Below are 67,389 nucleotides of genomic sequence, written 5' to 3'. Positions count from 1 at the left end.
TTACAGCATTGTTCTTTGTTTTTAGGAGGTTAAGCTGGATAGCAGCAGTCAAAGTGAGTTGAGCAAGGTAAGCGGTGAGTGGTGGAAAGAAAAAGTTGTCATTCCTTGGGTGTCAAGTTCTGGTACAGCTCTAAGCATCTGTTGCCATTTGTGTGTTTTAGGTGGTCTGCCTGTATTCTCCGAGCCTCCTTGCTGCCAGACCTGGCTCGCCACCCTTGTGAGCCCTCTGAAAATATTATGGGACTATTCGACCGAGCCTTCACTTTTTCCGTTCGAAGGGTCTTTCTGAGCAGCCTTTGGCAACGGCTGGGGAGTTGCATCGAGTCAGGGAGGAGGAGGAGGAGTGAGGGTCTGCTCAAGTCTCAGCAATGCCGCATCACCTTGTCTCCTCCTAATCAAGGTATACCTTGCAACGACAGTGTCAGTATCGGAGAGTGGCCAAAGCGTGCGGCCCGAGGACCCTGGCCCTATTAGGAGACGGTGAGTGGCGGAATTGTCGGGTTTTGGCTGAGGTGCCACTAAGTTCATGCACTGATGTTTGTTCGGTTTTCTTTGTTGTAGCCGACTAAGAGAGAACAGCCCGGTGACAGCAGGAGCTTCTCGGATGGCAAGGCGGCCTTCTTTTGCGCCCGAGGCAGACGTCTGAGAGATAAGTCAAGGCTTGTGACCCACAGATGGGGTGACAGCAGAGTGTCGAGTTGGGACTCACCAGGAGGGATTTTTGAGTCAGGTTTGGAGGTGGGGATACCCAAGAAGGGGGCCCTTAGGCCAACATAAAGGGAAAATCTTAATTTTGATCACAATGCCCAGGTGTGCAGGGCAGAGCAGTCCTGGTGCATGTCACTTGTCTATTGTGTGTTCTCTGTCTTTTGGGCATCTCGTGTCACAGGTCTCTTGTCTTAGCCCTCTGAGCTGCTCATTGCAAACGCTGGGCGTTATTCTTAGCATCTCTGCTCTTGGTGTTCCTCAGTGTGGTGCTGATACCATTGATCCTTTGACTCTTGAGCTTGGAACTTCATCAGAATCGCGTCTCTTTAGCAACGTTGAGTCGGGTGTCTTTTCTGGTCTTGTTCTGAGCTGCATCGACAGCTGTGCGCCACAATGATCCGTTATAGGGGATGAGGATTTGTAAGAATGCGAAGACAGCTAGAGGATTCTGCCCGTACAATTCTCGGGCATCCATCTTTGCGGTTCTTGGATTAAGCCTTTCTGTTAGCGTCCTCTTCTGCCAGGGTTCTTGGAGCCTTGTCGGCTCACCGCCGGTCTTGCCTAGGTCATCTAATTCCTCGTTCTCTTGGTCCTTGTGCTCATCTAGCCCAGAGTTTTCTCTCCTAGTTGCGTCCCCTTGTTTGTCATCTCCTGTGTCACGGGTGCCTGCTCGGGTTTGTCCCGGAGCTGCTCTGCCCTGCTGCACAGCCTGGTGTATGGATGTAATAGGACAAGGCCCGGGGACTTGAAATTTGTAGTGTAGAGTGTAGTTTGGCCTCTAGATGGTATTCCTAGATTGACACAGGATGGCTGGAGCTGTTAAGTTCTCATGCAACCCTTTGACTTTTGTCATCACTATCTTTCAGATGCAGATGGATTAAATCCATGGCAGAGCGCCCCACAGCGGGTGAGCGGGTTCCCATGGGAAGGTCAGTCACCGTTTGTGTTTGTAGGGCAAGGGTAAATGGTGGCTGTGTTCCAGAATTGTTCTTTGTCTTTATTTTTAGGAGGAAAAGCCGGATCTCAGCAGTCCATGTCAAGTGAGCGAGGTAAGCTGTGACGGGTGGAAAGAAAGTGGTTATTGCTCGGGTGCCAAGTTCTGGTGCAGCTCTTAACATCTATTGTCGTTTGTGACTTTTAGGTGGTCCGCTAGTATTACACCGACCCCCCCCCCCCCCCCGCCCCTTGCTGCCCGGCCGAAGGAGCCGGCTCGCTGCCTCCGTGAGCTCTCCGCAAGTATTACCGGGACTCTGCGATGAAGCCTTGACCTTTTCCATGGGAAGGCAACGGCCGAGGAGTCGCGGTGAGTCGGGGAGGGAGGGAGGAAGGAAGAGCCAGGGTCCGCTCAAGTTTCAGCGATGCCGCATCGCTTTGTCTCCTCTTAACCCAGGTATGTGCCGCAACGATAGCGTCAGCCTGGGAGCGCAGCCGAAGCGTGCGGCCCCAAGGAGCCCGGCCCTCTTAGGAGATGGTGAGTGGAGGAACTGTCGGGTTCTGGCTGAGGTGCCACTAAGTTCACGCCTTGATGTTTGGTTCTCTTTCTTGTAGCCAACTAAGAGACAACGGCCTGGTAACGGCTGGAACTTCCCAGATGGCGAGGTGGCCTTCTTTCACACCTGATGCAGATTTGCATCCCCGGACAGCCGAGAGGTAAGTCGAGGGCTACGCCTCACAGAGGTGACGAGAGCGATGTGCTGGGTCGGGACTCGTCGGAGGGATTTTTGAATTAGCTCTGGAGACGGGGATGTCCAAGAAAGGGCCCCTTTAGGCCACATAACGGGAAAGTCTCATTTTTGATCACAATGCTGAGGCGCGTAGGACAGAACAGTCCCGGTGTGTGTCGTGTCGCTCGTCTATCGTGTGTTCTGCGTCTTTTGGGCTTCTTGTGTCGTGTGTCTTTTTCCTTTGCCCTTCGAGGTGCTGGCGGCCGTTCTTCTCACTGGGAGTTTCTCTCCGTGTTGCACCCCCGTGTTCGTCACGTCCCGTGTCACAGGGGCCAGCGTGGGTTTGGCCCGGAGCTGCTCTGCCCTGCTGCATAGTCTGGCGTTATAGGTGCGATAGGGCAAAGCCCGGGGACTTGAAATTTGTTATGTAGGCTGTAGTTGCCATCTAGATGGTATTCCTAGATTGACATAAGGTGTCTGTAGCCAGTAAGTTCTCATGCAGCTCTTTGACTTTTATCATTAACTTTCTTTCAGACGCAGATCGATTATATCTGTGGCGGAGCGCTCCATACCAGGTGAGGGGGTTCCCACAGGAAGGTGAGTCACCGTTTGTGTTTGCGGGGCAAGTGTAAACGGGTGGCTATGTTCTAGCATTGTTCTCTGTCTTTGTTTTTAGGTGGTAAAGCCGGATCTTAGCAGTCAGTGTCGAGTGAGCGAGGTAAGCAGTGGCCGGTGGAAAGAAAAAGTTGTTGTTGCTTGGGCGCCAGGTTCTGGCGCAGCTCTTAGCATCTATTGTCATTTGTGCGTTTTAGGCGGTCCACTTGCATTACGCCGAACCCCCTCGCAGAACGGCCGACGGACCCGGCTCGCCGCCCTCGTGACCCCTCTGCAAGTATGGCAAAGCTCTGCGATGAAGCCCTGACCTTTTCCAGGTGAGGGTGCAGTCCGGGTAGCCTTTGGCAATGGCCGAGGAGTTGCGGCGAGTCGGGGAGGGAGGGAGGAGCGAGGGTCCACTCAGGTTTCAGCAATGCTACATGGCCTGTCTCCTCTTACCTCAGGTATAGCCTGCGACGGTGGCATCAGCCTCGGAGCGCGGCCGAAGCGTGCAGCGTGAGGTCCCCTGCCATCTTAGGAGATGGTGAGTACAAGAATTGTAGTGGGCCACGTGCCGCTAAGTTCAGGCCTTGACAGGTTTTTTTTAATCGTAGCTGACTAAGAGACAACAGCCCGGCGACGGCAGGAGCTTCCCGGACGGTGAGCGGCCTTCTTTTGCACCCGAGGAGGATTCGCATCCCCGGATGTCCGAGAGATAAGTTGAGGGGATGCAAGCGGGGTGTCGGGTCGGGGCTCGCCGCGAGGGAATTTTGTGTCAGCTTCAGAGATGGGGATGTCTAAGAAGGGGCCCCTTTAGGCCCCCTAAAGGGAAAGTCTCCCTTTTGATCACAGCGCTGAGGCGAGCCAGGCAGAGCAGTCATAGTGCACGTTGTGTAGCTTGTCTCCTGCGTGTTCTGTCTCTACTGGGTGTCTCGTGTCTTCTGCCTTAGCCCTCGATGTGCTTGTGGTCATTCTTCTCGCCGAGAGTTTTCTCTCCTCGTCGCTTCCCCTCGTTCGTCATCATCTGTGTCACGGGAGCCTGTGTGGGTTTGGTCCGGAGCTCGTCTGCCCTGCTGCACAGCCTGGCCTATAGGTGTAATAGGACCGGGCCCGGGGACTTGAAATTTGTAATGTAGGGTGTAGTTTGACCTCAAGATGGTATTCCTGGATTGACACAGGACGGCTGGAGCTATTAAGTTCCTGTGCACCGCTTTGACTTTTGTCATCGCTTTCTTTCAGATGCAGACGGATTAAATCCGTGGCAGAGCCCCCTGCACCGGGTGAGGGGGTTCCCGCAGGAAGGCGAGTTACCGTTTGTGTTTGCAGGGCGAGTGTAAATGGTGGCTATGTTTACAGCATTGTTCTTTGTTTTTAGGAGGTTAAGCTGGATAGCAGCAGTCAAAGTGAGTTGAGCAAGGTAAGCGGTGAGTGGTGGAAAGAAAAAGTTGTCATTCCTTGGGTGTCAAGTTCTGGTACAGCTCTAAGCATCTGTTGTCATTTGTGTGTTTTAGGTGGTCTGCCTGTATTCTCCGAGCCTCCTTGCTGCCAGACCTGGCTCGCCACCCTTGTGAGCCCTCTGAAAATATTATGGGACTATTCGACCGAGCCTTCACTTTTTCCGTTCGAAGGGTCTTTCTGAGCAGCCTTTGGCAACGGCTGGGTGTTGGGGTCCCTCCCCTGCCGTGTAGCCCTTGGAGAGGGGCCCTGAGGGCACAGACACGGGGCTTCCCTGCCCCTGCTCAGCCTCGTTCCCATTGGTTGGTTTGTGTTCCCTGCGCGGGCAGAAGGACCCTTGGTCCCGTGACTGGAACAGTTCCTCGGCAGAGCCCCGGCCATGCGGCTGGAGAAATAAACATCTCTGAAACAGCTATCAAGAATCTGTCTGTCCATATATATTTCCTTTCCACGGGACTCCTGGTTTGATATATGCGTGTTGCAGGATCCCCACTGCAACAAATGGTGGAGATTTGTGAGCAGAACGATCCCCGATCCCTAAGCGACTGATTTGTGTGAGTAAACCCTGGAAACTTTGGATTCCTCTTCTTGGTTTTGCTTTGCTATTCCGTATCTAAACTATGGAGGAACCGTGGGAAGACTCTTGGCTCTCAGAGCCGCATATGGACATTTATCTTAAACTTAAAATGATTCTTGAACAACGATTTGTAAATTTTAGCTTGATTCAAGCTCAAAAAGAACTGAAACACTTCCTGGCATGGTTGTTTAAGAACTTTTTCTATGTTTCTTGGGATTTAATTCTTACCAAGGGCTTTTGGAAAACCGTTTGGACACAGTTAATACTGGAGTCAAAATATATGCCGATGGAAGAATATTTTCGTGAATATTATTTAGTTACCGAGACTGTTGAGCAATGTCAGCTGTGTCCTGGCGAAGGGAAGCCTGGCGCAGGGACCGTGCGGCCCAGGCCACGTGCACCGAGCACTCTGCGAGCAGCAGCGAGGCAGTTCCCGCGTGCGGGCGGAGCCACGCGAGCCGCAGTGTCGGTGGCGGAGCGAGGCGCGGCGGGACCCGGCGGGACCCGCACAGCGCAGCACAGCGCGTGGTGGAGCGAGCCCCGGGAACGCCCGACCGAGAGGGGCGGCGCGCGGGCAGCGGCTGGCGGCGATGGCGGTGGAGCGGAGCCGCGCCCAGCCGAGACGCGCGCTGGAGCGGAGCGCGGGGGAGTCATCGCTCGGGGGCCCGGCCGAGACGTGGGTGCAGCGCCCGACATCGGCAGCGAAGCTGCGACCAGAGGAGGCGACGCACGGAGAACTGAGCGGCGTGGCCCGGCCCGGCCCGCGCAGCCCCGAACGCGACCCCGGGAAGAGCGCGCAGGCACCAGCAGCCCCGACAATTCCAACACGGGAGCAACCGAAGGAGAGAGCAAAGAGGCAGCGAGACAGAAAACAGCAGCCACTCGGAAAAAGGAAAAGATCATAGCAACTAAGACCTTAGGGATAGTAAAATGGTATAATGTTAAGCAAAATTATGGTTTTATAACAAGGTGTGACAACCAGCAAGACATATTCGTGCATAGAACTGCTATTAAAAAGAATAACCCTGAAAAATGCATCCCAAGCTTGGGAGATGGAGAGGTGGTGGAATTTAATATTGTACTAGGGAGAAAAGGGTTACAAGCATCGCAGGTCACTGGGCCTGATGGTGTTCCTGTAAAAGGCAGTATATATGCAAAAAATCGTAGTCATGTTAGACAGTATCTCTATTGTAAGCCCCCCCTACAGTTTCCCTTTCCTAATCCCACCTTTCCCTTTTACCCTATGTCCTATTACCCCCAGTGTATTCCCAATCCATTTTTTCATCCATGGTTTCCCTCACAAAACCATGCTTTTGCCAATTGTTTCCCCAAAAATCCCTTTCCAATGCCGAGTGGGGGATGAAAAGGGGGAGGGAAGAAGTTAAACCCTCTCCTGCCTCAGTTTCCCCACAAAGCATGCTCAGAGAATTCTGTCTCCCTTCTGTCAGCCCTAAGATGTTCCAGAGAATCTGTTTGGACATTTAAAGACTCAGGAGGGTGGCTTGTTTTGTTTTGAAACTGTTCTTGTTATGTTTATCCAGTTGTTTTCATTCTCCTTTTATTAAAATAAAACGGGTGAGGTGTTGGGGTCCCTCCCCTGCCGTGTAGCCCTGGGAGAGGGGCCCTGAGGGCACAGACACGGGGCTTCCCTGTCCTTGCTCAGCCTCGTTCCCATTGGTTGGTTTGTGTTCCCTGCGCGGGCAGAAGGACCCTTGGTCCCGTGACTGGAACAGTTCCTCGGCAGAGCTCCGGCCATGCGGCTGGAGAAATAAACATCTCTGAAACAGCTATCAAGAATCTGTCTGTCCATATATATTTCCTTTCCACGGGACTCCTGGTTTGATATATGCGTGTTGCAGGATCCCCACTGCAACAGCTGGGGAGTTGCATCGAGTCAGGGAGGAGGAGGAGGAGTAAGGGTCTGCTCAAGTCTCAGCAATGCCGCATCACCTTGTCTCCTCCTAATCAAGGTATACCTTGCAACGACAGTGTCAGTATCGAAGAGTGGCCAAAGCGTGCGGCCCGAGGACCCTGGCCCTATTAGGAGACGGTGAGTGGCGGAATTGTCGGGTTTTGGCTGAGGTGCCACTAAGTTCATGCACTGATGTTTGTTCGGTTTTCTTTGTTGTAGCCGACTAAGAGAGAACAGCCCGGTGACAGCAGGAGCTTCTCGGATGGCGAGGCGGCCTTCTTTTGCGCCCGAGGCAGACGTCTGAGAGATAAGTCAAGGCTTGTGACCCACAGATGGGGTGACAGCAGAGTGTCGAGTTGGGACTCGCCAGGAGGGATTTTTGAGTCAGGTTTGGAGGTGGGGATACCCAAGAAGGGGGCCCTTAGGCCAACATAAAGGGAAAATCTTAATTTTGATCACAATGCCCAGGTGTGCAGGGCAGAGCAGTCCTGGTGCATGTCACTTGTCTATTGTGTGTTCTCTGTCTTTTGGGCATCTCGTGTCACAGGTCTCTTGTCTTAGCCCTCTGAGCTGCTCATTGCAAACGCTGGGCGTTATTCTTAGCATCTCTGCTCTTGGTGTTCCTCAGTGTGGTGCTGATACCATTGATCCTTTGACTCTTGAGCTTGGAACTTCATCAGAATCGCGTCTCTTTAGCAATGTTGAGTCGGGTGTCTTTTCTGGTCTTGTTCTGAGCTGCATCGACAGCTGTGCGCCACAATGATCCGTTATAGGGGATGAGGATTTGTAAGAATGCGAAGACAGCTAGAGGATTCTGCCCGTACAATTCTCGGGCATCCATCTTTGCGGTTCTTGGATTAAGCCTTTCTGTTAGCGTCCTCTTCTGCCAGGGTTCTTGGAGCCTTGTCGGCTCACCGCCGGTCTTGCCTAGGTCATCTAATTCCTCGTTCTCTTGGTCCTTGTGCTCATCTAGCCCAGAGTTTTCTCTCCTAGTTGCGTCCCCTTGTTTGTCATCTCCTGTGTCACGAGTGCCTGCTCGGGTTTGTCCCGGAGCTGCTCTGCCCTGCTGCACAGCCTGGTGTATGGATGTAATAGGACAAGGCCCGGGGACTTGAAATTTGTAGTGTAGAGTGTAGTTTGGCCTCTAGATGGTATTCCTAGATTGACACAGGATGGCTGGAGCTGTTAAGTTCTTATGCAACCCTTTGACTTTTGTCATCACTATCTTTCAGATGCAGATGGATTAAATCCATGGCAGAGCGCCCCACAGCGGGTGAGCGGGTTCCCATGGGAAGGTCAGTCACCGTTTGTGTTTGTAGGGCAAGGGTAAATGGTGGCTGTGTTCCAGAATTGTTCTTTGTCTTTATTTTTAGGAGGAAAAGCCGGATCTCAGCAGTCCATGTCAAGTGAGCGAGGTAAGCTGTGACGGGTGGAAAGAAAGTGGTTATTGCTCGGGTGCCAAGTTCTGGTGCAGCTCTTAACATCTATTGTCGTTTGTGACTTTTAGGTGGTCCGCTAGTATTACACCGACTCCCCCCCCCCCCCCCCCCCCCCCTTGCTGCCCGGCCGAAGGAGCCGGCTCGCTGCCTCCGTGAGCTCTCCGCAAGTATTACCGGGACTCTGCGATGAAGCCTTGACCTTTTCCATGGGAAGGCAACGGCCGAGGAGTCGCGGTGAGTCGGGGAGGGAGGGAGGAAGGAAGAGCCAGGGTCCGCTCAAGTTTCAGCGATGCCGCATCGCTTTGTCTCCTCTTAACCCAGGTATGTGCCGCAACGATAGCGTCAGCCTGGGAGCGCAGCCGAAGCGTGCGGCCCCAAGGAGCCCGGCCCTCTTAGGAGATGGTGAGTGGAGGAACTGTCGGGTTCTGGCTGAGGTGCCACTAAGTTCACGCCTTGATGTTTGGTTCTCTTTCTTGTAGCCAACTAAGAGACAACGGCCTGGTAACGGCTGGAACTTCCCAGATGGCGAGGTGGCCTTCTTTCACACCTGATGCAGATTTGCATCCCCGGACAGCCGAGAGGTAAGTCGAGGGCTACGCCTCACAGAGGTGACGAGAGCGATGTGCTGGGTCGGGACTCGTCGGAGGGATTTTTGAATTAGCTCTGGAGACGGGGATGTCCAAGAAAGGGCCCCTTTAGGCCACATAACGGGAAAGTCTCATTTTTGATCACAATGCTGAGGCGCGTAGGACAGAACAGTCCCGGTGCGTGTCGTGTCGCTCGTCTATCGTGTGTTCTGCGTCTTTTGGGCTTCTTGTGTCGTGTGTCTTTTTCCTTTGCCCTTCGAGGTGCTGGCGGCCGTTCTTCTCACTGGGAGTTTCTCTCCGTGTTGCACCCCTGTGTTCGTCACGTCCCGTGTCACAGGGGCCAGCGTGGGTTTGGCCCGGAGCTGCTCTGCCCTGCTGCATAGTCTGGCGTTATAGGTGCGATAGGGCAAAGCCCGGGGACTTGAAATTTGTTATGTAGGCTGTAGTTGCCATCTAGATGGTATTCCTAGATTGACATAAGGTGTCTGTAGCCATTAAGTTCTCATGCAGCTCTTTGACTTTTATCATTAACTTTCTTTCAGACGCAGATCGATTATATCTGTGGCGGAGCGCTCCATACCAGGTGAGGGGGTTCCCACAGGAAGGTGAGTCACCGTTTGTGTTTGCGGGGCAAGTGTAAACGGGTGGCTATGTTCTAGCATTGTTCTCTGTCTTTGTTTTTAGGTGGTAAAGCCGGATCTTAGCAGTCAGTGTCGAGTGAGCGAGGTAAGCAGTGGCCGGTGGAAAGAAAAAGTTGTTGTTGCTTGGGCGCCAGGTTCTGGCGCAGCTCTTAGCATCTATTGTCATTTGTGCGTTTTAGGCGGTCCACTTGCATTACGCCGAACCCCCTCGCAGAACGGCCGACGGACCCGGCTCGCCGCCCTCGTGACCCCTCCGCAAGTATCGCAAAGCTCTGCGATGAAGCCCTGACCTTTTCCAGGTGAGGGTGCAGTCCGGGTAGCCTTTGGCAATGGCCGAGGAGTTGCGGCGAGTCGGGGAGGGAGGGAGGAGCGAGGGTCCACTCAGGTTTCAGCAATGCCACGTGGCCTGTCTCCTCTTACCTCAGGTATAGCCTGCGACGGTGGCATCAGCCTCGGAGTGCGGCCGAAGCGTGCAGCGTGAGGTCCCCTGCCATCTTAGGAGATGGTGAGTACAAGAATTGTAGTGGGCCACGTGCCGCTAAGTTCAGGCCTTGACAGGTTTTTTTTAATCGTAGCTGACTAAGAGACAACAGCCCGGCGACGGCAGGAGCTTCCCGGACGGTGAGCGGCCTTCTTTTGCACCCGAGGAGGATTCGCATCCCCGGATGTCCAAGAGATAAGTTGAGGGGATGCAAGCGGGGTGTCGGGTCGGGGCTCGCCGCGAGGGAATTTTGTGTCAGCTTCAGAGATGGGGATGTCTAAGAAGGGGCCCCTTTAGGCCCCCTAAAGGGAAAGTCTCCCTTTTGATCACAGCGCTGAGGCGAGCCAGGCAGAGCAGTCATAGTGCACGTTGTGTAGCTTGTCTCCTGCGTGTTCTGTCTCTACTGGGTGTCTCGTGTCTTCTGCCTTAGCCCTCGATGTGCTTGTGGTCATTCTTCTCGCCGAGAGTTTTCTCTCCTCGTCGCTTCCCCTCGTTCGTCATCATCTGTGTCACGGGAGCCTGTGTGGGTTTGGTCCGGAGCTCGTCTGCCCTGCTGCACAGCCTGGCCTATAGGTGTAATAGGACCGGGCCCGGGGACTTGAAATTTGTAATGTAGGGTGTAGTTTGACCTCAAGATGGTATTCGTGGATTGACACAGGACGGCTGGAGCTATTAAGTTCCTGTGCACCGCTTTGACTTTTGTCATCGCTTTCTTTCAGATGCAGACGGATTAAATCCGTGGCAGAGCCCCCTGCACCGGGTGAGGGGGTTCCCGCAGGAAGGCGAGTTACCGTTTGTGTTTGCAGGGCGAGTGTAAATGGTGGCTATGTTTACAGCATTGTTCTTTGTTTTTAGGAGGTTAAGCTGGATAGCAGCAGTCAAAGTGAGTTGAGCAAGGTAAGCGGTGAGTGGTGGAAAGAAAAAGTTGTCATTCCTTGGGTGTCAAGTTCTGGTACAGCTCTAAGCATCTGTTGTCATTTGTGTGTTTTAGGTGGTCTGCCTGTATTCTCCGAGCCTCCTTGCTGCCAGACCTGGCTCGCCACCCTTGTGAGCCCTCTGAAAATATTATGGGACTATTCGACCGAGCCTTCACTTTTTCCGTTCGAAGGGTCTTTCTGAGCAGCCTTTGGCAACGGCTGGGTGTTGGGGTCCCTCCCCTGCCGTGTAGCCCTTGGAGAGGGGCCCTGAGGGCACAGACACGGGGCTTCCCTGCCCCTGCTCAGCCTCGTTCCCATTGGTTGGTTTGTGTTCCCTGCGCGGGCAGAAGGACCCTTGGTCCCGTGACTGGAACAGTTCCTCGGCAGAGCCCCGGCCATGCGGCTGGAGAAATAAACATCTCTGAAACAGCTATCAAGAATCTGTCTGTCCATATATATTTCCTTTCCACGGGACTCCTGGTTTGATATATGCGTGTTGCAGGATCCCCACTGCAACAAATGGTGGAGATTTGTGAGCAGAACGATCCCCGATCCCTAAGCGACTGATTTGTGTGAGTAAACCCTGGAAACTTTGGATTCCTCTTCTTGGTTTTGCTTTGCTATTCCGTATCTAAACTATGGAGGAACCGTGGGAAGACTCTTGGCTCTCAGAGCCGCATATGGACATTTATCTTAAACTTAAAATGATTCTTGAACAACGATTTGTAAATTTTAGCTTGATTCAAGCTCAAAAAGAACTGAAACACTTCCTGGCATGGTTGTTTAAGAACTTTTTCTATGTTTCTTGGGATTTAATTCTTACCAAGGGCTTTTGGAAAACCGTTTGGACACAGTTAATACTGGAGTCAAAATATATGCCGATGGAAGAATATTTTCGTGAATATTATTTAGTTACCGAGACTGTTGAGCAATGTCAGCTGTGTCCTGGCGAAGGGAAGCCTGGCGCAGGGACCGTGCGGCCCAGGCCACGTGCACCGAGCACTCTGCGAGCAGCAGCGAGGCAGTTCCCGCGTGCGGGCGGAGCCACGCGAGCCGCAGTGTCGGTGGCGGAGCGAGGCGCGGCGGGACCCGGCGGGACCCGCACAGCGCAGCACAGCGCGTGGTGGAGCGAGCCCCGGGAACGCCCGACCGAGAGGGGCGGCGCGCGGGCAGCGGCTGGCGGCGATGGCGGTGGAGCGGAGCCGCGCCCAGCCGAGACGCGCGCTGGAGCGGAGCGCGGGGGAGTCATCGCTCGGGGGCCCGGCCGAGACGTGGGTGCAGCGCCCGACAGCGGCAGCGAAGCTGCGACCAGAGGAGGCGACGCACGGAGAACTGAGCGGCGTGGCCCGGCCCGGCCCGCGCAGCCCCGAACGCGACCCCGGGAAGAGCGCGCAGGCACCAGCAGCCCCGACAATTCCAACACGGGAGCAACCGAAGGAGAGAGCAAAGAGGCAGCGAGACAGAAAACAGCAGCCACTCGGAAAAAGGAAAAGATCATAGCAACTAAGACCTTAGGGATAGTAAAATGGTATAATGTTAAGCAAAATTATGGTTTTATAACAAGGTGTGACAACCAGCAAGACATATTCGTGCATAGAACTGCTATTAAAAAGAATAACCCTGAAAAATGCATCCCAAGCTTGGGAGATGGAGAGGTGGTGGAATTTAATATTGTACTAGGGAGAAAAGGGTTACAAGCATCGCAGGTCACTGGGCCTGATGGTGTTCCTGTAAAAGGCAGTATATATGCAAAAAATCGTAGTCATGTTAGACAGTATCTCTATTGTAAGCCCCCCCTACAGTTTCCCTTTCCTAATCCCACCTTTCCCTTTTACCCTATGTCCTATTACCCCCAGTGTATTCCCAATCCATTTTTTCATCCATGGTTTCCCTCACAAAACCATGCTTTTGCCAATTGTTTCCCCAAAAATCCCTTTCCAATGCCGAGTGGGGGATGAAAAGGGGGAGGGAAGAAGTTAAACCCTCTCCTGCCTCAGTTTCCCCACAAAGCATGCTCAGAGAATTCTGTCTCCCTTCTGTCAGCCCTAAGATGTTCCAGAGAATCTGTTTGGACATTTAAAGACTCAGGAGGGTGGCTTGTTTTGTTTTGAAACTGTTCTTGTTATGTTTATCCAGTTGTTTTCATTCTCCTTTTATTAAAATAAAACGGGTGAGGTGTTGGGGTCCCTCCCCTGCCGTGTAGCCCTGGGAGAGGGGCCCTGAGGGCACAGACACGGGGCTTCCCTGTCCTTGCTCAGCCTCGTTCCCATTGGTTGGTTTGTGTTCCCTGCGCGGGCAGAAGGACCCTTGGTCCCGTGACTGGAACAGTTCCTCGGCAGAGCTCCGGCCATGCGGCTGGAGAAATAAACATCTCTGAAACAGCTATCAAGAATCTGTCTGTCCATATATATTTCCTTTCCACGGGACTCCTGGTTTGATATATGCGTGTTGCAGGATCCCCACTGCAACAGCTGGGGAGTTGCATCGAGTCAGGGAGGAGGAGGAGGAGTAAGGGTCTGCTCAAGTCTCAGCAATGCCGCATCACCTTGTCTCCTCCTAATCAAGGTATACCTTGCAACGACAGTGTCAGTATCGGAGAGTGGCCAAAGCGTGCGGCCCGAGGACCCTGGCCCTATTAGGAGACGGTGAGTGGCGGAATTGTCGGGTTTTGGCTGAGGTGCCACTAAGTTCATGCACTGATGTTTGTTCGGTTTTCTTTGTTGTAGCCGACTAAGAGAGAACAGCCCGGTGACAGCAGGAGCTTCTCGGATGGCGAGGCGGCCTTCTTTTGCGCCCGAGGCAGACGTCTGAGAGATAAGTCAAGGCTTGTGACCCACAGATGGGGTGACAGCAGAGTGTCGAGTTGGGACTCGCCAGGAGGGATTTTTGAGTCAGGTTTGGAGGTGGGGATACCCAAGAAGGGGGCCCTTAGGCCAACATAAAGGGAAAATCTTAATTTTGATCACAATGCCCAGGTGTGCAGGGCAGAGCAGTCCTGGTGCATGTCACTTGTCTATTGTGTGTTCTCTGTCTTTTGGGCATCTCGTGTCACAGGTCTCTTGTCTTAGCCCTCTGAGCTGCTCATTGCAAACGCTGGGCGTTATTCTTAGCATCTCTGCTCTTGGTGTTCCTCAGTGTGGTGCTGATACCATTGATCCTTTGACTCTTGAGCTTGGAACTTCATCAGAATCGCGTCTCTTTAGCAATGTTGAGTCGGGTGTCTTTTCTGGTCTTGTTCTGAGCTGCATCGACAGCTGTGCGCCACAATGATCCGTTATAGGGGATGAGGATTTGTAAGAATGCGAAGACAGCTAGAGGATTCTGCCCGTACAATTCTCGGGCATCCATCTTTGCGGTTCTTGGATTAAGCCTTTCTGTTAGCGTCCTCTTCTGCCAGGGTTCTTGGAGCCTTGTCGGCTCACCGCCGGTCTTGCCTAGGTCATCTAATTCCTCGTTCTCTTGGTCCTTGTGCTCATCTAGCCCAGAGTTTTCTCTCCTAGTTGCGTCCCCTTGTTTGTCATCTCCTGTGTCACGAGTGCCTGCTCGGGTTTGTCCCGGAGCTGCTCTGCCCTGCTGCACAGCCTGGTGTATGGATGTAATAGGACAAGGCCCGGGGACTTGAAATTTGTAGTGTAGAGTGTAGTTTGGCCTCTAGATGGTATTCCTAGATTGACACAGGATGGCTGGAGCTGTTAAGTTCTTATGCAACCCTTTGACTTTTGTCATCACTATCTTTCAGATGCAGATGGATTAAATCCATGGCAGAGCGCCCCACAGCGGGTGAGCGGGTTCCCATGGGAAGGTCAGTCACCGTTTGTGTTTGTAGGGCAAGGGTAAATGGTGGCTGTGTTCCAGAATTGTTCTTTGTCTTTATTTTTAGGAGGAAAAGCCGGATCTCAGCAGTCCATGTCAAGTGAGCGAGGTAAGCCGTGACGGGTGGAAAGAAAGTGGTTATTGCTCGGGTGCCAAGTTCTGGTGCAGCTCTTAACATCTATTGTCGTTTGTGACTTTTAGGTGGTCCGCTAGTATTACACCGACTCCCCCCCCCCCCCCCCCCCCTTGCTGCCCGGCCGAAGGAGCCGGCTCGCTGCCTCCGTGAGCTCTCCGCAAGTATTACCGGGACTCTGCGATGAAGCCTTGACCTTTTCCATGGGAAGGCAACGGCCGAGGAGTCGCGGTGAGTCGGGGAGGGAGGGAGGAAGGAAGAGCCAGGGTCCGCTCAAGTTTCAGCGATGCCGCATCGCTTTGTCTCCTCTTAACCCAGGTATGTGCCGCAACGATAGCGTCAGCCTGGGAGCGCAGCCGAAGCGTGCGGCCCCAAGGAGCCCGGCCCTCTTAGGAGATGGTGAGTGGAGGAACTGTCGGGTTCTGGCTGAGGTGCCACTAAGTTCACGCCTTGATGTTTGGTTCTCTTTCTTGTAGCCAACTAAGAGACAACGGCCTGGTAACGGCTGGAACTTCCCAGATGGCGAGGTGGCCTTCTTTCACACCTGATGCAGATTTGCATCCCCGGACAGCCGAGAGGTAAGTCGAGGGCTACGCCTCACAGAGGTGACGAGAGCGATGTGCTGGGTCGGGACTCGTCGGAGGGATTTTTGAATTAGCTCTGGAGACGGGGATGTCCAAGAAAGGGCCCCTTTAGGCCACATAACGGGAAAGTCTCATTTTTGATCACAATGCTGAGGCGCGTAGGACAGAACAGTCCCGGTGCGTGTCGTGTCGCTCGTCTATCGTGTGTTCTGCGTCTTTTGGGCTTCTTGTGTCGCGTGTCTTTTTCCTTTGCCCTTCGAGGTGCTGGCGGCCGTTCTTCTCACTGGGAGTTTCTCTCCGTGTTGCACCCCCGTGTTCGTCACGTCCCGTGTCACAGGGGCCAGCGTGGGTTTGGCCCGGAGCTGCTCTGCCCTGCTGCATAGTCTGGCGTTATAGGTGCGATAGGGCAAAGCCCGGGGACTTGAAATTTGTTATGTAGGCTGTAGTTGCCATCTAGATGGTATTCCTAGATTGACGTAAGGTGTCTGTAGCCATTAAGTTCTTATGCAGCTCTTTGACTTTTATCATTAACTTTCTTTCAGACGCAGATCGATTATATCTGTGGCGGAGCGCTCCATACCAGGTGAGGGGGTTCCCACAGGAAGGTGAGTCACCGTTTGTGTTTGCGGGGCAAGTGTAAACGGGTGGCTATGTTCTAGCATTGTTCTCTGTCTTTGTTTTTAGGTGGTAAAGCCGGATCTTAGCAGTCAGTGTCGAGTGAGCGAGGTAAGCAGTGGCCGGTGGAAAGAAAAAGTTGTTGTTGCTTGGGCGCCAGGTTCTGGCGCAGCTCTTAGCATCTATTGTCATTTGTGCGTTTTAGGCGGTCCACTTGCATTACGCCGAACCCCCTCGCAGAACGGCCGACGGACCCGGCTCGCCGCCCTCGTGACCCCTCCGCAAGTATCGCAAAGCTCTGCGATGAAGCCCTGACCTTTTCCAGGTGAGGGTGCAGTCCGGGTAGCCTTTGGCAATGGCCGAGGAGTTGCGGCGAGTCGGGGAGGGAGGGAGGAGCGAGGGTCCACTCAGGTTTCAGCAATGCCACATGGCCTGTCTCCTCTTACCTCAGGTATAGCCTGCGACGGTGGCATCAGCCTCGGAGCGCGGCCGAAGCGTGCAGCGTGAGGTCCCCTGCCATCTTAGGAGATGGTGAGTACAAGAATTGTAGTGGGCCACGTGCCGCTAAGTTCAGGCCTTGACAGGTTTTTTTTAATCGTAGCTGACTAAGAGACAACAGCCCGGCGACGGCAGGAGCTTCCCGGACGGTGAGCGGCCTTCTTTTGCACCCGAGGAGGATTCGCATCCCCGGATGTCCGAGAGATAAGTTGAGGGGATGCAAGCGGGGTGTCGGGTCGGGGCTCGCCGCGAGGGAATTTTGTGTCAGCTTCAGAGATGGGGATGTCTAAGAAGGGGCCCCTTTAGGCCCCCTAAAGGGAAAGTCTCCCTTTTGATCACAGCGCTGAGGCGAGCCAGGCAGAGCAGTCATAGTGCACGTTGTGTAGCTTGTCTCCTGCGTGTTCTGTCTCTACTGGGTGTCTCGTGTCTTCTGCCTTAGCCCTTCGATGTGCTTGTGGTCATTCTTCTCGCCGAGAGTTTTCTCTCCTCGTCGCTTGCCCTCGTTCGTCATCATCTGTGTCACGGGTGCCTGTGTGGGTTTGGTCCGGAGCTCGTCTGCCCTGCTGCACAGCCTGGCCTATAGGTGTAATAGGACCGGGCCCGGGGACTTGAAATTTGTAATGTAGGGTGTAGTTTGACCTCAAGATGGTATTCCTGGATTGACACAGGATGGCTGGAGCTATTAAGTTCCTGTGCACCGCTTTGACTTTTGTCATCGCTTTCTTTCAGATGCAGACGGATTAAATCCGTGGCAGAGCCCCCTGCACCGGGTGAGGGGGTTCCCGCAGGAAGGCGAGTTACCGTTTGTGTTTGCAGGGCGAGTGTAAATGGTGGCTATGTTTACAGCATTGTTCTTTGTTTTTAGGAGGTTAAGCTGGATAGCAGCAGTCAAAGTGAGTTGAGCAAGGTAAGCGGTGAGTGGTGGAAAGAAAAAGTTGTCATTCCTTGGGTGTCAAGTTCTGGTACAGCTCTAAGCATCTGTTGTCATTTGTGTGTTTTAGGTGGTCTGCCTGTATTCTCCGAGCCTCCTTGCTGCCAGACCTGGCTCGCCACCCTTGTGAGCCCTCTGAAAATATTATGGGACTATTCGACCGAGCCTTCACTTTTTCCGTTCGAAGGGTCTTTCTGAGCAGCCTTTGGCAACGGCTGGGGAGTTGCATCGAGTCAGGGAGGAGGAGGAGGAGTGAGGGTCTGCTCAAGTCTCAGCAATGCCGCATCACCTTGTCTCCTCCTAATCAAGGTATACCTTGCAACGACAGTGTCAGTATCGGAGAGTGGCCAAAGCATGCGGCCCGAGGACCCTGGCCCTATTAGGAGACGGTGAGTGGCGGAATTGTCGGGTTTTGGCTGAGGTGCCACTAAGTTCATGCACTGATGTTTGTTCGGTTTTCTTTGTTGTAGCCGACTAAGAGAGAACAGCCCGGTGACAGCAGGAGCTTCTCGGATGGCGAGGCGGCCTTCTTTTGCGCCCGAGGCAGACGTCTGAGAGATAAGTCAAGGCTTGTGACCCACAGATGGGGTGACAGCAGAGTGTCGAGTTGGGACTCGCCAGGAGGGATTTTTGAGTCAGGTTTGGAGGTGGGGATACCCAAGAAGGGGGCCCTTAGGCCAACATAAAGGGAAAATCTTAATTTTGATCACAATGCCCAGGTGTGCAGGGCAGAGCAGTCCTGGTGCATGTCACTTGTCTATTGTGTGTTCTCTGTCTTTTGGGCATCTCGTGTCACAGGTCTCTTGTCTTAGCCCTCTGAGCTGCTCATTGCAAACGCTGGGCGTTATTCTTAGCATCTCTGCTCTTGGGGTTCCTCAGTGTGGTGCTGATACCATTGATCCTTTGACTCTTGAGCTTGGAACTTCATCAGAATCGCGTCTCTTTAGCAACGTTGAGTCGGGTGTCTTTTCTGGTCTTGTTCTGAGCTGCATCGACAGCTGTGCGCCACAATGATCCGTTATAGGGGATGAGGATTTGTAAGAATGCGAAGACAGCTAGAGGATTCTGCCCGTACAATTCTCGGGCATCCATCTTTGCGGTTCTTGGATTAAGCCTTTCTGTTAGCGTCCTCTTCTGCCAGGGTTCTTGGAGCCTTGTCGGCTCACCGCCGGTCTTGCCTAGGTCATCTAATTCCTCGTTCTCTTGGTCCTTGTGCTCATCTAGCCCAGAGTTTTCTCTCCTAGTTGCGTCCCCTTGTTTGTCATCTCCTGTGTCACGGGTGCCTGCTCGGGTTTGTCCCGGAGCTGCTCTGCCCTGCTGCACAGCCTGGTGTATGGATGTAATAGGACAAGGCCCGGGGACTTGAAATTTGTAGTGTAGAGTGTAGTTTGGCCTCTAGATGGTATTCCTAGATTGACACAGGATGGCTGGAGCTGTTAAGTTCTTATGCAACCCTTTGACTTTTGTCATCACTATCTTTCAGATGCAGATGGATTAAATCCATGGCAGAGCGCCCCACAGCGGGTGAGCGGGTTCCCATGGGAAGGTCAGTCACCGTTTGTGTTTGTAGGGCAAGGGTAAATGGTGGCTGTGTTCCAGAATTGTTCTTTGTCTTTATTTTTAGGAGGAAAAGCCGGATCTCAGCAGTCCATGTCAAGTGAGCGAGGTAAGCCGTGACGGGTGGAAAGAAAGTGGTTATTGCTCGGGTGCCAAGTTCTGGTGCAGCTCTTAACATCTATTGTCGTTTGTGACTTTTAGGTGGTCCGCTAGTATTACACCGACTCCCCCCCCCCCCCCCCCCCCCCTTGCTGCCCGGCCGAAGGAGCCGGCTCGCTGCCTCCGTGAGCTCTCCGCAAGTATTACCGGGACTCTGCGATGAAGCCTTGACCTTTTCCATGGGAAGGCAACGGCCGAGGAGTCGCGGTGAGTCGGGGAGGGAGGGAGGAAGGAAGAGCCAGGGTCCGCTCAAGTTTCAGCGATGCCGCATCGCTTTGTCTCCTCTTAACCCAGGTATGTGCCGCAACGATAGCGTCAGCCTGGGAGCGCAGCCGAAGCGTGCGGCCCCAAGGAGCCCGGCCCTCTTAGGAGATGGTGAGTGGAGGAACTGTCGGGTTCTGGCTGAGGTGCCACTAAGTTCACGCCTTGATGTTTGGTTCTCTTTCTTGTAGCCAACTAAGAGACAACGGCCTGGTAACGGCTGGAACTTCCCAGATGGCGAGGTGGCCTTCTTTCACACCTGATGCAGATTTGCATCCCCGGACAGCCGAGAGGTAAGTCGAGGGCTACGCCTCACAGAGGTGACGAGAGCGATGTGCTGGGTCGGGACTCGTCAGAGGGATTTTTGAATTAGCTCTGGAGACGGGGATGTCCAAGAAAGGGCCCCTTTAGGCCACATAACGGGAAAGTCTCATTTTTGATCACAATGCTGAGGCGCGTAGGACAGAACAGTCCCGGTGCGTGTCGTGTCGCTCGTCTATCGTGTGTTCTGCGTCTTTTGGGCTTCTTGTGTCGTGTGTCTTTTTCCTTTGCCCTTCGAGGTGCTGGCGGCCGTTCTTCTCACTGGGAGTTTCTCTCCGTGTTGCACCCCCGTGTTCGTCACGTCCCGTGTCACAGGGGCCAGCGTGGGTTTGGCCCGGAGCTGCTCTGCCCTGCTGCATAGTCTGGCGTTATAGGTGCGATAGGGCAAAGCCCGGGGACTTGAAATTTGTTATGTAGGCTGTAGTTGCCATCTAGATGGTATTCCTAGATTGACATAAGGTGTCTGTAGCCATTAAGTTCTCATGCAGCTCTTTGACTTTTATCATTAACTTTCTTTCAGACGCAGATCGATTATATCTGTGGCGGAGCGCTCCATACCAGGTGAGGGGGTTCCCACAGGAAGGTGAGTCACCGTTTGTGTTTGCGGGGCAAGTGTAAACGGGTGGCTATGTTCTAGCATTGTTCTCTGTCTTTGTTTTTAGGTGGTAAAGCCGGATCTTAGCAGTCAGTGTCGAGTGAGCGAGGTAAGCAGTGGCCGGTGGAAAGAAAAAGTTGTTGTTGCTTGGGCGCCAGGTTCTGGCGCAGCTCTTAGCATCTATTGTCATTTGTGCGTTTTAGGCGGTCCACTTGCATTACGCCGAACCCCCTCGCAGAACGGCCGACGGACCCGGCTCGCCGCCCTCGTGACCCCTCCGCAAGTATCGCAAAGCTCTGCGATGAAGCCCTGACCTTTTCCAGGTGAGGGTGCAGTCCGGGTAGCCTTTGGCAATGGCCGAGGAGTTGCGGCGAGTCGGGGAGGGAGGGAGGAGCGAGGGTCCACTCAGGTTTCAGCAATGCCACATGGCCTGTCTCCTCTTACCTCAGGTATAGCCTGCGACGGTGGCATCAGCCTCGGAGCGCGGCCGAAGCGTGCAGCGTGAGGTCCCCTGCCATCTTAGGAGATGGTGAGTACAAGAATTGTAGTGGGCCACGTGCCGCTAAGTTCAGGCCTTGACAGGTTTTTTTTAATCGTAGCTGACTAAGAGACAACAGCCCGGCGACGGCAGGAGCTTCCCGGACGGTGAGCGGCCTTCTTTTGCACCCGAGGAGGATTCGCATCCCCGGATGTCCAAGAGATAAGTTGAGGGGATGCAAGCGGGGTGTCGGGTCGGGGCTCGCCGCGAGGGAATTTTGTGTCAGCTTCAGAGATGGGGATGTCTAAGAAGGGGCCCCTTTAGGCCCCCTAAAGGGAAAGTCTCCCTTTTGATCACAGCGCTGAGGCGAGCCAGGCAGAGCAGTCATAGTGCACGTTGTGTAGCTTGTCTCCTGCGTGTTCTGTCTCTACTGGGTGTCTCGTGTCTTCTGCCTTAGCCCTCGATGTGCTTGTGGTCATTCTTCTCGCCGAGAGTTTTCTCTCCTCGTCGCTTCCCCTCGTTCGTCATCATCTGTGTCACGGGAGCCTGTGTGGGTTTGGTCCGGAGCTCGTCTGCCCTGCTGCACAGCCTGGCCTATAGGTGTAATAGGACCGGGCCCGGGGACTTGAAATTTGTAATGTAGGGTGTAGTTTGACCTCAAGATGGTATTCGTGGATTGACACAGGACGGCTGGAGCTATTAAGTTCCTGTGCACCGCTTTGACTTTTGTCATCGCTTTCTTTCAGATGCAGACGGATTAAATCCGTGGCAGAGCCCCCTGCACCGGGTGAGGGGGTTCCCGCAGGAAGGCGAGTTACCGTTTGTGTTTGCAGGGCGAGTGTAAATGGTGGCTATGTTTACAGCATTGTTCTTTGTTTTTAGGAGGTTAAGCTGGATAGCAGCAGTCAAAGTGAGTTGAGCAAGGTAAGCGGTGAGTGGTGGAAAGAAAAAGTTGTCATTCCTTGGGTGTCAAGTTCTGGTACAGCTCTAAGCATCTGTTGTCATTTGTGTGTTTTAGGTGGTCTGCCTGTATTCTCCGAGCCTCCTTGCTGCCAGACCTGGCTCGCCACCCTTGTGAGCCCTCTGAAAATATTATGGGACTATTCGACCGAGCCTTCACTTTTTCCGTTCGAAGGGTCTTTCTGAGCAGCCTTTGGCAACGGCTGGGTGTTGGGGTCCCTCCCCTGCCGTGTAGCCCTTGGAGAGGGGCCCTGAGGGCACAGACACGGGGCTTCCCTGCCCCTGCTCAGCCTCGTTCCCATTGGTTGGTTTGTGTTCCCTGCGCGGGCAGAAGGACCCTTGGTCCCGTGACTGGAACAGTTCCTCGGCAGAGCCCCGGCCATGCGGCTGGAGAAATAAACATCTCTGAAACAGCTATCAAGAATCTGTCTGTCCATATATATTTCCTTTCCACGGGACTCCTGGTTTGATATATGCGTGTTGCAGGATCCCCACTGCAACAAATGGTGGAGATTTGTGAGCAGAACGATCCCCGATCCCTAAGCGACTGATTTGTGTGAGTAAACCCTGGAAACTTTGGATTCCTCTTCTTGGTTTTGCTTTGCTATTCCGTATCTAAACTATGGAGGAACCGTGGGAAGACTCTTGGCTCTCAGAGCCGCATATGGACATTTATCTTAAACTTAAAATGATTCTTGAACAACGATTTGTAAATTTTAGCTTGATTCAAGCTCAAAAAGAACTGAAACACTTCCTGGCATGGTTGTTTAAGAACTTTTTCTATGTTTCTTGGGATTTAATTCTTACCAAGGGCTTTTGGAAAACCGTTTGGACACAGTTAATACTGGAGTCAAAATATATGCCGATGGAAGAATATTTTCGTGAATATTATTTAGTTACCGAGACTGTTGAGCAATGTCAGCTGTGTCCTGGCGAAGGGAAGCCTGGCGCAGGGACCGTGCGGCCCAGGCCACGTGCACCGAGCACTCTGCGAGCAGCAGCGAGGCAGTTCCCGCGTGCGGGCGGAGCCACGCGAGCCGCAGTGTCGGTGGCGGAGCGAGGCGCGGCGGGACCCGGCGGGACCCGCACAGCGCAGCACAGCGCGTGGTGGAGCGAGCCCCGGGAACGCCCGACCGAGAGGGGCGGCGCGCGGGCAGCGGCTGGCGGCGATGGCGGTGGAGCGGAGCCGCGCCCAGCCGAGACGCGCGCTGGAGCGGAGCGCGGGGGAGTCATCGCTCGGGGGCCCGGCCGAGACGTGGGTGCAGCGCCCGACAGCGGCAGCGAAGCTGCGACCAGAGGAGGCGACGCACGGAGAACTGAGCGGCGTGGCCCGGCCCGGCCCGCGCAGCCCCGAACGCGACCCCGGGAAGAGCGCGCAGGCACCAGCAGCCCCGACAATTCCAACACGGGAGCAACCGAAGGAGAGAGCAAAGAGGCAGCGAGACAGAAAACAGCAGCCACTCGGAAAAAGGAAAAGATCATAGCAACTAAGACCTTAGGGATAGTAAAATGGTATAATGTTAAGCAAAATTATGGTTTTATAACAAGGTGTGACAACCAGCAAGACATATTCGTGCATAGAACTGCTATTAAAAAGAATAACCCTGAAAAATGCATCCCAAGCTTGGGAGATGGAGAGGTGGTGGAATTTAATATTGTACTAGGGAGAAAAGGGTTACAAGCATCGCAGGTCACTGGGCCTGATGGTGTTCCTGTAAAAGGCAGTATATATGCAAAAAATCGTAGTCATGTTAGACAGTATCTCTATTGTAAGCCCCCCCTACAGTTTCCCTTTCCTAATCCCACCTTTCCCTTTTACCCTATGTCCTATTACCCCCAGTGTATTCCCAATCCATTTTTTCATCCATGGTTTCCCTCACAAAACCATGCTTTTGCCAATTGTTTCCCCAAAAATCCCTTTCCAATGCCGAGTGGGGGATGAAAAGGGGGAGGGAAGAAGTTAAACCCTCTCCTGCCTCAGTTTCCCCACAAAGCATGCTCAGAGAATTCTGTCTCCCTTCTGTCAGCCCTAAGATGTTCCAGAGAATCTGTTTGGACATTTAAAGACTCAGGAGGGTGGCTTGTTTTGTTTTGAAACTGTTCTTGTTATGTTTATCCAGTTGTTTTCATTCTCCTTTTATTAAAATAAAATGGGTGAGGTGTTGGGGTCCCTCCCCTGCCGTGTAGCCCTGGGAGAGGGGCCCTGAGGGCACAGACACGGGGTTTCCCTGTCCCTGCTCAGCCTCGTTCCCATTGGTTGGTTTGTGTTCCCTGCGCGGGCAGAAGGACCCTTGGTCCCGTGACTGGAACAGTTCCTCGGCAGAGCTCCGGCCATGCGGCTGGAGAAATAAACATCTCTGAAACAGCTATCAAGAATCTGTCTGTCCATATATATTTCCTTTCCACGGGACTCCTGGTTTGATATATGCGTGTTGCAGGATCCCCACTGCAACAGCTGGGGAGTTGCATCGAGTCAGGGAGGAGGAGGAGGAGTGAGGGTCTGCTCAAGTCTCAGCAATGCCGCATCACCTTGTCTCCTCCTAATCAAGGTATACCTTGCAACGACAGTGTCAGTATCGGAGAGTGGCCAAAGCATGCGGCCCGAGGACCCTGGCCCTATTAGGAGACGGTGAGTGGCGGAATTGTCGGGTTTTGGCTGAGGTGCCACTAAGTTCATGCACTGATGTTTGTTCGGTTTTCTTTGTTGTAGCCGACTAAGAGAGAACAGCCCGGTGACAGCAGGAGCTTCTCGGATGGCGAGGCGGCCTTCTTTTGCGCCCGAGGCAGACGTCTGAGAGATAAGTCAAGGCTTGTGACCCACAGATGGGGTGACAGCAGAGTGTCGAGTTGGGACTCGCCAGGAGGGATTTTTGAGTCAGGTTTGGAGGTGGGGATACCCAAGAAGGGGGCCCTTAGGCCAACATAAAGGGAAAATCTTAATTTTGATCACAATGCCCAGGTGTGCAGGGCAGAGCAGTCCTGGTGCATGTCACTTGTCTATTGTGTGTTCTCTGTCTTTTGGGCATCTCGTGTCACAGGTCTCTTGTCTTAGCCCTCTGAGCTGCTCATTGCAAACGCTGGGCGTTATTCTTAGCATCTCTGCTCTTGGTGTTCCTCAGTGTGGTGCTGATACCATTGATCCTTTGACTCTTGAGCTTGGAACTTCATCAGAATCGCGTCTCTTTAGCAATGTTGAGTCGGGTGTCTTTTCTGGTCTTGTTCTGAGCTGCATCGACAGCTGTGCGCCACAATGATCCGTTATAGGGGATGAGGATTTGTAAGAATGCGAAGACAGCTAGAGGATTCTGCCCGTACAATTCTCGGGCATCCATCTTTGCGGTTCTTGGATTAAGCCTTTCTGTTAGCGTCCTCTTCTGCCAGGGTTCTTGGAGCCTTGTCGGCTCACCGCCGGTCTTGCCTAGGTCATCTAATTCCTCGTTCTCTTGGTCCTTGTGCTCATCTAGCCCAGAGTTTTCTCTCCTAGTTGCGTCCCCTTGTTTGTCATCTCCTGTGTCACGGGTGCCTGCTCGGGTTTGTCCCGGAGCTGCTCTGCCCTGCTGCACAGCCTGGTGTATGGATGTAATAGGACAAGGCCCGGGGACTTGAAATTTGTAGTGTAGAGTGTAGTTTGGCCTCTAGATGGTATTCCTAGATTGACACAGGATGGCTGGAGCTGTTAAGTTCTCATGCAACCCTTTGACTTTTGTCATCACTATCTTTCAGATGCAGATGGATTAAATCCATGGCAGAGCGCCCCACAGCGGGTGAGCGGGTTCCCATGGGAAGGTCAGTCACCGTTTGTGTTTGTAGGGCAAGGGTAAATGGTGGCTGTGTTCCAGAATTGTTCTTTGTCTTTATTTTTAGGAGGAAAAGCCGGATCTCAGCAGTCCATGTCAAGTGAGCGAGGTAAGCCGTGACGGGTGGAAAGAAAGTGGTTATTGCTCGGGTGCCAAGTTTTGGTGCAGCTCTTAACATCTATTGTCGTTTGTGACTTTTAGGTGGTCCGCTAGTATTACACCGACTCCCCCCCCCCCCCCCTTGCTGCCCGGCCGAAGGAGCCGGCTCGCTGCCTCCGTGAGCTCTCCGCAAGTATTACCGGGACTCTGCGATGAAGCCTTGACCTTTTCCATGGGAAGGCAACGGCCGAGGAGTCGCGGTGAGTCGGGGAGGGAGGGAGGAAGGAAGAGCCAGGGTCCGCTCAAGTTTCAGCGATGCCGCATCGCTTTGTCTCCTCTTAACCCAGGTATGTGCCGCAACGATAGCGTCAGCCTGGGAGCGCAGCCGAAGCGTGCGGCCCCAAGGAGCCCGGCCCTCTTAGGAGATGGTGAGTGGAGGAACTGTCGGGTTCTGGCTGAGGTGCCACTAAGTTCACGCCTTGATGTTTGGTTCTCTTTCTTGTAGCCAACTAAGAGACAACGGCCTGGTAACGGCTGGAACTTCCCAGATGGCGAGGTGGCCTTCTTTCACACCTGATGCAGATTTGCATCCCCGGACAGCCGAGAGGTAAGTCGAGGGCTACGCCTCACAGAGGTGACGAGAGCGATGTGCTGGGTCGGGACTCGTCGGAGGGATTTTTGAATTAGCTCTGGAGACGGGGATGTCCAAGAAAGGGCCCCTTTAGGCCACATAACGGGAAAGTCTCATTTTTGATCACAATGCTGAGGCGCGTAGGACAGAACAGTCCCGGTGCGTGTCGTGTCGCTCGTCTATCGTGTGTTCTGCGTCTTTTGGGCTTCTTGTGTCGCGTGTCTTTTTCCTTTGCCCTTCGAGGTGCTGGCGGCCGTTCTTCTCACTGGGAGTTTCTCTCCGTGTTGCACCCCCGTGTTCGTCACGTCCCGTGTCACAGGGGCCAGCGTGGGTTTGGCCCGGAGCTGCTCTGCCCTGCTGCATAGTCTGGCGTTATAGGTGCGATAGGGCAAAGCCCGGGGACTTGAAATTTGTTATGTAGGCTGTAGTTGCCATCTAGATGGTATTCCTAGATTGACATAAGGTGTCTGTAGCCATTAAGTTCTTATGCAGCTCTTTGACTTTTATCATTAACTTTCTTTCAGACGCAGATCGATTATATCTGTGGCGGAGCGCTCCATACCAGGTGAGGGGGTTCCCACAGGAAGGTGAGTCACCGTTTGTGTTTGCGGGGCAAGTGTAAACGGGTGGCTATGTTCTAGCATTGTTCTCTGTCTTTGTTTTTAGGTGGTAAAGCCGGATCTTAGCAGTCAGTGTCGAGTGAGCGAGGTAAGCAGTGGCCGGTGGAAAGAAAAAGTTGTTGTTGCTTGGGCGCCAGGTTCTGGCGCAGCTCTTAGCATCTATTGTCATTTGTGCGTTTTAGGCGGTCCACTTGCATTACGCCGAACCCCCTCGCAGAACGGCCGACGGACCCGGCTCGCCGCCCTCGTGACCCCTCCGCAAGTATCGCAAAGCTCTGCGATGAAGCCCTGACCTTTTCCAGGTGAGGGTGCAGTCCGGGTAGCCTTTGGCAATGGCCGAGGAGTTGCGGCGAGTCGGGGAGGGAGGGAGGAGCGAGGGTCCACTCAGGTTTCAGCAATGCCACATGGCCTGTCTCCTCTTACCTCAGGTATAGCCTGCGACGGTGGCATCAGCCTCGGAGCGCGGCCGAAGCGTGCAGCGTGAGGTCCCCTGCCATCTTAGGAGATGGTGAGTACAAGAATTGTAGTGGGCCACGTGCCGCTAAGTTCAGGCCTTGACAGGTTTTTTTTAATCGTAGCTGACTAAGAGACAACAGCCCGGCGACGGCAGGAGCTTCCCGGACGGTGAGCGGCCTTCTTTTGCACCCGAGGAGGATTCGCATCCCCGGATGTCCGAGAGATAAGTTGAGGGGATGCAAGCGGGGTGTCGGGTCGGGGCTCGCCGCGAGGGAATTTTGTGTCAGCTTCAGAGATGGGGATGTCTAAGAAGGGGCCCCTTTAGGCCCCCTAAAGGGAAAGTCTCCCTTTTGATCACAGCGCTGAGGCGAGCCAGGCAGAGCAGTCATAGTGCACGTTGTGTAGCTTGTCTCCTGCGTGTTCTGTCTCTACTGGGTGTCTCGTGTCTTCTGCCTTAGCCCTTCGATGTGCTTGTGGTCATTCTTCTCGCCGAGAGTTTTCTCTCCTCGTCGCTTGCCCTCGTTCGTCATCATCTGTGTCACGGGTGCCTGTGTGGGTTTGGTCCGGAGCTCGTCTGCCCTGCTGCACAGCCTGGCCTATAGGTGTAATAGGACCGGGCCCGGGGACTTGAAATTTGTAATGTAGGGTGTAGTTTGACCTCAAGATGGTATTCCTGGATTGACACAGGATGGCTGGAGCTATTAAGTTCCTGTGCACCGCTTTGACTTTTGTCATCGCTTTCTTTCAGATGCAGACGGATTAAATCCGTGGCAGAGCCCCCTGCACCGGGTGAGGGGGTTCCCGCAGGAAGGCGAGTTACCGTTTGTGTTTGCAGGGCGAGTGTAAATGGTGGCTATGTTTACAGCATTGTTCTTTGTTTTTAGGAGGTTAAGCTGGATAGCAGCAGTCAAAGTGAGTTGAGCAAGGTAAGCGGTGAGTGGTGGAAAGAAAAAGTTGTCATTCCTTGGGTGTCAAGTTCTGGTACAGCTCTAAGCATCTGTTGTCATTTGTGTGTTTTAGGTGGTCTGCCTGTATTCTCCGAGCCTCCTTGCTGCCAGACCTGGCTCGCCACCCTTGTGAGCCCTCTGAAAATATTATGGGACTATTCGACCGAGCCTTCACTTTTTCCGTTCGAAGGGTCTTTCTGAGCAGCCTTTGGCAACGGCTGGGGAGTTGCATCGAGTCAGGGAGGAGGAGGAGGAGTGAGGGTCTGCTCAAGTCTCAGCAATGCCGCATCACCTTGTCTCCTCCTAATCAAGGTATACCTTGCAACGACAGTGTCAGTATCGGAGAGTGGCCAAAGCATGCGGCCCGAGGACCCTGGCCCTATTAGGAGACGGTGAGTGGCGGAATTGTCGGGTTTTGGCTGAGGTGCCACTAAGTTCATGCACTGATGTTTGTTCGGTTTTCTTTGTTGTAGCCGACTAAGAGAGAACAGCCCGGTGACAGCAGGAGCTTCTCGGATGGCGAGGCGGCCTTCTTTTGCGCCCGAGGCAGACGTCTGAGAGATAAGTCAAGGCTTGTGACCCACAGATGGGGTGACAGCAGAGTGTCGAGTTGGGACTCGCCAGGAGGGATTTTTGAGTCAGGTTTGGAGGTGGGGATACCCAAGAAGGGGGCCCTTAGGCCAACATAAAGGGAAAATCTTAATTTTGATCACAATGCCCAGGTGTGCAGGGCAGAGCAGTCCTGGTGCATGTCACTTGTCTATTGTGTGTTCTCTGTCTTTTGGGCATCTCGTGTCACAGGTCTCTTGTCTTAGCCCTCTGAGCTGCTCATTGCAAACGCTGGGCGTTATTCTTAGCATCTCTGCTCTTGGTGTTCCTCAGTGTGGTGCTGATACCATTGATCCTTTGACTCTTGAGCTTGGAACTTCATCAGAATCGCGTCTCTTTAGCAATGTTGAGTCGGGTGTCTTTTCTGGTCTTGTTCTGAGCTGCATCGACAGCTGTGCGCCACAATGATCCGTTATAGGGGATGAGGATTTGTAAGAATGCGAAGACAGCTAGAGGATTCTGCCCGTACAATTCTCGGGCATCCATCTTTGCGGTTCTTGGATTAAGCCTTTCTGTTAGCGTCCTCTTCTGCCAGGGTTCTTGGAGCCTTGTCGGCTCACCGCCGGTCTTGCCTAGGTCATCTAATTCCTCGTTCTCTTGGTCCTTGTGCTCATCTAGCCCAGAGTTTTCTCTCCTAGTTGCGTCCCCTTGTTTGTCATCTCCTGTGTCACGGGTGCCTGCTCGGGTTTGTCCCGGAGCTGCTCTGCCCTGCTGCACAGCCTGGTGTATGGATGTAATAGGACAAGGCCCGGGGACTTGAAATTTGTAGTGTAGAGTGTAGTTTGGCCTCTAGATGGTATTCCTAGATTGACACAGGATGGCTGGAGCTGTTAAGTTCTTATGCAACCCTTTGACTTTTGTCATCACTATCTTTCAGATGCAGATGGATTAAATCCATGGCAGAGCGCCCCACAGCGGGTGAGCGGGTTCCCATGGGAAGGTCAGTCACCGTTTGTGTTTGTAGGGCAAGGGTAAATGGTGGCTGTGTTCCAGAATTGTTCTTTGTCTTTATTTTTAGGAGGAAAAGCCGGATCTCAGCAGTCCATGTCAAGTGAGCGAGGTAAGCCGTGACGGGTGGAAAGAAAGTGGTTATTGCTCGGGTGCCAAGTTCTGGTGCAGCTCTTAACATCTATTGTCGTTTGTGACTTTTAGGTGGTCCGCTAGTATTACACCGACTCCCCCCCCCCCCCCCCCCCCCCCTTGCTGCCCGGCCGAAGGAGCCGGCTCGCTGCCTCCGTGAGCTCTCCGCAAGTATTACCGGGACTCTGCGATGAAGCCTTGACCTTTTCCATGGGAAGGCAACGGCCGAGGAGTCGCGGTGAGTCGGGGAGGGAGGGAGGAAGGAAGAGCCAGGGTCCGCTCAAGTTTCAGCGATGCCGCATCGCTTTGTCTCCTCTTAACCCAGGTATGTGCCGCAACGATAGCGTCAGCCTGGGAGCGCAGCCGAAGCGTGCGGCCCCAAGGAGCCCGGCCCTCTTAGGAGATGGTGAGTGGAGGAACTGTCGGGTTCTGGCTGAGGTGCCACTAAGTTCACGCCTTGATGTTTGGTTCTCTTTCTTGTAGCCAACTAAGAGACAACGGCCTGGTAACGGCTGGAACTTCCCAGATGGCGAGGTGGCCTTCTTTCACACCTGATGCAGATTTGCATCCCCGGACAGCCGAGAGGTAAGTCGAGGGCTACGCCTCACAGAGGTGACGAGAGCGATGTGCTGGGTCGGGACTCGTCGGAGGGATTTTTGAATTAGCTCTGGAGACGGGGATGTCCAAGAAAGGGCCCCTTTAGGCCACATAACGGGAAAGTCTCATTTTTGATCACAATGCTGAGGCGCGTAGGACAGAACAGTCCCGGTGCGTGTCGTGTCGCTCGTCTATCGTGTGTTCTGCGTCTTTTGGGCTTCTTGTGTCGTGTGTCTTTTTCCTTTGCCCTTCGAGGTGCTGGCGGCCGTTCTTCTCACTGGGAGTTTCTCTCCGTGTTGCACCCCCGTGTTCGTCACGTCCCGTGTCACAGGGGCCAGCGTGGGTTTGGCCCGGAGCTGCTCTGCCCTGCTGCATAGTCTGGCGTTATAGGTGCGATAGGGCAAAGCCCGGGGACTTGAAATTTGTTATGTAGGCTGTAGTTGCCATCTAGATGGTATTCCTAGATTGACATAAGGTGTCTGTAGCCAGTAAGTTCTCATGCAGCTCTTTGACTTTTATCATTAACTTTCTTTCAGACGCAGATCGATTATATCTGTGGCGGAGCGCTCCATACCAGGTGAGGGGGTTCCCACAGGAAGGTGAGTCACCGTTTGTGTTTGCGGGGCAAGTGTAAACGGGTGGCTATGTTCTAGCATTGTTCTCTGTCTTTGTTTTTAGGTGGTAAAGCCGGATCTTAGCAGTCAGTGTCGAGTGAGCGAGGTAAGCAGTGGCCGGTGGAAAGAAAAAGTTGTTGTTGCTTGGGCGCCAGGTTCTGGCGCAGCTCTTAGCATCTATTGTCATTTGTGCGTTTTAGGCGGTCCACTTGCATTACGCCGAACCCCCTCGCAGAACGGCCGACGGACCCGGCTCGCCGCCCTCGTGACCCCTCCGCAAGTATCGCAAAGCTCTGCGATGAAGCCCTGACCTTTTCCAGGTGAGGGTGCAGTCCGGGTAGCCTTTGGCAATGGCCGAGGAGTTGCGGCGAGTCGGGGAGGGAGGGAGGAGCGAGGGTCCACTCAGGTTTCAGCAATGCCACATGGCCTGTCTCCTCTTACCTCAGGTATAGCCTGCGACGGTGGCATCAGCCTCGGAGCGCGGCCGAAGCGTGCAGCGTGAGGTCCCCTGCCATCTTAGGAGATGGTGAGTACAAGAATTGTAGTGGGCCACGTGCCGCTAAGTTCAGGCCTTGACAGGTTTTTTTTAATCGTAGCTGACTAAGAGACAACAGCCCGGCGACGGCAGGAGCTTCCCGGACGGTGAGCGGCCTTCTTTTGCACCCGAGGAGGATTCGCATCCCCGGATGTCCGAGAGATAAGTTGAGGGGATGCAAGCGGGGTGTCGGGTCGGGGCTCGCCGCGAGGGAATTTTGTGTCAGCTTCAGAGATGGGGATGTCTAAGAAGGGGCCCCTTTAGGCCCCCTAAAGGGAAAGTCTCCCTTTTGATCACAGCGCTGAGGCGAGCCAGGCAGAGCAGTCATAGTGCACGTTGTGTAGCTTGTCTCCTGCGTGTTCTGTCTCTACTGGGTGTCTCGTGTCTTCTGCCTTAGCCCTTCGATGTGCTTGTGGTCATTCTTCTCGCCGAGAGTTTTCTCTCCTCGTCGCTTCCCCTCGTTCGTCATCGTCTGTGTCACGGGAGCCTGTGTGGGTTTGGTCCGGAGCTCGTCTGCCCTGCTGCACAGCCTGGCCTATAGGTGTAATAGGACCGGGCCCGGGGACTTGAAATTTGTAATGTAGGGTGTAGTTTGACCTCAAGATGGTATTCCTGGATTGACACAGGATGGCTGGAGCTATTAAGTTCCTGTGCACCGCTTTGACTTTTGTCATCGCTTTCTTTCAGATGCAGACGGATTAAATCCGTGGCAGAGCCCCCTGCACCGGGTGAGGGGGTTCCCGCAGGAAGGCGAGTTACCGTTTGTGTTTGCAGGGCGAGTGTAAATGGTGGCTATGTTTACAGCATTGTTCTTTGGTTTTAGGAGGTTAAGCTGGATAGCAGCAGTCAAAGTGAGTTGAGCAAGGTAAGCGGTGAGTGGTGGAAAGAAAAAGTTGTCATTCCTTGGGTGTCAAGTTCTGGTACAGCTCTAAGCATCTGTTGTCATTTGTGTGTTTTAGGTGGTCTGCCTGTATTCTCCGAGCCTCCTTGCTGCCAGACCTGGCTCGCCACCCTTGTGAGCCCTCTGAAAATATTATGGGACTATTCGACCGAGCCTTCACTTTTTCCGTTCGAAGGGTCTTTCTGAGCAGCCTTTGGCAACGGCTGGGTGTTGGGGTCCCTCCCCTGCCGTGTAGCCCTGGGAGAGGGGCCCTGAGGGCACAGACACGGGGCTTCCCTGCCCCTGCTCAGCCTCGTTCCCATTGGTTGGTTTGTGTTCCCTGCGCGGGCAGAAGGACCCTTGGTCCCGTGACTGGAACAGTTCCTCGGCAGAGCCCTGGCCATGCGGCTGGAGAAATAAACATCTCTGAAACAGCTATCAAGAATCTGTCTGTCCATATATATTTCCTTTCCACGGGACTCCTGGTTTGATATATGCGTGTTGCAGGATCCCCACTGCAACAAATGGTGGAGATTTGTGAGCAGAACGATCCCCGATCCCTAAGCGACTGATTTGTGTGAGTAAACCCTGGAAACTTTGGATTCCTCTTCTTGGTTTTGCTTTGCTATTCCGTATCTAAACTATGGAGGAACCGTGGGAAGACTCTTGGCTCTCAGAGCCGCATATGGACATTTATCTTAAACTTAAAATGATTCTTGAACAACGATTTGTAAATTTTAGCTTGATTCAAGCTCAAAAAGAACTGAAACACTTCCTGGCATGGTTGTTTAAGAACTTTTTCTATGTTTCTTGGGATTTAATTCTTACCAAGGGCTTTTGGAAAACCGTTTGGACACAGTTAATACTGGAGTCAAAATATATGCCGATGGAAGAATATTTTCGTGAATATTATTTAGTTACCGAGACTGTTGAGCAATGTCAGCTGTGTCCTGGCGAAGGGAAGCCTGGCGCAGGGACCGTGCGGCCCAGGCCACGTGCACCGAGCACTCTGCGAGCAGCAGCGAGGCAGTTCCCGCGTGCGGGCGGAGCCACGCGAGCCGCAGTGTCGGTGGCGGAGCGAGGCGCGGCGGGACCCGGCGGGACCCGCACAGCGCAGCACAGCGCGTGGTGGAGCGAGCCCCGGGAACGCCCGACCGAGAGGGGCGGCGCGCGGGCAGCGGCTGGCGGCGATGGCGGTGGAGCGGAGCCGCGCCCAGCCGAGACGCGCGCTGGAGCGGAGCGCGGGGGAGTCATCGCTCGGGGGCCCGGCCGAGACGTGGGTGCAGCGCCCGACAGCGGCAGCGAAGCTGCGACCAGAGGAGGCGACGCACGGAGAACTGAGCGGCGTGGCCCGGCCCGGCCCGCGCAGCCCCGAACGCGACCCCGGGAAGAGCGCGCAGGCACCAGCAGCCCCGACAATTCCAACACGGGAGCAACCGAAGGAGAGAGCAAAGAGGCAGCGAGACAGAAAACAGCAGCCACTCGGAAAAAGGAAAAGATCATAGCAACTAAGACCTTAGGGATAGTAAAATGGTATAATGTTAAGCAAAATTATGGTTTTATAACAAGGTGTGACAACCAGCAAGACATATTCGTGCATAGAACTGCTATTAAAAAGAATAACCCTGAAAAATGCATCCCAAGCTTGGGAGATGGAGAGGTGGTGGAATTTAATATTGTACTAGGGAGAAAAGGGTTACAAGCATCGCAGGTCACTGGGCCTGATGGTGTTCCTGTAAAAGGCAGTATATATGCAAAAAATCGTAGTCATGTTAGACAGTATCTCTATTGTAAGCCCCCCCTACAGTTTCCCTTTCCTAATCCCACCTTTCCCTTTTACCCTATGTCCTATTACCCCCAGTGTATTCCCAATCCGTTTTTTCATCCATGGTTTCCCTCACAAAACCATGCTTTTGCCAATTGTTTCCCCAAAAATCCCTTTCCAATGCCGAGTGGGGGATGAAAAGGGGGAGGGAAGAAGTTAAACCCTCTCCTGCCTCAGTTTCCCCACAAAGCATGCTCAGAGAATTCTGTCTCCCTTCTGTCAGCCCTAAGATGTTCCAGAGAATCTGTTTGGACATTTAAAGACTCAGGAGGGTGGCTTGTTTTGTTTTGAAACTGTTCTTGTTATGTTTATCCAGTTGTTTTCATTCTCCTTTTATTAAAATAAAACGGGTGAGGTGTTGGGGTCCCTCCCCTGCCGTGTAGCCCTGGGAGAGGGGCCCTGAGGGCACAGACACGGGGCTTCCCTGTCCTTGCTCAGCCTCGTTCCCATTGGTTGGTTTGTGTTCCCTGCGCGGGCAGAAGGACCCTTGGTCCCGTGACTGGAACAGTTCCTCGGCAGAGCTCCGGCCATGCGGCTGGAGAAATAAACATCTCTGAAACAGCTATCAAGAATCTGTCTGTCCATATATATTTCCTTTCCATGGGACTCCTGGTTTGATATATGCGTGTTGCAGGATCCCCACTGCAACAGCTGGGGAGTTGCATCGAGTCAGGGAGGAGAAGGAGGAGTAAGGGTCTGCTCAAGTCTCAGCAATGCCGCATCACCTTGTCTCCTCCTAATCAAGGTATACCTTGCAACGACAGTGTCAGTATCGGAGAGTGGCCAAAGCGTGCGGCCCGAGGACCCTGGCCCTATTAGGAGACGGTGAGTGGCGGAATTGTCGGGTTTTGGCTGAGGTGCCACTAAGTTCATGCACTGATGTTTGTTCGGTTTTCTTTGTTGTAGCCGACTAAGAGAGAACAGCCCGGTGACAGCAGGAGCTTCTCGGATGGCGAGGCGGCCTTCTTTTGCGCCCGAGGCAGACGTCTGAGAGATAAGTCAAGGCTTGTGACCCACAGATGGGGTGACAGCAGAGTGTCGAGTTGGGACTCGCCAGGAGGGATTTTTGAGTCAGGTTTGGAGGTGGGGATACCCAAGAAGGGGGCCCTTAGGCCAACATAAAGGGAAAATCTTAATTTTGATCACAATGCCCAGGTGTGCAGGGCAGAGCAGTCCTGGTGCATGTCACTTGTCTATTGTGTGTTCTCTGTCTTTTGGGCATCTCGTGTCACAGGTCTCTTGTCTTAGCCCTCTGAGCTGCTCATTGCAAACGCTGGGCGTTATTCTTAGCATCTCTGCTCTTGGTGTTCCTCAGTGTGGTGCTGATACCATTGATCCTTTGACTCTTGAGCTTGGAACTTCATCAGAATCGCGTCTCTTTAGCAACGTTGAGTCGGGTGTCTTTTCTGGTCTTGTTCTGAGCTGCATCGACAGCTGTGCGCCACAATGATCCGTTATAGGGGATGAGGATTTGTAAGAATGCGAAGACAGCTAGAGGATTCTGCCCGTACAATTCTCGGGCATCCATCTTTGCGGTTCTTGGATTAAGCCTTTCTGTTAGCGTCCTCTTCTGCCAGGGTTCTTGGAGCCTTGTCGGCTCACCGCCGGTCTTGCCTAGGTCATCTAATTCCTCGTTCTCTTGGTCCTTGTGCTCATCTAGCCCAGAGTTTTCTCTCCTAGTTGCGTCCCCTTGTTTGTCATCTCCTGTGTCACGGGTGCCTGCTCGGGTTTGTCCCGGAGCTGCTCTGCCCTGCTGCACAGCCTGGTGTATGGATGTAATAGGACAAGGCCCGGGGACTTGAAATTTGTAGTGTAGAGTGTAGTTTGGCCTCTAGATGGTATTCCTAGATTGACACAGGATGGCTGGAGCTGTTAAGTTCTCATGCAACCCTTTGACTTTTGTCATCACTATCTTTCAGATGCAGATGGATTAAATCCATGGCAGAGCGCCCCACAGCGGGTGAGCGGGTTCCCATGGGAAGGTCAGTCACCGTTTGTGTTTGTAGGGCAAGGGTAAATGGTGGCTGTGTTCCAGAATTGTTCTTTGTCTTTATTTTTAGGAGGAAAAGCCGGATCTCAGCAGTCCATGTCAAGTGAGCGAGGTAAGCCGTGACGGGTGGAAAGAAAGTGGTTATTGCTCGGGTGCCAAGTTCTGGTGCAGCTCTTAACATCTATTGTCGTTTGTGCCTTTTAGGTGGTCCGCTAGTATTACAACGACACCCCCCCCCCCCCCCTTGCTGCCCGGCCAAAGGAGCCGGCTCGCTGCCTCCGTGAGCTCTCCGCAAGTATTACCGGGACTCTGCGATGAAGCCTTGACCTTTTCCATGGGAAGGCAACGGCCGAGGAGTCGCGGTGAGTCGGGGAGGGAGGGAGGAAGGAAGAGCCAGGGTCCGCTCAAGTTTCAGCGATGCCGCATCGCTTTGTCTCCTCTTAACCCAGGTATGTGCCACAACGATAGCGTCAGCCTGGGAGCGCAGCCGAAGCGTGCGGCCCCAAGGAGCCCGGCCCTCTTAGGAGATGGTGAGTGGAGGAACTGTCGGGTTCTGGCTGAGGTGCCACTAAGTTCTCGCCTTGATGTTTGGTTCTCTTTCTTGTAGCCAACTAAGAGACAACGGCCTGGTAACGGCTGGAACTTCCCAGATGGCGAGGTGGCCTTCTTTCACACCTGATGCAGATTTGCATCCCCGGACAGCCGAGAGGTAAGTCGAGGGCTACGCCTCACAGAGGGGATGAGAGCGATGTGCTGGGTCGGGACTCGTCGGAGGGATTTTTGAATTAGCTCTGGAGACGGGGATGTCCAAGAAAGGGCCCCTTTAGGCCACATAACGGGAAAGTCTCATTTTTGATCACAATGCTGAGGCGCGTAGGACAGAACAGTCCCGGTGCGTGTCGTGTCGCTCGTCTATCGTGTGTTCTGCGTCTTTTGGGCTTCTTGTGTCGTGTGTCTTTTTCCTTTGCCCTTCGAGGTGCTGGCGGCCGTTCTTCTCACTGGGAGTTTCTCTCCGTGTTGCACCCCCGTGTTCGTCACGTCCCGTGTCACAGGGGCCAGCGTGGGTTTGGCCCGGAGCTGCTCTGCCCTGCTGCATAGTCTGGCGTTATAGGTGCGATAGGGCAAAGCCCGGGGACTTGAAATTTGTTATGTAGGCTGTAGTTGCCATCTAGATGGTATTCCTAGATTGACATAAGGTGTCTGTAGCCATTAAGTTCTTATGCAGCTCTTTGACTTTTATCATTAACTTTCTTTCAGACGCAGATCGATTATATCTGTGGCGGAGCGCTCCATACCAGGTGAGGGGGTTCCCACAGGAAGGTGAGTCACCGTTTGTGTTTGCGGGGCAAGTGTAAACGGGTGGCTATGTTCTAGCATTGTTCTCTGTCTTTGTTTTTAGGTGGTAAAGCCGGATCTTAGCAGTCAGTGTCGAGTGAGCGAGGTAAGCAGTGGCCGGTGGAAAGAAAAAGTTGTTGTTGCTTGGGCGCCAGGTTCTGGCGCAGCTCTTAGCATCTATTGTCATTTGTGCGTTTTAGGCGGTCCACTTGCATTACGCCGAACCCCCTCGCAGAACGGCCGACGGACCCGGCTCGCCGCCCTCGTGACCCCTCCGCAAGTATCGCAAAGCTCTGCGATGAAGCCCTGACCTTTTCCAGGTGAGGGTGCAGTCCGGGTAGCCTTTGGCAATGGCCGAGGAGTTGCGGCGAGTCGGGGAGGGAGGGAGGAGCGAGGGTCCACTCAGGTTTCAGCAATGCCACATGGCCTGTCTCCTCTTACCTCAGGTATAGCCTGCGACGGTGGCATCAGCCTCGGAGCGCGGCCGAAGCGTGCAGCGTGAGGTCCCCTGCCATCTTAGGAGATGGTGAGTACAAGAATTGTAGTGGGCCACGTGCCGCTAAGTTCAGGCCTTGACAGGTTTTTTTTAATCGTAGCTGACTAAGAGACAACAGCCCGGCGACGGCAGGAGCTTCCCGGACGGTGAGCGGCCTTCTTTTGCACCCGAGGAGGATTCGCATCCCCGGATGTCCGAGAGATAAGTTGAGGGGATGCAAGCGGGGTGTCGGGTCGGGGCTCGCCGCGAGGGAATTTTGTGTCAGCTTCAGAGATGGGGATGTCTAAGAAGGGGCCCCTTTAGGCCCCCTAAAGGGAAAGTCTCCCTTTTGATCACAGCGCTGAGGCGAGCCAGGCAGAGCAGTCATAGTGCACGTTGTGTAGCTTGTCTCCTGCGTGTTCTGTCTCTACTGGGTGTCTCGTGTCTTCTGCCTTAGCCCTTCGATGTGCTTGTGGTCATTCTTCTCGCCGAGAGTTTTCTCTCCTCGTCGCTTGCCCTCGTTCGTCATCATCTGTGTCACGGGTGCCTGTGTGGGTTTGGTCCGGAGCTCGTCTGCCCTGCTGCACAGCCTGGCCTATAGGTGTAATAGGACCGGGCCCGGGGACTTGAAATTTGTAATGTAGGGTGTAGTTTGACCTCAAGATGGTATTCCTGGATTGACACAGGATGGCTGGAGCTATTAAGTTCCTGTGCACCGCTTTGACTTTTGTCATCGCTTTCTTTCAGATGCAGACGGATTAAATCCGTGGCAGAGCCCCCTGCACCGGGTGAGGGGGTTCCCGCAGGAAGGCGAGTTACCGTTTGTGTTTGCAGGGCGAGTGTAAATGGTGGCTATGTTTACAGCATTGTTCTTTGTTTTTAGGAGGTTAAGCTGGATAGCAGCAGTCAAAGTGAGTTGAGCAAGGTAAGCGGTGAGTGGTGGAAAGAAAAAGTTGTCATTCCTTGGGTGTCAAGTTCTGGTACAGCTCTAAGCATCTGTTGTCATTTGTGTGTTTTAGGTGGTCTGCCTGTATTCTCCGAGCCTCCTTGCTGCCAGACCTGGCTCGCCACCCTTGTGAGCCCTCTGAAAATATTATGGGACTATTCGACCGAGCCTTCACTTTTTCCGTTCGAAGGGTCTTTCTGAGCAGCCTTTGGCAACGGCTGGGGAGTTGCATCGAGTCAGGGAGGAGGAGGAGGAGTGAGGGTCTGCTCAAGTCTCAGCAATGCCGCATCACCTTGTCTCCTCCTAATCAAGGTATACCTTGCAACGACAGTGTCAGTATCGGAGAGTGGCCAAAGCATGCGGCCCGAGGACCCTGGCCCTATTAGGAGACGGTGAGTGGCGGAATTGTCGGGTTTTGGCTGAGGTGCCACTAAGTTCATGCACTGATGTTTGTTCGGTTTTCTTTGTTGTAGCCGACTAAGAGAGAACAGCCCGGTGACAGCAGGAGCTTCTCGGATGGCGAGGCGGCCTTCTTTTGCGCCCGAGGCAGACGTCTGAGAGATAAGTCAAGGCTTGTGACCCACAGATGGGGTGACAGCAGAGTGTTGAGTTGGGACTCGCCAGGAGGGATTTTTGAGTCAGGTTTGGAGGTGGGGATACCCAAGAAGGGGGCCCTTAGGCCAACATAAAGGGAAAATCTTAATTTTGATCACAATGCCCAGGTGTGCAGGGCAGAGCAGTCCTGGTGCATGTCACTTGTCTATTGTGTGTTCTCTGTCTTTTGGGCATCTCGTGTCACAGGTCTCTTGTCTTAGCCCTCTGAGCTGCTCATTGCAAACGCTGGGCGTTATTCTTAGCATCTCTGCTCTTGGTGTTCCTCAGTGTGGTGCTGATACCATTGATCCTTTGACTCTTGAGCTTGGAACTTCATCAGAATCGCGTCTCTTTAGCAATGTTGAGTCGGGTGTCTTTTCTGGTCTTGTTCTGAGCTGCATCGACAGCTGTGCGCCACAATGATCCGTTATAGGGGATGAGGATTTGTAAGAATGCGAAGACAGCTAGAGGATTCTGCCCGTACAATTCTCGGGCATCCATCTTTGCGGTTCTTGGATTAAGCCTTTCTGTTAGCGTCCTCTTCTGCCAGGGTTCTTGGAGCCTTGTCGGCTCACCGCCGGTCTTGCCTAGGTCATCTAATTCCTCGTTCTCTTGGTCCTTGTGCTCATCTAGCCCAGAGTTTTCTCTCCTAGTTGCGTCCCCTTGTTTGTCATCTCCTGTGTCACGGGTGCCTGCTCGGGTTTGTCCCGGAGCTGCTCTGCCCTGCTGCACAGCCTGGTGTATGGATGTAATAGGACAAGGCCCGGGGACTTGAAATTTGTAGTGTAGAGTGTAGTTTGGCCTCTAGATGGTATTCCTAGATTGACACAGGATGGCTGGAGCTGTTAAGTTCTCATGCAACCCTTTGACTTTTGTCATCACTATCTTTCAGATGCAGATGGATTAAATCCATGGCAGAGCGCCCCACAGCGGGTGAGCGGGTTCCCATGGGAAGGTCAGTCACCGTTTGTGTTTGTAGGGCAAGGGTAAATGGTGGCTGTGTTCCAGAATTGTTCTTTGTCTTTATTTTTAGGAGGAAAAGCCGGATCTCAGCAGTCCATGTCAAGTGAGCGAGGTAAGCCGTGACGGGTGGAAAGAAAGTGGTTATTGCTCGGGTGCCAAGTTCTGGTGCAGCTCTTAACATCTATTGTCGTTTGTGCCTTTTAGGTGGTCCGCTAGTATTACACCGACACCCCCCCCCCCCCCTTGCTGCCCGGCCAAAGGAGCCGGCTCGCTGCCTCCGTGAGCTCTCCGCAAGTATTACCGGGACTCTGCGATGAAGCCTTGACCTTTTCCATGGGAAGGCAACGGCCGAGGAGTCGCGGTGAGTCGGGGAGGGAGGGAGGAAGGAAGAGCCAGGGTCCGCTCAAGTTTCAGCGATGCCGCATCGCTTTGTCTCCTCTTAACCCAGGTATGTGCCACAACGATAGCGTCAGCCTGGGAGCGCAGCCGAAGCGTGCGGCCCCAAGGAGCCCGGCCCTCTTAGGAGATGGTGAGTGGAGGAACTGTCGGGTTCTGGCTGAGGTGCCACTAAGTTCTCGCCTTGATGTTTGGTTCTCTTTCTTGTAGCCAACTAAGAGACAACGGCCTGGTAACGGCTGGAACTTCCCAGATGGCGAGGTGGCCTTCTTTCACACCTGATGCAGATTTGCATCCCCGGACAGCCGAGAGGTAAGTCGAGGGCTACGCCTCACAGAGGGGATGAGAGCGATGTGCTGGGTCGGGACTCGTCGGAGGGATTTTTGAATTAGCTCTGGAGACGGGGATGTCCAAGAAAGGGCCCCTTTAGGCCACATAACGGGAAAGTCTCATTTTTGATCACAATGCTGAGGCGCGTAGGACAGAACAGTCCCGGTGCGTGTCGTGTCGCTCGTCTATCGTGTGTTCTGCGTCTTTTGGGCTTCTTGTGTCGTGTGTCTTTTTCCTTTGCCCTTCGAGGTGCTGGCGGCCGTTCTTCTCACTGGGAGTTTCTCTCCGTGTTGCACCCCCGTGTTCGTCACGTCCCGTGTCACAGGGGCCAGCGTGGGTTTGGCCCGGAGCTGCTCTGCCCTGCTGCATAGTCTGGCGTTATAGGTGCGATAGGGCAAAGCCCGGGGACTTGAAATTTGTTATGTAGGCTGTAGTTGCCATCTAGATGGTATTCCTAGATTGACATAAGGTGTCTGTAGCCATTAAGTTCTTATGCAGCTCTTTGACTTTTATCATTAACTTTCTTTCAGACGCAGATCGATTATATCTGTGGCGGAGCGCTCCATACCAGGTGAGGGGGTTCCCACAGGAAGGTGAGTCACCGTTTGTGTTTGCGGGGCAAGTGTAAACGGGTGGCTATGTTCTAGCATTGTTCTCTGTCTTTGTTTTTAGGTGGTAAAGCCGGATCTTAGCAGTCAGTGTCGAGTGAGCGAGGTAAGCAGTGGCCGGTGGAAAGAAAAAGTTGTTGTTGCTTGGGCGCCAGGTTCTGGCGCAGCTCTTAGCATCTATTGTCATTTGTGCGTTTTAGGCGGTCCACTTGCATTACGCCGAACCCCCTCGCAGAACGGCCGACGGACCCGGCTCGCCGCCCTCGTGACCCCTCCGCAAGTATCGCAAAGCTCTGCGATGAAGCCCTGACCTTTTCCAGGTGAGGGTGCAGTCCGGGTAGCCTTTGGCAATGGCCGAGGAGTTGCGGCGAGTCGGGGAGGGAGGGAGGAGCGAGGGTCCACTCAGGTTTCAGCAATGCCACATGGCCTGTCTCCTCTTACCTCAGGTATAGCCTGCGACGGTGGCATCAGCCTCGGAGCGCGGCCGAAGCGTGCAGCGTGAGGTCCCCTGCCATCTTAGGAGATGGTGAGTACAAGAATTGTAGTGGGCCACGTGCCGCTAAGTTCAGGCCTTGACAGGTTTTTTTTAATCGTAGCTGACTAAGAGACAACAGCCCGGCGACGGCAGGAGCTTCCCGGACGGTGAGCGGCCTTCTTTTGCACCCGAGGAGGATTCGCATCCCCGGATGTCCGAGAGATAAGTTGAGGGGATGCAAGCGGGGTGTCGGGTCGGGGCTCGCCGCGAGGGAATTTTGTGTCAGCTTCAGAGATGGGGATGTCTAAGAAGGGGCCCCTTTAGGCCCCCTAAAGGGAAAGTCTCCCTTTTGATCACAGCGCTGAGGCGAGCCAGGCAGAGCAGTCATAGTGCACGTTGTGTAGCTTGTCTCCTGCGTGTTCTGTCTCTACTGGGTGTCTCGTGTCTTCTGCCTTAGCCCTTCGATGTGCTTGTGGTCATTCTTCTCGCCGAGAGTTTTCTCTCCTCGTCGCTTGCCCTCGTTCGTCATCATCTGTGTCACGGGTGCCTGTGTGGGTTTGGTCCGGAGCTCGTCTGCCCTGCTGCACAGCCTGGCCTATAGGTGTAATAGGACCGGGCCCGGGGACTTGAAATTTGTAATGTAGGGTGTAGTTTGACCTCAAGATGGTATTCCTGGATTGACACAGGATGGCTGGAGCTATTAAGTTCCTGTGCACCGCTTTGACTTTTGTCATCGCTTTCTTTCAGATGCAGACGGATTAAATCCGTGGCAGAGCCCCCTGCACCGGGTGAGGGGGTTCCCGCAGGAAGGCGAGTTACCGTTTGTGTTTGCAGGGCGAGTGTAAATGGTGGCTATGTTTACAGCATTGTTCTTTGTTTTTAGGAGGTTAAGCTGGATAGCAGCAGTCAAAGTGAGTTGAGCAAGGTAAGCGGTGAGTGGTGGAAAGAAAAAGTTGTCATTCCTTGGGTGTCAAGTTCTGGTACAGCTCTAAGCATCTGTTGTCATTTGTGTGTTTTAGGTGGTCTGCCTGTATTCTCCGAGCCTCCTTGCTGCCAGACCTGGCTCGCCACCCTTGTGAGCCCTCTGAAAATATTATGGGACTATTCGACCGAGCCTTCACTTTTTCCGTTCGAAGGGTCTTTCTGAGCAGCCTTTGGCAACGGCTGGGGAGTTGCATCGAGTCAGGGAGGAGGAGGAGGAGTGAGGGTCTGCTCAAGTCTCAGCAATGCCGCATCACCTTGTCTCCTCCTAATCAAGGTATACCTTGCAACGACAGTGTCAGTATCGGAGAGTGGCCAAAGCATGCGGCCCGAGGACCCTGGCCCTATTAGGAGACGGTGAGTGGCGGAATTGTCGGGTTTTGGCTGAGGTGCCACTAAGTTCATGCACTGATGTTTGTTCGGTTTTCTTTGTTGTAGCCGACTAAGAGAGAACAGCCCGGTGACAGCAGGAGCTTCTCGGATGGCGAGGCGGCCTTCTTTTGCGCCCGAGGCAGACGTCTGAGAGATAAGTCAAGGCTTGTGACCCACAGATGGGGTGACAGCAGAGTGTCGAGTTGGGACTCGCCAGGAGGGATTTTTGAGTCAGGTTTGGAGGTGGGGATACCCAAGAAGGGGGCCCTTAGGCCAACATAAAGGGAAAATCTTAATTTTGATCACAATGCCCAGGTGTGCAGGGCAGAGCAGTCCTGGTGCATGTCACTTGTCTATTGTGTGTTCTCTGTCTTTTGGGCATCTCGTGTCACAGGTCTCTTGTCTTAGCCCTCTGAGCTGCTCATTGCAAACGCTGGGCGTTATTCTTAGCATCTCTGCTCTTGGTGTTCCTCAGTGTGGTGCTGATACCATTGATCCTTTGACTCTTGAGCTTGGAACTTCATCAGAATCGCGTCTCTTTAGCAATGTTGAGTCGGGTGTCTTTTCTGGTCTTGTTCTGAGCTGCATCGACAGCTGTGCGCCACAATGATCCGTTATAGGGGATGAGGATTTGTAAGAATGCGAAGACAGCTAGAGGATTCTGCCCGTACAATTCTCGGGCATCCATCTTTGCGGTTCTTGGATTAAGCCTTTCTGTTAGCGTCCTCTTCTGCCAGGGTTCTTGGAGCCTTGTCGGCTCACCGCCGGTCTTGCCTAGGTCATCTAATTCCTCGTTCTCTTGGTCCTTGTGCTCATCTAGCCCAGAGTTTTCTCTCCTAGTTGCGTCCCCTTGTTTGTCATCTCCTGTGTCACGGGTGCCTGCTCGGGTTTGTCCCGGAGCTGCTCTGCCCTGCTGCACAGCCTGGTGTATGGATGTAATAGGACAAGGCCCGGGGACTTGAAATTTGTAGTGTAGAGTGTAGTTTGGCCTCTAGATGGTATTCCTAGATTGACACAGGATGGCTGGAGCTGTTAAGTTCTCATGCAACCCTTTGACTTTTGTCATCACTATCTTTCAGATGCAGATGGATTAAATCCATGGCAGAGCGCCCCACAGCGGGTGAGCGGGTTCCCATGGGAAGGTCAGTCACCGTTTGTGTTTGTAGGGCAAGGGTAAATGGTGGCTGTGTTCCAGAATTGTTCTTTGTCTTTATTTTTAGGAGGAAAAGCCGGATCTCAGCAGTCCATGTCAAGTGAGCGAGGTAAGCCGTGACGGGTGGAAAGAAAGTGGTTATTGCTCGGGTGCCAAGTTCTGGTGCAGCTCTTAACATCTATTGTCGTTTGTGACTTTTAGGTGGTCCGCTAGTATTACACCGACACCCCCCCCCCCCCCCTTGCTGCCCGGCCAAAGGAGCCGGCTCGCTGCCTCCGTGAGCTCTCCGCAAGTATTACCGGGACTCTGCGATGAAGCCTTGACCTTTTCCATGGGAAGGCAACGGCCGAGGAGTCGCGGTGAGTCGGGGAGGGAGGGAGGAAGGAAGAGCCAGGGTCCGCTCAAGTTTCAGCGATGCCGCATCGCTTTGTCTCCTCTTAACCCAGGTATGTGCCACAACGATAGCGTCAGCCTGGGAGCGCAGCCGAAGCGTGCGGCCCCAAGGAGCCCGGCCCTCTTAGGAGATGGTGAGTGGAGGAACTGTCGGGTTCTGGCTGAGGTGCCACTAAGTTCTCGCCTTGATGTTTGGTTCTCTTTCTTGTAGCCAACTAAGAGACAACGGCCTGGTAACGGCTGGAACTTCCCAGATGGCGAGGTGGCCTTCTTTCACACCTGATGCAGATTTGCATCCCCGGACAGCCGAGAGGTAAGTCGAGGGCTACGCCTCACAGAGGGGATGAGAGCGATGTGCTGGGTCGGGACTCGTCGGAGGGATTTTTGAATTAGCTCTGGAGACGGGGATGTCCAAGAAAGGGCCCCTTTAGGCCACATAACGGGAAAGTCTCATTTTTGATCACAATGCTGAGGCGCGTAGGACAGAACAGTCCCGGTGCGTGTCGTGTCGCTCGTCTATCGTGTGTTCTGCGTCTTTTGGGCTTCTTGTGTCGTGTGTCTTTTTCCTTTGCCCTTCGAGGTGCTGGCGGCCGTTCTTCTCACTGGGAGTTTCTCTCCGTGTTGCACCCCCGTGTTCGTCACGTCCCGTGTCACAGGGGCCAGCGTGGGTTTGGCCCGGAGCTGCTCTGCCCTGCTGCATAGTCTGGCGTTATAGGTGCGATAGGGCAAAGCCCGGGGACTTGAAATTTGTTATGTAGGCTGTAGTTGCCATCTAGATGGTATTCCTAGATTGACATAAGGTGTCTGTAGCCATTAAGTTCTTATGCAGCTCTTTGACTTTTATCATTAACTTTCTTTCAGACGCAGATCGATTATATCTGTGGCGGAGCGCTCCATACCAGGTGAGGGGGTTCCCACAGGAAGGTGAGTCACCGTTTGTGTTTGCGGGGCAAGTGTAAACGGGTGGCTATGTTCTAGCATTGTTCTCTGTCTTTGTTTTTAGGTGGTAAAGCCGGATCTTAGCAGTCAGTGTCGAGTGAGCGAGGTAAGCAGTGGCCGGTGGAAAGAAAAAGTTGTTGTTGCTTGGGCGCCAGGTTCTGGCGCAGCTCTTAGCATCTATTGTCATTTGTGCGTTTTAGGCGGTCCACTTGCATTACGCCGAACCCCCTCGCAGAACGGCCGACGGACCCGGCTCGCCGCCCTCGTGACCCCTCCGCAAGTATCGCAAAGCTCTGCGATGAAGCCCTGACCTTTTCCAGGTGAGGGTGCAGTCCGGGTAGCCTTTGGCAATGGCCGAGGAGTTGCGGCGAGTCGGGGAGGGAGGGAGGAGCGAGGGTCCACTCAGGTTTCAGCAATGCCACATGGCCTGTCTCCTCTTACCTCAGGTATAGCCTGCGACGGTGGCATCAGCCTCGGAGCGCGGCCGAAGCGTGCAGCGTGAGGTCCCCTGCCATCTTAGGAGATGGTGAGTACAAGAATTGTAGTGGGCCACGTGCCGCTAAGTTCAGGCCTTGACAGGTTTTTTTTAATCGTAGCTGACTAAGAGACAACAGCCCGGCGACGGCAGGAGCTTCTCGGACGGTGAGCGGCCTTCTTTTGCACCCGAGGAGGATTCGCATCCCCGGATGTCCGAGAGATAAGTTGAGGGGATGCAAGCGGGGTGTCGGGTCGGGGCTCGCCGCGAGGGAATTTTGTGTCAGCTTCAGAGATGGGGATGTCTAAGAAGGGGCCCCTTTAGGCCCCCTAAAGGGAAAGTCTCCCTTTTGATCACAGCGCTGAGGCGAGCCAGGCAGAGCAGTCATAGTGCACGTTGTGTAGCTTGTCTCCTGCGTGTTCTGTCTCTACTGGGTGTCTCGTGTCTTCTGCCTTAGCCCTTCGATGTGCTTGTGGTCATTCTTCTCGCCGAGAGTTTTCTCTCCTCGTCGCTTGCCCTCGTTCGTCATCATCTGTGTCACGGGTGCCTGTGTGGGTTTGGTCCGGAGCTCGTCTGCCCTGCTGCACAGCCTGGCCTATAGGTGTAATAGGACCGGGCCCGGGGACTTGAAATTTGTAATGTAGGGTGTAGTTTGACCTCAAGATGGTATTCCTGGATTGACACAGGATGGCTGGAGCTATTAAGTTCCTGTGCACCGCTTTGACTTTTGTCATCGCTTTCTTTCAGATGCAGACGGATTAAATCCGTGGCAGAGCCCCCTGCACCGGGTGAGGGGGTTCCCGCAGGAAGGCGAGTTACCGTTTGTGTTTGCAGGGCGAGTGTAAATGGTGGCTATGTTTACAGCATTGTTCTTTGTTTTTAGGAGGTTAAGCTGGATAGCAGCAGTCAAAGTGAGTTGAGCAAGGTAAGCGGTGAGTGGTGGAAAGAAAAAGTTGTCATTCCTTGGGTGTCAAGTTCTGGTACAGCTCTAAGCATCTGTTGCCATTTGTGTGTTTTAGGTGGTCTGCCTGTATTCTCCGAGCCTCCTTGCTGCCAGACCTGGCTCGCCACCCTTGTGAGCCCTCTGAAAATATTATGGGACTATTCGACCGAGCCTTCACTTTTTCCGTTCGAAGGGTCTTTCTGAGCAGCCTTTGGCAACGGCTGGGGAGTTGCATCGAGTCAGGGAGGAGGAGGAGGAGTGAGGGTCTGCTCAAGTCTCAGCAATGCCGCATCACCTTGTCTCCTCCTAATCAAGGTATACCTTGCAACGACAGTGTCAGTATCGGAGAGTGGCCAAAGCGTGCGGCCCGAGGACCCTGGCCCTATTAGGAGACGGTGAGTGGCGGAATTGTCGGGTTTTGGCTGAGGTGCCACTAAGTTCATGCACTGATGTTTGTTCGGTTTTCTTTGTTGTAGCCGACTAAGAGAGAACAGCCCGGTGACAGCAGGAGCTTCTCGGATGGCGAGGCGGCCTTCTTTTGCGCCCGAGGCAGACGTCTGAGAGATAAGTCAAGGCTTGTGACCCACAGATGGGGTGACAGCAGAGTGTCGAGTTGGGACTCGCCAGGAGGGATTTTTGAGTCAGGTTTGGAGGTGGGGATACCCAAGAAGGGGGCCCTTAGGCCAACATAAAGGGAAAATCTTAATTTTGATCACAATGCCCAGGTGTGCAGGGCAGAGCAGTCCTGGTGCATGTCACTTGTCTATTGTGTGTTCTCTGTCTTTTGGGCATCTCGTGTCACAGGTCTCTTGTCTTAGCCCTCTGAGCTGCTCATTGCAAAGGCTGGGCGTTATTCTTAGCATCTCTGCTCTTGGTGTTCCTCAGTGTGGTGCTGATACCATTGATCCTTTGACTCTTGAGCTTGGAACTTCATCAGAATCGCGTCTGTTTAGCAATGTTGAGTCGGGTGTCTTTTCTGGTCTTGTTCTGAGCTGCATCGACAGCTGTGCGCCACAATGATCCGTTATAGGGGATGAGGATTTGTAAGAATGCGAAGACAGCTAGAGGATTCTGCCCGTACAATTCTCGGGCATCCATCTTTGCGGTTCTTGGATTAAGCCTTTCTGTTAGCGTCCTCTTCTGCCAGGGTTCTTGGAGCCTTGTCGGCTCACCGCCGGTCTTGCCTAGGTCATCTAATTCCTCGTTCTCTTGGTCCTTGTGCTCATCTAGCCCAGAGTTTTCTCTCCTAGTTGCGTCCCCTTGTTTGTCATCTCCTGTGTCACGGGTGCCTGCTCGGGTTTGTCCCGGAGCTGCTCTGCCCTGCTGCACAGCCTGGTGTATGGATGTAATAGGACAAGGCCCGGGGACTTGAAATTTGTAGTGTAGAGTGTAGTTTGGCCTCTAGATGGTATTCCTAGATTGACACAGGATGGCTGGAGCTGTTAAGTTCTTATGCAACCCTTTGACTTTTGTCATCACTATCTTTCAGATGCAGATGGATTAAATCCATGGCAGAGCGCCCCACAGCGGGTGAGCGGGTTCCCATGGGAAGGTCAGTCACCGTTTGTGTTTGTAGGGCAAGGGTAAATGGTGGCTGTGTTCCAGAATTGTTCTTTGTCTTTATTTTTAGGAGGAAAAGCCGGATCTCAGCAGTCCATGTCAAGTGAGCGAGGTAAGCCGTGACGGGTGGAAAGAAAGTGGTTATTGCTCGGGTGCCAAGTTCTGGTGCAGCTCTTAACATCTATTGTCGTTTGTGACTTTTAGGTGGTCCGCTAGTATTACACCGACTCCCCCCCCCCCCCCCCCCCCCCCTTGCTGCCCGGCCGAAGGAGCCGGCTCGCTGCCTCCGTGAGCTCTCCGCAAGTATTACCGGGACTCTGCGATGAAGCCTTGACCTTTTCCATGGGAAGGCAACGGCCGAGGAGTCGCGGTGAGTCGGGGAGGGAGGGAGGAAGGAAGAGCCAGGGTCCGCTCAAGTTTCAGCGATGCCGCATCGCTTTGTCTCCTCTTAACCCAGGTATGTGCCGCAACGATAGCGTCAGCCTGGGAGCGCAGCCGAAGCGTGTGGCCCCAAGGAGCCCGGCCCTCTTAGGAGATGGTGAGTGGAGGAACTGTCGGGTTCTGGCTGAGGTGCCACTAAGTTCACGCCTTGATGTTTGGTTCTCTTTCTTGTAGCCAACTAAGAGACAACGGCCTGGTAACGGCTGGAACTTCCCAGATGGCGAGGTGGCCTTCTTTCACACCTGATGCAGATTTGCATCCCCGGACAGCCGAGAGGTAAGTCGAGGGCTACGCCTCACAGAGGTGACGAGAGCGATGTGCTGGGTCGGGACTCGTCGGAGGGATTTTTGAATTAGCTCTGGAGACGGGGATGTCCAAGAAAGGGCCCCTTTAGGCCACATAACGGGAAAGTCTCATTTTTGATCACAATGCTGAGGCGCGTAGGACAGAACAGTCCCGGTGCGTGTCGTGTCGCTCGTCTATCGTGTGTTCTGCGTCTTTTGGGCTTCTTGTGTCGTGTGTCTTTTTCCTTTGCCCTTCGAGGTGCTGGCGGCCGTTCTTCTCACTGGGAGTTTCTCTCCGTGTTGCACCCCCGTGTTCGTCACGTCCCGTGTCACAGGGGCCAGCGTGGGTTTGGCCCGGAGCTGCTCTGCCCTGCTGCATAGTCTGGCGTTATAGGTGCGATAGGGCAAAGCCCGGGGACTTGAAATTTGTTATGTAGGCTGTAGTTGCCATCTAGATGGTATTCCTAGATTGACATAAGGTGTCTGTAGCCAGTAAGTTCTCATGCAGCTCTTTGACTTTTATCATTAACTTTCTTTCAGACGCAGATCGATTATATCTGTGGCGGAGCGCTCCATACCAGGTGAGGGGGTTCCCACAGGAAGGTGAGTCACCGTTTGTGTTTGCGGGGCAAGTGTAAACGGGTGGCTATGTTCTAGCATTGTTCTCTGTCTTTGTTTTTAGGTGGTAAAGCCGGATCTTAGCAGTCAGTGTCGAGTGAGCGAGGTAAGCAGTGGCCGGTGGAAAGAAAAAGTTGTTGTTGCTTGGGCGCCAGGTTCTGGCGCAGCTCTTAGCATCTATTGTCATTTGTGCGTTTTAGGCGGTCCACTTGCATTACGCCGAACCCCCTCGCAGAACGGCCGACGGACCCGGCTCGCTGCCCTCGTGACCCCTCCGCAAGTATCGCAAAGCTCTGCGATGAAGCCCTGACCTTTTCCAGGTGAGGGTGCAGTCCGGGTAGCCTTTGGCAATGGCCGAGGAGTTGCGGCGAGTCGGGGAGGGAGGGAGGAGCGAGGGTCCACTCAGGTTTCAGCAATGCCACATGGCCTGTCTCCTCTTACCTCAGGTATAGCCTGCGACGGTGGCATCAGCCTCGGAGCGCGGCCGAAGCGTGCAGCGTGAGGTCCCCTGCCATCTTAGGAGATGGTGAGTACAAGAATTGTAGTGGGCCACGTGCCGCTAAGTTCAGGCCTTGACAGGTTTTTTTTAATCGTAGCTGACTAAGAGACAACAGCCCGGCGACGGCAGGAGCTTCCCGGACGGTGAGCGGCCTTCTTTTGCACCTGAGGAGGATTCGCATCCCCGGATGTCCGAGAGATAAGTTGAGGGGATGCAAGCGGGGTGTCGGGTCGGGGCTCGCCGCGAGGGAATATTGAGTCAGCTTCAGAGATGAGGATGTCTAAGAAGGGGCCCCTTTAGGCCCCCTAAAGGGAAAGTCTCCCTTTTGATCACAGCGCTGAGGCGAGCCAGGCAGAGCAGTCATAGTGCACGTTGTGTAGCTTGTCTCCTGCGTGTTCTGTCTCTACTGGGTGTCTCGTGTCTTCTGCCTTAGCCCTTCGATGTGCTTGTGGTCATTCTTCTCGCCGAGAGTTTTCTCTCCTCGTCGCTTCCCCTCGTTCGTCATCATCTGTGTCACGGGAGCCTGTGTGGGTTTGGTCCGGAGCTCGTCTGCCCTGCTGCACAGCCTGGCCTATAGGTGTAATAGGACCGGGCCCGGGGACTTGAAATTTGTAATGTAGGGTGTAGTTTGACCTCAAGATGGTATTCCTGGATTGACACAGGATGGCTGGAGCTATTAAGTTCCTGTGCACCGCTTTGACTTTTGTCATCGCTTTCTTTCAGATGCAGACGGATTAAATCCGTGGCAGAGCCCCCTGCACCGGGTGAGGGGGTTCCCGCAGGAAGGCGAGTTACCGTTTGTGTTTGCAGGGCGAGTGTAAATGGTGGCTATGTTTACAGCATTGTTCTTTGTTTTTAGGAGGTTAAGCTGGATAGCAGCAGTCAAAGTGAGTTGAGCAAGGTAAGCGGTGAGTGGTGGAAAGAAAAAGTTGTCATTCCTTGGGTGTCAAGTTCTGGTACAGCTCTAAGCATCTGTTGTCATTTGTGTGTTTTAGGTGGTCTGCCTGTATTCTCCGAGCCTCCTTGCTGCCAGACCTGGCTCGCCACCCTTGTGAGCCCTCTGAAAATATTATGGGACTATTCGACCGAGCCTTCACTTTTTCCGTTCGAAGGGTCTTTCTGAGCAGCCTTTGGCAACGGCTGGGTGTTGGGGTCCCTCCCCTGCCGTGTAGCCCTTGGAGAGGGGCCCTGAGGGCACAGACACGGGGCTTCCCTGCCCCTGCTCAGCCTCGTTCCCATTGGTTGGTTTGTGTTCCCTGCGCGGGCAGAAGGACCCTTGGTCCCGTGACTGGAACAGTTCCTCGGCAGAGCTCCGGCCATGCGGCTGGAGAAATAAACATCTCTGAAACAGCTATCAAGAATCTGTCTGTCCATATATATTTCCTTTCCACGGGACTCCTGGTTTGATATATGCGTGTTGCAGGATCCCCACTGCAACAAATGGTGGAGATTTGTGAGCAGAACGATCCCCGATCCCTAAGCGACTGATTTGTGTGAGTAAACCCTGGAAACTTTGGATTCCTCTTCTTGGTTTTGCTTTGCTATTCCGTATCTAAACTATGGAGGAACCGTGGGAAGACTCTTGGCTCTCAGAGCCGCATATGGACATTTATCTTAAACTTAAAATGATTCTTGAACAACGATTTGTAAATTTTAGCTTGATTCAAGCTCAAAAAGAACTGAAACACTTCCTGGCATGGTTGTTTAAGAACTTTTTCTATGTTTCTTGGGATTTAATTCTTACCAAGGGCTTTTGGAAAACCGTTTGGACACAGTTAATACTGGAGTCAAAATATATGCCGATGGAAGAATATTTTCGTGAATATTATTTAGTTACCGAGACTGTTGAGCAATGTCAGCTGTGTCCTGGCGAAGGGAAGCCTGGCGCAGGGACCGTGCGGCCCAGGCCACGTGCACCGAGCGCTCTGCGAGCAGCAGCGAGGCAGTTCCCGCGTGCGGGCGGAGCCACGCGAGCCGCAGTGTCGGTGGCGGAGCGAGGAGCGGCGGGACCCGGCGGGACCCGCACAGCGCAGCACAGCGCGTGGTGGAGCGAGCCCCGGGAACGCCCGACCGAGAGGGGCGGCGCGCGGGCAGCGGCTGGCGGCGATGGCGGTGGAGCGGAGCCGCGCCCAGCCGAGACGCGCGCTGGAGCGGAGCGCGGGGGAGTCATCGCTCGGGGGCCCGGCCGAGACGTGGGTGCAGCGCCCGACAGCGGCAGCGAAGCTGCGACCAGAGGAGGCGACGCACGGAGAACTGAGCGGCGTGGCCCGGCCCGGCCCGCGCAGCCCCGAACGCGACCCCGGGAAGAGCGCGCAGGCACCAGCAGCCCCGACAATTCCAACACGGGAGCAACCGAAGGAGAGAGCAAAGAGGCAGCGAGACAGAAAACAGCAGCCACTCGGAAAAAGGAAAAGATCATAGCAACTAAGACCTTAGGGATAGTAAAATGGTATAATGTTAAGCAAAATTATGGTTTTATAACAAGGTGTGACAACCAGCAAGACATATTCGTGCATAGAACTGCTATTAAAAAGAATAACCCTGAAAAATGCATCCCAAGCTTGGGAGATGGAGAGGTGGTGGAATTTAATATTGTACTAGGGAGAAAAGGGTTACAAGCATCGCAGGTCACTGGGCCTGATGGTGTTCCTGTAAAAGGCAGTATATATGCAAAAAATCGTAGTCATGTTAGACAGTATCTCTATTGTAAGCCCCCCCTACAGTTTCCCTTTCCTAATCCCACCTTTCCCTTTTACCCTATGTCCTATTACCCCCAGTGTATTCCCAATCCGTTTTTTCATCCATGGTTTCCCTCACAAAACCATGCTTTTGCCAATTGTTTCCCCAAAAATCCCTTTCCAATGCCGAGTGGGGGATGAAAAGGGGGAGGGAAGAAGTTAAACCCTCTCCTGCCTCAGTTTCCCCACAAAGCATGCTCAGAGAATTCTGTCTCCCTTCTGTCAGCCCTAAGATGTTCCAGAGAATCTGTTTGGACATTTAAAGACTCAGGAGGGTGGCTTGTTTTGTTTTGAAACTGTTCTTGTTATGTTTATCCAGTTGTTTTCATTCTCCTTTTATTAAAATAAAACGGGTGAGGTGTTGGGGTCCCTCCCCTGCCGTGTAGCCCTGGGAGAGGGGCCCTGAGGGCACAGACACGGGGCTTCCCTGTCCCTGCTCAGCCTCGTTCCCATTGGTTGGTTTGTGTTCCCTGCGCGGGCAGAAGGACCCTTGGTCCCGTGACTGGAACAGTTCCTCGGCAGAGCTCCGGCCATGCGGCTGGAGAAATAAACATCTCTGAAACAGCTATCAAGAATCTGTCTGTCCATATATATTTCCTTTCCACGGGACTCCTGGTTTGATATATGCGTGTTGCAGGATCCCCACTGCAACAGCTGGGGAGTTGCATCGAGTCAGGGAGGAGGAGGAGGAGTGAGGGTCTGCTCAAGTCTCAGCAATGCCGCATCACCTTGTCTCCTCCTAATCAAGGTATACCTTGCAACGACAGTGTCAGTATCGGAGAGTGGCCAAAGCGTGCGGCCCGAGGACCCTGGCCCTATTAGGAGACGGTGAGTGGCGGAATTGTCGGGTTTTGGCTGAGGTGCCACTAAGTTCATGCACTGATGTTTGTTCGGTTTTCTTTGTTGTAGCCGACTAAGAGAGAACAGCCCGGTGACAGCAGGAGCTTCTCGGATGGCGAGGCGGCCTTCTTTTGCGCCCGAGGCAGACGTCTGAGAGATAAGTCAAGGCTTGTGACCCACAGATGGGGTGACAGCAGAGTGTCGAGTTGGGACTCGCCAGGAGGGATTTTTGAGTCAGGTTTGGAGGTGGGGATACCCAAGAAGGGGGCCCTTAGGCCAACATAAAGGGAAAATCTTAATTTTGATCACAATGCCCAGGTGTGCAGGGCAGAGCAGTCCTGGTGCATGTCACTTGTCTATTGTGTGTTCTCTGTCTTTTGGGCATCTCGTGTCACAGGTCTCTTGTCTTAGCCCTCTGAGCTGCTCATTGCAAAGGCTGGGCGTTATTCTTAGCATCTCTGCTCTTGGTGTTCCTCAGTGTGGTGCTGATACCATTGATCCTTTGACTCTTGAGCTTGGAACTTCATCAGAATCGCGTCTCTTTAGCAATGTTGAGTCGGGTGTCTTTTCTGGTCTTGTTCTGAGCTGCATCGACAGCTGTGCGCCACAATGATCCGTTATAGGGGATGAGGATTTGTAAGAATGCGAAGACAGCTAGAGGATTCTGCCCGTACAATTCTCGGGCATCCATCTTTGCGGTTCTTGGATTAAGCCTTTCTGTTAGCGTCCTCTTCTGCCAGGGTTCTTGGAGCCTTGTCGGCTCACCGCCGGTCTTGCCTAGGTCATCTAATTCCTCGTTCTCTTGGTCCTTGTGCTCATCTAGCCCAGAGTTTTCTCTCCTAGTTGCGTCCCCTTGTTTGTCATCTCCTGTGTCACGGGTGCCTGCTCGGGTTTGTCCCGGAGCTGCTCTGCCCTGCTGCACAGCCTGGTGTATGGATGTAATAGGACAAGGCCCGGGGACTTGAAATTTGTAGTGTAGAGTGTAGTTTGGCCTCTAGATGGTATTCCTAGATTGACACAGGATGGCTGGAGCTGTTAAGTTCTTATGCAACCCTTTGACTTTTGTCATCACTATCTTTCAGATGCAGATGGATTAAATCCATGGCAGAGCGCCCCACAGCGGGTGAGCGGGTTCCCATGGGAAGGTCAGTCACCGTTTGTGTTTGTAGGGCAAGGGTAAATGGTGGCTGTGTTCCAGAATTGTTCTTTGTCTTTATTTTTAGGAGGAAAAGCCGGATCTCAGCAGTCCATGTCAAGTGAGCGAGGTAAGCCGTGACGGGTGGAAAGAAAGTGGTTATTGCTCGGGTGCCAAGTTTTGGTGCAGCTCTTAACATCTATTGTCGTTTGTGACTTTTAGGTGGTCCGCTAGTATTACACCGACTCCCCCCCCCCCCCCCTTGCTGCCCGGCCGAAGGAGCCGGCTCGCTGCCTCCGTGAGCTCTCCGCAAGTATTACCGGGACTCTGCGATGAAGCCTTGACCTTTTCCATGGGAAGGCAACGGCCGAGGAGTCGCGGTGAGTCGGGGAGGGAGGGAGGAAGGAAGAGCCAGGGTCCGCTCAAGTTTCAGCGATGCCGCATCGCTTTGTCTCCTCTTAACCCAGGTATGTGCCGCAACGATAGCGTCAGCCTGGGAGCGCAGCCGAAGCGTGCGGCCCCAAGGAGCCCGGCCCTCTTAGGAGATGGTGAGTGGAGGAACTGTCGGGTTCTGGCTGAGGTGCCACTAAGTTCACGCCTTGATGTTTGGTTCTCTTTCTTGTAGCCAACTAAGAGACAACGGCCTGGTAACGGCTGGAACTTCCCAGATGGCGAGGTGGCCTTCTTTCACACCTGATGCAGATTTGCATCCCCGGACAGCCGAGAGGTAAGTCGAGGGCTACGCCTCACAGAGGTGACGAGAGCGATGTGCTGGGTCGGGACTCGTCGGAGGGATTTTTGAATTATCTCTGGAGACGGGGATGTCCAAGAAAGGGCCCCTTTAGGCCACATAACGGGAAAGTCTCATTTTTGATCACAATGCTGAGGCGCGTAGGACAGAACAGTCCCGGTGCGTGTCGTGTCGCTCGTCTATCGTGTGTTCTGCGTCTTTTGGGCTTCTTGTGTCGCGTGTCTTTTTCCTTTGCCCTTCGAGGTGCTGGCGGCCGTTCTTCTCACTGGGAGTTTCTCTCCGTGTTGCACCCCCGTGTTCGTCACGTCCCGTGTCACAGGGGCCAGCGTGGGTTTGGCCCGGAGCTGCTCTGCCCTGCTGCATAGTCTGGCGTTATAGGTGCGATAGGGCAAAGCCCGGGGACTTGAAATTTGTTATGTAGGCTGTAGTTGCCATCTAGATGGTATTCCTAGATTGACATAAGGTGTCTGTAGCCAGTAAGTTCTCATGCAGCTCTTTGACTTTTATCATTAACTTTCTTTCAGACGCAGATCGATTATATCTGTGGCGGAGCGCTCCATACCAGGTGAGGGGGTTCCCACAGGAAGGTGAGTCACCGTTTGTGTTTGCGGGGCAAGTGTAAACGGGTGGCTATGTTCTAGCATTGTTCTCTGTCTTTGTTTTTAGGTGGTAAAGCCGGATCTTAGCAGTCAGTGTCGAGTGAGCGAGGTAAGCAGTGGCCGGTGGAAAGAAAAAGTTGTTGTTGCTTGGGCGCCAGGTTCTGGCGCAGCTCTTAGCATCTATTGTCATTTGTGCGTTTTAGGCGGTCCACTTGCATTACGCCGAACCCCCTCGCAGAACGGCCGACGGACCCGGCTCGCCGCCCTCGTGACCCCTCCGCAAGTATCGCAAAGCTCTGCGATGAAGCCCTGACCTTTTCCAGGTGAGGGTGCAGTCCGGGTAGCCTTTGGCAATGGCCGAGGAGTTGCGGCGAGTCGGGGAGGGAGGGAGGAGCGAGGGTCCACTCAGGTTTCAGCAATGCCACATGGCCTGTCTCCTCTTACCTCAGGTATAGCCTGCGACGGTGGCATCAGCCTCGGAGCGCGGCCGAAGCGTGCAGCGTGAGGTCCCCTGCCATCTTAGGAGATGGTGAGTACAAGAATTGTAGTGGGCCACGTGCCGCTAAGTTCAGGCCTTGACAGGTTTTTTTTAATCGTAGCTGACTAAGAGACAACAGCCCGGCGACGGCAGGAGCTTCCCGGACGGTGAGCGGCCTTCTTTTGCACCCGAGGAGGATTCGCATCCCCGGATGTCCGAGAGATAAGTTGAGGGGATGCAAGCGGGGTGTCGGGTCGGGGCTCGCCGCGAGGGAATTTTGTGTCAGCTTCAGAGATGGGGATGTCTAAGAAGGGGCCCCTTTAGGCCCCCTAAAGGGAAAGTCTCCCTTTTGATCACAGCGCTGAGGCGAGCCAGGCAGAGCAGTCATAGTGCACGTTGTGTAGCTTGTCTCCTGCGTGTTCTGTCTCTACTGGGTGTCTCGTGTCTTCTGCCTTAGCCCTTCGATGTGCTTGTGGTCATTCTTCTCGCCGAGAGTTTTCTCTCCTCGTCGCTTGCCCTCGTTCGTCATCATCTGTGTCACGGGTGCCTGTGTGGGTTTGGTCCGGAGCTCGTCTGCCCTGCTGCACAGCCTGGCCTATAGGTGTAATAGGACCGGGCCCGGGGACTTGAAATTTGTAATGTAGGGTGTAGTTTGACCTCAAGATGGTATTCCTGGATTGACACAGGATGGCTGGAGCTATTAAGTTCCTGTGCACCGCTTTGACTTTTGTCATCGCTTTCTTTCAGATGCAGACGGATTAAATCCGTGGCAGAGCCCCCTGCACCGGGTGAGGGGGTTCCCGCAGGAAGGCGAGTTACCGTTTGTGTTTGCAGGGCGAGTGTAAATGGTGGCTATGTTTACAGCATTGTTCTTTGTTTTTAGGAGGTTAAGCTGGATAGCAGCAGTCAAAGTGAGTTGAGCAAGGTAAGCGGTGAGTGGTGGAAAGAAAAAGTTGTCATTCCTTGGGTGTCAAGTTCTGGTACAGCTCTAAGCATCTGTTGTCATTTGTGTGTTTTAGGTGGTCTGCCTGTATTCTCCGAGCCTCCTTGCTGCCAGACCTGGCTCGCCACCCTTGTGAGCCCTCTGAAAATATTATGGGACTATTCGACCGAGCCTTCACTTTTTCCGTTCGAAGGGTCTTTCTGAGCAGCCTTTGGCAACGGCTGGGGAGTTGCATCGAGTCAGGGAGGAGGAGGAGGAGTGAGGGTCTGCTCAAGTCTCAGCAATGCCGCATCACCTTGTCTCCTCCTAATCAAGGTATACCTTGCAACGACAGTGTCAGTATCGGAGAGTGGCCAAAGCGTGCGGCCCGAGGACCCTGGCCCTATTAGGAGACGGTGAGTGGCGGAATTGTCGGGTTTTGGCTGAGGTGCCACTAAGTTCATGCACTGATGTTTGTTCGGTTTTCTTTGTTGTAGCCGACTAAGAGAGAACAGCCCGGTGACAGCAGGAGCTTCTCGGATGGCGAGGCGGCCTTCTTTTGCGCCCGAGGCAGACGTCTGAGAGATAAGTCAAGGCTTGTGACCCACAGATGGGGTGACAGCAGAGTGTCGAGTTGGGACTCGCCAGGAGGGATTTTTGAGTCAGGTTTGGAGGTGAGGATACCCAAGAAGGGGGCCCTTAGGCCAACATAAAGGGAAAATCTTAATTTTGATCACAATGCCCAGGTGTGCAGGGCAGAGCAGTCCTGGTGCATGTCACTTGTCTATTGTGTGTTCTCTGTCTTTTGGGCATCTCGTGTCACAGGTCTCTTGTCTTAGCCCTCTGAGCTGCTCATTGCAAACGCTGGGCGTTATTCTTAGCATCTCTGCTCTTGGTGTTCCTCAGTGTGGTGCTGATACCATTGATCCTTTGACTCTTGAGCTTGGAACTTCATCAGAATCGCGTCTCTTTAGCAACGTTGAGTCGGGTGTCTTTTCTGGTCTTGTTCTGAGCTGCATCGACAGCTGTGCGCCACAATGATCCGTTATAGGGGATGAGGATTTGTAAGAATGCGAAGACAGCTAGAGGATTCTGCCCGTACAATTCTCGGGCATCCATCTTTGCGGTTCTTGGATTAAGCCTTTCTGTTAGCGTCCTCTTCTGCCAGGGTTCTTGGAGCCTTGTCGGCTCACCGCCGGTCTTGCCTAGGTCATCTAATTCCTCGTTCTCTTGGTCCTTGTGCTCATCTAGCCCAGAGTTTTCTCTCCTAGTTGCGTCCCCTTGTTTGTCATCTCCTGTGTCACGGGTGCCTGCTCGGGTTTGTCCCGGAGCTGCTCTGCCCTGCTGCACAGCCTGGTGTATGGATGTAATAGGACAAGGCCCGGGGACTTGAAATTTGTAGTGTAGAGTGTAGTTTGGCCTCTAGATGGTATTCCTAGATTGACACAGGATGGCTGGAGCTGTTAAGTTCTCATGCAACCCTTTGACTTTTGTCATCACTATCTTTCAGATGCAGATGGATTAAATCCATGGCAGAGCGCCCCACAGCGGGTGAGCGGGTTCCCATGGGAAGGTGAGTCACCGTTTGTGTTTGTAGGGCAAGGGTAGATGGTGGCTGTGTTACAGCATTGCTTTTTGTCTTTATTTTTAGGAAGTACAGTCAGATATCGGTGTTCATGGTCGATGGAGCTAGGTGAACTGTGTATGGTGGACAGAATGGCTTGTTACTGCTCTGTTATCAATGTCTGGTTCAGCTTTAAGCATCCATTGTTGTTTGTTCCTTTTAGGCTGTCCACTCGCAAGATGTCCTGGCCCAGAATGCCAGATGAGTGCAAGCTTAAGGTATAGGTGTGGCATACTTCAGTCAAAGCGGGGAGCTTGTGATGTCGCAGTCTCTCTGCATATTTTTTTGCTTTGTTTCTTTGCAGGCGCTGCAACTGCCCTAGGCATGCCAAGGAATAGAGGCGAGCAGGTGAGTTGGCATTTAGGCGGGATAACTAATGGACTAGAGGTATGCTGTGGTGTTCTAAGCGTGTACCTTTTCACTTTGCAGGTATTGTCTGGGCCACCTCCCGAATCGGATGAAGATTTGAGGTGAGCCGGGGCAGTGGTGTGGAGGAGCCCTGGGTGATTGCTCTTCTGGAGGGCCATAGTCACATTTTCTGTTTTGTTGTCTTAGGTACTGTGAGCAGCTGCGGAACCAAAGTTTGGAAACAGCAGGTAAGCAATGAGCCTCGGCAGTTATGAGGGAGGGGGTGTTGCAGAAGGGGTCACTTTTGGGACGTCTCATTGCAGTCTGAATTTTTGCAGCCACCGAAGTGGACTACAGGGAATGTAGCGATGTCCACGGTGCCCACACATTCTTTTTGGTTGAGGATGAATTTTGTCCACTCATCTCTGAAAGCTAAGTGTTGCGACTGGTGGTCGGGAGAAGGGAAAAACCTTTGGAATCACAGGAGGCAATTTGAAGTTAGCTTAGAGGAGAAGGCTGTAGTTCCTTGGAAGTAAAGAGAGAGGGTTTCTCCTCAGCATCACCCGACCCCTTGCCGGGCACAGCAGTTCCCACCCACCCCCATGTTTTTGTGAGCTTTGTGTCATCTGCCCTCTTTGAGTCTCGATGTCATCGCGGATCTTTTTGCCCAAGGAGCTCGCCTTTGGGTCCGGATCGATCGCCCTGTTCACCCGGCAGTCATCGCTTCTTCCTCTAGGCCTACTGAGCTTCTTGAGCATCCTCTTAACAGCTTTGGCACTAACCTCTTGTAAGGAGTTATGTTTCACCATCAGGTGCTATTGCCGTAGAGCCTTCTTTCCTTTGGCATCGTTGCTTTCTGGCTCATCTTGCAGTAGGAATCTTGGGTCCATCAGGTGAAACTGCTGGGCAGTTTCAACTTCTGTCTGTGTTACGTAGTGTTGTATAGTTTGTGTCCATCATCTTCGGTGTCATAGGGCTTTGTTATATCTCACTGCTTTATCAGCATCGTTCTGGGCCGTATTGGCAGTGTGGGGTCTCTGCTTGCATACTTTTCCAGATTGGGCTTATTCCAGCATCTTTACATTTTTACTTTTTGAGACCAGAAGAAGTACAGGAGATGTTCTCATCCATCTTCCTTCTCACTTTTGGTAGTGCCTTCTTTTCATGTCCCATTCCCTTCGACTTCTATATGGGGTGTGTTAGATCCTCCTCATGTGTCTATGGTAGTTCTGTAGGTTCCATCGCCTTAAAGCGTATCAGGCTAGAGAATTAATCTTCCAGAGAGATATCTCAAGCCCTCTCGTCACCTTTGCTTATATTCAGTGCACCACCTTGGCCATGTGCTATTTACGGTTGGAGCTGCCCTGCCCTGGCAGGGTCACAGTTAAGAACAACAGTTACAAAACTTAAAGGTTCCTATCTTTTCTATGGGATTTTGGGTAGAAAATTTATGGGCCTGGCATGGGGATAACTCCTAGCCCTCAGCTTCTCACTGAGCACCTCACCTTGTCTCGCAGGTCCCCAAGGCGGCTTCGGATCTCTGCGGTCACCGATGCTACTGATTTTCCCAGAATCTACTGTTCAGTGTCAAGGAGCAGCAGCTGGAAGATGTGTTGAAGCATCTTCATTAGTAGAGTGTTTTGAGCAAGGGCTGCTGTCAGTGTGTAAGCTGAAGGTGTGTGACTTTGTGCGTGTGTGTGACTGTCTGTGTCTGTCTGTGAGAGTGTGTGTGCAATGGTTCTAACCTTGTGTGTATGATTTTTGCCTTTCAGGTTTTTCAACTAGTTTTTAAACTTAGAATAAAAAAGCCCCAGCGGGGGGGATTTCCCTCCCCTCCCCCCACCAGCTGGGTTTTTTTCCCTTGGTCCTGGCTGGTCTGCAAGGCGACGTTCATCACCGAGGTTTGGGTGTGGACCGTGCCGGGGTACTGTCAGGCAAGATGATTTTGAGGATCCTGGGAACCACATTCCCGTGGTGTGCCAAGTGTTAGTGGAGCAGTTGCGATTGAGAGCGAGGGTGGGTTTGTGTGTAAGCTGAAGGAGGTGTGGGTGGTGGATGAGTGTTTTGTTCTCTGTGTGCTGCTGTTGTTTTGGGTTTCCTATAACAATAAAAGAAAATGTAATAAACTTTCCAGAAGTAGAAAAATTGTTTTATTGTATTGATATGTATTTGGCTTACATTGCCCTGTATTGTTCTGTATTTGTGTTTGCTACTGCATTTCCATGTGTTGCTCTGTATGTAAATTGGACTTTTACCTACCTGTGTGTATATGGACTGTATTTGTACATGTGTTTGTATACAACATTTCCACATGTTTTACTGAAGTGTAAATAAATACATTCACTGAATAAAGATACCCTCTTCCTTCCCCCCCTTTGGCTGCTGTCCTACTTTGGTGTGGTTTAGTTATTTTTTCACTGTATTTCTTGCTTTGCTACTCAGCTTTACTTTTCAGTCTATTCCTCTTTACTTTTTCTAACTTTGTTTCTGTTGCTCTATTTCTCTGTCACTCTATTTCTCTTTCTAATTTTCTTTTTCTCTTCCACACTAATTCTCTTTTAAACTTGATTTCTTTTCCTTTCAAAACCTATTTTTCTCTATTCCTTTTTCTCTCTAAATCTATTTTCTTTCTCTACTCTTGGTTTTCGCTCTAACTTTATTTTTGTCTTTCTTTCTTTCTAACTTTTGAAAGTTCTTTCTACCTTAGTTCGTTTCAACCTTTGTTGGTTTCTACCCTTCTACTTTTTTGAACTTTCTGCCTTTCTAACTTTCTAAATTTATTTGTTTCTACCTTTCTACCTTTGTTTCAACCCTTCTTTCTTTCTTTCTTTGTTTCTTACTTTCCACATTTCTAAATTTCTCCCTTTCTAAATTTGTTTTTCTTACTTTCTAACTTTCTGCCTTATTTTGTTGCTAAGTTTGTACCTTTCTAAATTTGTTTATTTCTTATAGTCTTCCTCTCTAACTTTGTTTTTTTCTAGTTTTTACCTCTCTTTCGGTGTTTCTAACTTTCTACCATTCGAACTTTGTTTCTTCCTAACTTTTTAGTAGTTTAAATTTCTCCATTTCTATCTTTATTTCTACCTTTCTACATTTCTATCAGTCTAAATTTTTTTTGGTTCTTTCTTTGTTTTTCTAAATTTTTACCTTTCTAAATCTGTTTATTTCTTATTTTCTTTCTAACTTTGTTGGTGTCTGCCTGCCTAACTTACTACCTTTCTATCTTGATTTGTTTCAAAGCTTCTACCTTTCTGCCTTTGTTCTTTTCTAACTTTGTTTCTATTTGTCTTTTTAAGTTTCTACCTTTCTAAATTTTTTTTGTATCTAACTTTCAGCCTTTCTAATGTTGTTCTTTTCTAATTTAGTTTGTTTCTATCTTTCTGCCTTTCTAACTTTGTTTGCTTCTACCTTTCTAAATTTTTTGGTTCTTACTTTCTACCTTTATAAATCCTTACCTTTCTAAATTTGTTTGTTTCTTATTTTCTTCCTTTCTATCTTTGTTGGTTTCTAAATTTCCACCTTTCTAATTTTCTATCTTTCTAACTTTGTTTCTGTCTTGGGGTGACCGTATGATGTGTATCCCATATCGCTGCCTATGCCCAGAAATTAATTTTTGTGCCTTTCTATGTTTCTAAACTGAGCCTGAGAGGGGGAAGGAAAAAATTGAGTGAAACTTTTTCAAAGCAGTTTGCAGCTTGTTCAAGGTCACACAGAGAGAGCGTTTTTTTCCAGCTGCGGGAGGGGAGGGAGGAGGCACCCAGTTTGCTGTTTTTCCAGTCAGCTTTTGGCCAGTGGTTCAGCTTCTTTTTCTCTGGAGAGAGACTGAGAGTTGAATTTTTTTTTCCTTCCCTCGAATTTCAGATTTTCTCCCTCTGCCACTGGACTGCTACAATATTAGAACACGTCAGGAGGACTTTCCACTGAGTGCAGAGGGCCTGGCCCAAGCCCCAGCTCTGAGGAGACCAAAGGGAGGACTCTAACACTTTGCCAGCTTTTTCTCCACAGTGAGAGATTTTATTATTTAGCATTATTTTCCTTTTCCCATGTGTTTGTTAAATAAATAGTTTTATCTCCTTCACTTTCCTTCAAGGAAAATTTATTTTTTCCTGAACCTGGGGGGAGGGGGGTGGTGGTAGTGCCTTCTCTCAGAGGATATATTTCTAAATTTGGCCAAACCAGAACAATTTCTAACTTTCTACCTTTCTAATTTTGTTTGTTTCTAACTTTCTGCCTTTCTAACGTTGCTCTTTTCTAATTTAGTTTGTTTCTATCTTTCTAACTTCGCTTCTGCATTTCTAACTTTGGTTCTTCCTAAATTTTTAATACTCTCGCTTTCTATATTTCTAACTTTATTTCTAGCTTTCTATATTTATTTGGTTCCTACTTTCTACCTTTCTAAATTTGATTATTTCTTATTTTCTTCCTTTCTAACTTTGTTGGTTTCTGCCCTTCTATCTTTCTGCCTTTGTCATGGGTTAACATAACTCCAGAAGTGATTCTTTTGCAAAGATGTGCTTACAGCTTCCCCTATGACCTGACAGAACCTATCAAACTGCCTAGTTTGAATATTGACAACTTTTTAAGCCACTTAAAAATTTTGACTGCCTCTATAGTCCACATTTAAGAATGGACAAACCCTGGGGAAGCTCTCTCTTGCCTCTGGTCTTGGGGCAGGTACTGGGCTGGGCCAGGACACAGCCATCCTGGAGCTGTGCGGCCCTGTTCTGCCCGTGGCCCTTCCCCCCCAGGCCTTTTACGTGCAGACAGCACGGCCTGTCTCTACAGCCCCTCTCCAGTGCGGCCGAAGATTCAGCTGAAGCTGCCCGGCAAAGATCATGTGATGAACAGCGATAAGCAAATTCGAGCTGCAAGACCCCGGTGAGATTAGCCCTTTTAGTGGTGTAAGTTTCCTCCAGAACAGATGAAGCCTGCAGACATTAAGTAAAGAAAGAAGAGCTGAAATCCTGAGGGAGGAGAAAGAGGAGATGCTTAAAAGCTGAAATTCTGTTGTAAACCCATGGTGGTGATCGACTACGATATATCAGAGTACCCGTTGTAATTTCACGAAAGCATGGGGGATGGAGCGTTCAAACTGTACTTGTGAGCAAAAGTACTTGCGCTAAAATAAGCGGATGCTGAAACAGCCGTAATTTGATGAGAAGTTTGAACAGGGAGAGATGGAAGTGACAAGGACTCTTGCTCCAACTGGAAGGGGGAGACCTCTGTTCCTAGAGATGAAGATGGTGGGGACCCTTTTTGCTTCTGGGAGAGGGCCTCTATTCCTAGAGATGAAGATGCTCCCAGAGATGGGTGAAGAGAACCTTTGTTTTTGGACAGCTCAACCTTACAATGGTACTCCAGTAGCTCAAGATTGGACCCTTGAAAGCAGTTGTGGGGAAAGGTGCAAGTTGCGGGAAGGGCCTCTCACATGCGAGCAGAGAACCAACCCGGGCGGCCGTCTCGTTGTGACGTTGAAGCCATGAAGAGAACTTCTTGTGGTGATGTCTCCATAGCATGATCAAGACAGACTCCTCTCCCTAAGTGAACGGAACAAAGTTATTATGGAAGTGGTAAACTCACTGAAAATCTCAAGAGTTGTGTTTTTACATTGTCAGTGGGAGAAGAAAGAAAGGTGGGGGGAGGAGAAGTGTTCTGAAGGTGTGGTCTGTTTTTTTTTTTTCCTTTCTTTTAGGTCTGTTAATAAACTTCTTTATGTTATTTCAAGTTTTGTGCCTGCTTTGCTTTCTCCTAATTCTTATCTTACAGAAGGTAAATAAGTAAGTAATGACTATTTTGGACCAAGCCTCTACACCTCTCTAACTTTCTACTCTTCTTTCTGCCTCTCTAAATTTCTGCCTTCTAACTTTCTACCTTTCTATCTTGATTTGTTTCTGTCTACCTTTCTGCCGTTGTTCTTTTCTTTGTTTGTTCCTATTTTTCTACCTTTCTAACTCTGTTTCTTACTTTCCAAATTTCTAATTTTCTACCTTTCCAACTTTGTTCATTGCTAACTTTTTACTACTCTAAATTTCTATATTTCTAACTTTATTTCTACCTTTCTGAATTTATTTGGTTCTTACTTTCTACCTTTCTAAAATCTTACCTTTCTAAATTGGTTCATTTCTTCCTTCCTTCCTAAGTTGCTTTGTTTCTGCCCTTTTAACTTTCTGCCCCTCTAACGTTTTACTTCTCTAACTTTCTGCCCTTCTAACTTTCTTCCTTTCTATCTTGATTTGTTTCTAACCTTCTACCTTTCTGCATTTGTTCTTTTCTAACTTTGTTTCTATTTTTCTACGTTTCTACTTTTCTGACTTTGTTGGTTTCTGCCCTTCCGACTTTCTGCCTCTCTAACTTTTAACTCCTCTAACTTCCTGCTGCTCTAACTTTCCACCTCTCTAACTTTTTACTCTTCTTTCTGCCTCTCTAAATTTCTTCCTCCCTAACTTTATGCCCTTCTGACTTTCTACCTTTCTATCTTGATTTGTTTCTAACTGTATACCTTTCTGTCTTTGTTCTTTTCTAACTTTGTTTCTATTTTTCTACCTTTTACACTTTGTTTCTTCCTAAATGTTTACTACTCATATTTTCTACATTTCTAACTTTATTTCTACCTT

At 52.3% G+C, this 67,389-nt stretch overlaps 11 long non-coding RNA genes across 11 annotated transcripts; all 11 read left to right on the top strand.

Annotated features, from left to right (window-relative positions):
- Nucleotides 1-2,098: 2,098 nt before the first annotated feature.
- Nucleotides 2,099-3,281, top strand: LOC125319542. The gene is made up of 5 exons (XR_007200792.1): nt 2,099-2,179; nt 2,257-2,358; nt 2,907-2,947; nt 3,049-3,090; nt 3,185-3,281. It is a non-coding gene; the product is annotated as an uncharacterized LOC125319542 (long non-coding RNA).
- A 5,389-nt stretch (nt 3,282-8,670) lies between these two features.
- On the top strand, nt 8,671-9,857 carry LOC125319582. The gene is made up of 5 exons (XR_007200819.1): nt 8,671-8,751; nt 8,829-8,930; nt 9,479-9,519; nt 9,621-9,662; nt 9,757-9,857. It is a non-coding gene; the product is annotated as an uncharacterized LOC125319582 (long non-coding RNA).
- Nucleotides 9,858-15,239: 5,382 nt separating this feature from the next.
- LOC125319573 lies at nt 15,240-16,426 on the top strand. The gene is made up of 5 exons (XR_007200811.1): nt 15,240-15,320; nt 15,398-15,499; nt 16,048-16,088; nt 16,190-16,231; nt 16,326-16,426. It is a non-coding gene; the product is annotated as an uncharacterized LOC125319573 (long non-coding RNA).
- A 3,133-nt stretch (nt 16,427-19,559) lies between these two features.
- LOC125319566 lies at nt 19,560-20,746 on the top strand. Its single transcript, XR_007200804.1, has 5 exons — nt 19,560-19,640; nt 19,718-19,819; nt 20,368-20,408; nt 20,510-20,551; nt 20,646-20,746. It is a non-coding gene; the product is annotated as an uncharacterized LOC125319566 (long non-coding RNA).
- A 5,377-nt stretch (nt 20,747-26,123) lies between these two features.
- On the top strand, nt 26,124-27,310 carry LOC125319583. The gene is made up of 5 exons (XR_007200820.1): nt 26,124-26,204; nt 26,282-26,383; nt 26,932-26,972; nt 27,074-27,115; nt 27,210-27,310. It is a non-coding gene; the product is annotated as an uncharacterized LOC125319583 (long non-coding RNA).
- Nucleotides 27,311-30,444: 3,134 nt separating this feature from the next.
- Nucleotides 30,445-31,631, top strand: LOC125319578. The gene is made up of 5 exons (XR_007200815.1): nt 30,445-30,525; nt 30,603-30,704; nt 31,253-31,293; nt 31,395-31,436; nt 31,531-31,631. It is a non-coding gene; the product is annotated as an uncharacterized LOC125319578 (long non-coding RNA).
- Nucleotides 31,632-37,061: 5,430 nt separating this feature from the next.
- On the top strand, nt 37,062-38,196 carry LOC125319567. The gene is made up of 5 exons (XR_007200805.1): nt 37,062-37,090; nt 37,168-37,269; nt 37,818-37,858; nt 37,960-38,001; nt 38,096-38,196. It is a non-coding gene; the product is annotated as an uncharacterized LOC125319567 (long non-coding RNA).
- Nucleotides 38,197-41,485: 3,289 nt separating this feature from the next.
- On the top strand, nt 41,486-42,508 carry LOC125319590. Its single transcript, XR_007200822.1, has 4 exons — nt 41,486-41,581; nt 42,130-42,170; nt 42,272-42,313; nt 42,408-42,508. It is a non-coding gene; the product is annotated as an uncharacterized LOC125319590 (long non-coding RNA).
- A 3,290-nt stretch (nt 42,509-45,798) lies between these two features.
- On the top strand, nt 45,799-46,821 carry LOC125319597. The gene is made up of 4 exons (XR_007200823.1): nt 45,799-45,894; nt 46,443-46,483; nt 46,585-46,626; nt 46,721-46,821. It is a non-coding gene; the product is annotated as an uncharacterized LOC125319597 (long non-coding RNA).
- A 3,007-nt stretch (nt 46,822-49,828) lies between these two features.
- On the top strand, nt 49,829-51,153 carry LOC125319558. The gene is made up of 6 exons (XR_007200799.1): nt 49,829-49,868; nt 49,956-50,036; nt 50,114-50,215; nt 50,764-50,804; nt 50,906-50,947; nt 51,042-51,153. It is a non-coding gene; the product is annotated as an uncharacterized LOC125319558 (long non-coding RNA).
- A 5,367-nt stretch (nt 51,154-56,520) lies between these two features.
- Nucleotides 56,521-57,707, top strand: LOC125319571. Its single transcript, XR_007200809.1, has 5 exons — nt 56,521-56,601; nt 56,679-56,780; nt 57,329-57,369; nt 57,471-57,512; nt 57,607-57,707. It is a non-coding gene; the product is annotated as an uncharacterized LOC125319571 (long non-coding RNA).
- Nucleotides 57,708-67,389: the final 9,682 nt, after the last annotated feature.

Source organism: Corvus hawaiiensis, chromosome Z (genome assembly GCF_020740725.1).
Source record: "Corvus hawaiiensis isolate bCorHaw1 chromosome Z, bCorHaw1.pri.cur, whole genome shotgun sequence".
Taxonomy (NCBI): domain Eukaryota; kingdom Metazoa; phylum Chordata; class Aves; order Passeriformes; family Corvidae; genus Corvus; species Corvus hawaiiensis.
The sequence above is the reverse complement of the archived record's forward strand: the minus strand, read 5'-3'. Positions and strand labels throughout refer to the sequence as shown.